The sequence below is a fragment of the Protopterus annectens genome, chromosome 13.part0 (genome assembly GCF_019279795.1).
Source record: "Protopterus annectens isolate FY-2018-M chromosome 13.part0, PAN1.0, whole genome shotgun sequence".
NCBI classification, from domain to species: Eukaryota; Metazoa; Chordata; order Ceratodontiformes; family Protopteridae; genus Protopterus; species Protopterus annectens.
In genome coordinates, this window is record NC_056747.1 from 75,846,826 (window position 1) to 75,918,914 (window position 72,089).

A 72,089-nucleotide genomic window follows, 5' to 3' on the forward strand; every position below is an offset into this window, starting at 1 on the left:
TTGATGTACCAGACCACGGACATGTTGTCCGTCTGTACTGCAATAGTCCCCGTGGGAAGAAAGTCGTTGAGGGCTTGCAACGTTAAAAGCACTGCTCTCATCTCCAGGACATTTATGTGCAGATGGTATTCTATGGGTTGCCACGTCCCGTGGACCATCCTGCCCTGATAATGCCCCCCCCACCCGATCAGAGAGGCATCCGTAGTGACTGTGGCAACTGGAGGAGGGGGGGGAATAAAAGGTCGGCCCTGATGAAGAAGAGGGGAAGATATCCACCAGTTCAGATGAGCTCGGCACGACTGTGTTACCAAGATTTCGTGCCTCATCGGGAGACTGTGGTACGACCACTGCGTGAATAGCATCCACTGCAGAAGACGCATGTGGAAGCGAGCCAGTGGTAGAAGAACAATGGCTGCAGCCATAAGACCTAGAACCTTCAGTATAAATCTGGCTTTGATCTTGTTGCTTTGCAAAAGAAGCCGAACGAATTTTTGGATGTCCAGAATTCTTTGATCTGTTAGTCTGGCTGACATTTTGACGGTGTTTAATTCTGCGCCTATAAAGGTGATAGATTGGCAAGGCAGCAGAGAAGATTTTTCGAAGTTTACTGAAATTCCCAAACTCCTGCAAAGCTGTAGAGTGTAGTCTCTGGACTGAAGAAGCTGACACTTGGTGGTGGCGGAGAGGAGCCAGTCGTCCAAATAGGGAAACACCTGGAATCCTCGACGTCTCAGATGAGCTGTGACCACTGCCATGCATTTGGTAAACACTCTGGGGGCTGAAGTGAGGCCAAAGGGCAGGGCTCTGAATTGGTAATGACTGGTCCCTAGCCGAAAGCGGAGAAACCTTCTGGAGCGTCTGTGAATCTTTATGTGATAGTACGCATCCTGAAGGTCTGTAGAGCACATCCAGTTGTCCTTGCCCAGAAAGGGCAGAATGGACTGGAGCGTGACCATCCGGAATCTTGCCTTCTTGACAAATCTGTTCAGATTGCTTAGGTCTAATATTGGTCTCCAATCTCCCGTCCTTTTGGGGACCAAAAAGAATCTGGAGTAGACGCTGGATCCTACCTGGTCTGCTGGCACAGTCTGGACGGCTCTTTTTTGTAGGAGCTTTGAAACCTCCTGTTCTGCCAAATCCCTTTGACAGGGTGAGATGTCTGGAAGGGATTGAAGAGGTACGGGAAACCTTTCGAATGGGACTTTGTAACCCTCGGATATAATCGACTGTACCCACATCTCTTGAGATAGGGATTGCCAGGCTACTGGGTACAGCGAAATCCTTCCCCCGACTGCCTCCAAGGGTGGACAGTCGGGCAACACCTCATGGATGCTGAAAAGGCTTCTCAGGAAGAGACTCCCTGTTGCCCTGGTTCTGAGGACCCCCCCTGCCTCTAGGGCGTCTATTATTGTTACCCCCTCTGCCTCTGGGGGTAAACTGACCACGTGTGTCCGGTGTAGCTCCTTGGGCTTTACGGAACTACATCTTCCCCCCCTTCTGACCCTTGGGGTATGGTCTAGAAGGAGTGGAAAACTGGACTCCAATGGCAGAAAGAGTTTTACCGTCCTGCTCACACCTGGTCAAGGTATCCTTCACCTGAGGTCCGAACAAAGCCGAACCATCAAAGGGGGTATTAGTGAAGGACGCCTTAAAGGGGTCCGCAAAATTACAAAGCCGCATCCAGGCTTGGAGTCTAAGAGCAACTCCTGTGTCTGCGGCCCTGCTCGCTCCATCGGCCGCATAGGATATGAGCCGCATGGAGGAGTTAGATATGGAATTCAGGATAGCAAGCTGCGAGGCAATCTTTTCTTGAGCCCCAGCAGCAGAAGGATCCTGGACTACTTCTCCCAGTTCCTTGAGAATATCTCGTTGAAGCCTGGTGAAGTGACAAAGATAATTCAGCGAACGCATAGCAAAGGTCGCTGAAGAAAACATCCGCTTTCCATACCTGTCCATGGTCCTAGAGTCCTTATTAGGAGGATGGACAGGTACTGAAGGATCCGCCAGTTCCTTCTTAGTGGCAGCCGCCAAAACCATAGCATCCACCGAGACACCCTTGGAAAGGAACTGTTTGTCCGAAGGGGCCGTAATGAATTTGGATGGTCTTCTGGGGACAGGTTCCACAGAATCTGGAGCCGCCCATGCCTTCGAGCCACTACCTGCATAAGTGGGTCGAAGGCGGAGACACCCAGGAGGTGGAGGGTCGGGATCCAAAAGCCTCCAGGTATACCGACTCATCCTCGGAGGGGTCAATGGAGGGCCAATTCCCCTCTGTTTGAGGAGCTCAAGGATGTCTGAAAAGGAGACATCCTCAGAGGGGACCGTGGGGAACCCTCCGACTCATCTAAGTCGGTATCAGATGTAGTAGACTCAGGGGAGTCTGTGTGTTTCCTCTTACACGTCCTCTTCCGAGGGGTTCCCCTGCAGGATCAGGAGAAACCTCGGAAGAGGAGGAAATTCCCAGTGGGGAAACCTGGGGCGATGGATCCCTGGGCCTGTGAGCAAGAGGTTGGCAAGAGGCATCTGCAGGCACTGAAGAGGGAGGAGCTAGAGGGATGGACCGTTGACCAGGCTCAGAGGCCAGGACACTCCTCATCACCTCACAGGCTCCCCTCCCGGGAGGCGGAACACACCCGCTCGAAGAAACAGGAATGGCGGCTCCAAAGAGAGAGAAGGCTCGAGGCCGATGTCGGCGCCGAGCTTACCAAAGCCGAAGCCCGAGAGGGAGGCGGGTCGGACAAGGGTCCGATGCCACTAGCCCCCTCGGAGCCGACAGTGGAAACCCGACGACCGGATCCCTCCGAGGAAGGTCTCAAGGAGGAGATCGGAGCCGAGGACGACAGAGCCGAAGGATGTATCGGCTCCGGCATCGAAACAGTCGCTGTCCCGAGAAGCTCCGGCTCCAAACTGCGGTGTGGAGTCGGAGGAGGAAGTTCAAGGGTTGGGGCTATAGCCGAAGTCTGTTGAGACGGGCTATGGAGCATTTGGGCCAGTGCCTGAGACTTCAACAGCCTGCTTACCACCCTCTCTAGATCGTGGTCAGACAGCCTGGAAGATCTCGAAGATCGGCTCCGATGGCTCCGCTCCGACAAAAGGGGAGACCCCGGAGCCGAGTGGATACTAAGTATCGAAGGGGACCGAGATCTCTTACGGGTCGAAGCCATCGGAGCCGAAGTCCATTGAACTCCAGATGGAGCCGAGGAAATCTCGGCTCTGATGCTGGATGAAGTGTCGGCTCCAGCCGGAGCTGACAAGGCCACAGTAGTCAGGGTATCGGAGCCGGTCGGCGCCGAACCCACTACTTGAACAGAAGATGTATCGACTCCAGCCGGAGCCGATATCGGCTCCGACGGAGCCGGAGCCACCGGAGGAGGCTTGGACACTGTAGCCTGAGCCTTCGGTGGTTTAAGAGGTTTTCCTGACCCTAATTTAGGAGGAGAACCTTATGGCTTAAGTAAGCCTCGGAGGATGAGTTTATTCCTCCTTTCCTGCAGGACTCTCTGGCTAAAAGCATGACACAACACACAGGAGTCCTGCAGGTGCAAAGGCCCCAGGCAATAAACACAAGAAGTGTGACCGTCTGTCAGAGACATTTTCTGACAGCACTGGTCACACTTCTTGAAACCTGAGACCTTGCCTTCTTTTGACATCCTAGGAGGATGGAAACACAAACAATCCCAACAAACACACAAATTAATCCCTTACACAAACACACAGAAAGGGAATAACCAATGGGGAATTAGGCCTGACTAAAAAAAACTTTAGAATAAAGATTATAAAAAGTTTGAAAAGAAGGGAATAGGGTGGGCTGTAACTAACTACAGACTAAACTGACACTAAAAAGGGAAAAATAAAACCCCTAACTACACTTTTTCTTATTTCACAAAGAAAAAACTTACCTCAGCTGGCAAAGGAGACCTCTTTCGCTAAGCGGCAAACGAGATCTGAGGTAGTTCCGCCTTGCATCATGGGATATAGGGTTGCCTCGAGCTGGTAAAAGGAGTTCTCGAGCTAAAGCAAGTGCCGAGTCGGAGCCGAGGATCGGCTCCGAACCCATCCAGCAAGAATGAAGGCGAGATTGACAACTTAACATCAGATATTAGGGTTGCCACCTTTTAAGCAGGCCAAAGTGGGACATGGGGGTGTGGCCAATATGACACTGACCACACCCTCTACCGTGATGTCACCACCAGATTGGTGAAGGAGATGCTGTTATGGGTACGATGGATAGCTGCTGGAGTGGCTAGCTGGTTGGTGGGAGTAGCAGCTGGATGGATGGCTTGATGGATGGCTGAATGAATGGATGCATGGCTGGATGGATGGATGGATGGATGGCTGGCTGCATGAATGGTTGGGCACTGGATGGATGGCTGGCTGGACTGGCTAGCTGGTTGGTGGGAGTAGCTGCTGGATGGATGCCTGGCTGGATGGATGACTGGCTGCATGAATGGATGGCTGGCTGGCTGGCTGGCTGGAGGATGGCTGGCTGGAGGAGGAGGATTGCTGGCTGGCTGGATGAAGGAGAAGGATGGCTGGCTGGATGAAGGAGAAGGATGGCTGGCTGGCTGGATGGATGGATGGAGGAGGATGGCTGGCTGGCTGGATGGATGGAGGAGGATGGATGGCTGGCTGGATGGAGGAGGAGAATGGATGGCTGGTGGAGGATGGCTGGCTGGCTGGAGGAGGATGGCTGGCTGGCTGGCTGTATGGAGGAGGATAGCTGGCTGGCTGGATCGCTTGTTATAAAAAAAAAAAAAAAAAAAAATTGTTTTTTTTTTAGCGGCTGAAGAATCACTTAAAACAAAAGCAGAACTGAAAGAGGCAGCCAAAACACGACAATAAGAAGCCGACTATTTATTAGAAATAAAATGAAAAAACAATCCAAACAAGGCCAAAGACTTGAAATTCAGTAAGCGCTTTCACATTCAAAGGGAATGCTTCATCAGACTATTAACTGTTGACTTAATTGGTACCATTTAAAAAGCTTTAACATTTCATTGGCAAGCCAATCACTATTCGGCTCATGAATATTGAATGAAAATAATATAGTTCATCAAAAACCTTGTGGATAATTCATTAAAAACATTTTTAAAACATTTTAAAAAATATAATATAATAATCTCACATTTATAAAAGTGTATAAATAATAATATATATATATATATATATATATATATATATATATATAAAATATATAAATATATATACAAAGAATATATATAAGAATGTGATAATCATGTGTATTGATGAATCCATATGTATTGAGAACTATATATACATATATATAGTGTGTGGCGCAGTGGTGAAGCGGTTAATGCTGTCACCTCACAGCAAGAGGTTCTCCGGTTCGATTCTCGGCTGGGGTACCTTCTGTGTGGAGTTTGCATCTTCTCCCTGCATTTGCGTGGGTTTCCTCCGGGTACTCCAGTTTCCTCCCACATTCTAAAGACATGCTTCTGGAGCATTTCTCCCCGGGCCTGCGCTGAAAACAGGATCTGTGGAACCTAGTCGGACTTTCCCGGTCAACAAATGTTAAATAAATAAATAAGTAAATATACACATAAAAAAACTTTAAAAAACTTTTTAAACTTGCTGGATAACTTTGTCATGAATTATAACATCTTTTTATGGATAGCCTCATAAAAATATGGCATATAACTATTCATTTATCCTTGCATATGAAGTATAAACTGTTGTATATAAACCGTGTATCTATACTTCAACACTACATATTTCATGTATATACAACCATACCTGATGGAAACTGTGTGTATATACATAAACAGACAATACTAATGTATACTTATCATAACTTTTATCAAAAATATGAAAACATTTTTTTAAGAAATAAATACATGAAATAACATATATAGAACACATATATTAATGCCTATATAATGCTTATGTGTTTTCTAATGTTTAAGATCCTTAGCTGCTAGAAAGGGTCTCATGGACACCTTATCATTGAGTCCTAGCCCTCTATCTGCTTGTAATCTTAATATCCATCTCATTTCTCTCTGCTCTGTATAATTCTTATAATTCCCTAGCCTAACATTCATATATATTATTTCTAATACCATGAATTTGAAACTATGTAATGTGCCTTTGTTTATGATATATTTTGCTAACGCATTATTTTCGTCCTCCCTATTTATTGCATAAATATGTTTTTCACTCGTTCCCTTAAGGTTTTATTTGTCATTCCTACATAGAACGAGTTGCATTTACCACAAATAGCAAGGTAAATCAGATCTCGTGTTCTGCAGTCAGCATAACTATTAAACTCATATTCCTTTCCTGTCTCTGGATGTACAAACTTGTGGCCATTTAACATAAAGGGACATTGATTGCAGCTCCTGCAAGCAAAAGTTCCTTTTCTGATAGATCTTGGTGTTTGTTTTTCATTCTTTTCATAACATAACATGCGTTTCAATGATTTTGTATTTTTATACGTAAATCTGAGATGTTCTCCTACCATGGCACCCAATTTTTCATCTACTGTTAATATGTTCCAATTATTAATAAAAATTTCTTTAATCTTCTTGTTATTGTTTGTAAATTAAATTACTGGTTTATTCATATATGTCATGTTCCTGTATTTGTTTGTGTGTTTACTTCTTTATGTTGAGAGTATATATAAGGTTTCCCTTTAGAAACTCTCTTAACAATGTCTTCGTGAAAAAGCAGTTCAGTTTCTTCTTCTCTATATCCCCTTTCTTTTAACTCCCCACGCATCATTTCAACAGTTTCATGGAATATAGATTCCTTACTAGTTAATCTAGATATTCTCAAAACTTGCCCTTTGACTATATTATTATAAATATGTGGAGGGTGCATGCTGGTACGATGTAATATAGAATTTTTTCTACATTTTTTTCTGTACAGCTGTGTCTGTATAGTATTATTTTCATTAATAATGAGAACATCTAAAAACTCTGTGTTTGATGCTGACCGTTTGCCTGTCAAAGACAGAAAATTGGTGGTTCCATTTATATAATCAATGAAATCACAAAGTTTGGTTTCTTCTCCTCTCCATAACAAAAAAATATTGTCTACAAAACGTTTGTATAATAAAATGTTTTCTTCATATTCACTTCTTAATATGTATGTATGTTCCCAATATGCCGTCACAATGTTTGCATAGGAGTTAGCACATGGGGTACCCATGGCTACTCCCCTTTTTTGTAAAACATAGTTTTCCTCATATACAAAAACATTATTATTAAGGACGATGTCCATTAACATAGCACATTTGATTATTAAGTCTCTGGGTATATCATGCTCAATTAAAAACAATCTCATATATTCAATGCCTATGTCATTTGGAATGGATGTGAAAAGAGAATTTACATCCAGGGTTACCATATAACTTATGTCTTTGTTTTTCTCAGGTGCTGTATATTAAAAAAGACTTCTAATAAAGTGTTCAGTATCTTTGACTATTGTTGTTTTTTCCACTACCTTTTTTAATTGATTTTCTAAATATATAGATATGGCTTCAGTAAGCCACCCCTTGCTGGATATTGTGGGTCTAAGTGGTGGATTTGTAAGATTCTTATGGACTTTGGGCAGACCTCTAAAAGTAGGTACTAGTGGTTGTTCTACTAAGAAGTATTTATATAAATCAAAATCAATTACATTACATAGAAACATGTCATATAATTCATCTTGGACATTGTTCACTATTTTTATTTAATTTGATTAAATCTATATCGCAGTATACTTCTTTATCAGCTAATAAATCTAACATCTTCTCCTTATACATAGAAGTATCTAAAATGACTATGGCTCCACCTTTGTCTGCACCCCTTATGACAATATTATGATTTGTCTGTAATTGCTGAAGTGCATTTTCTTCTTCTTTGTCAAGATTATAAAAATCATTTTTTTGTGTGTTTACTATTATATAACTTATTTAGGTCTTTCACCATCGCTTTTTCAAAAGCTTCTACTAAAGGATGTGCTGATGGTATAAATGTTGAGGGTTTTTTAAAAAACTTCATAGTTTCACTATTATCACTGTCAAACATCATTCTCAAATTCAAATTTCTTGTGAACATTTTCAAATCTATAACATGGTCAATGTAATCAACATTTTTAGCTGGTATAAATGTAAGTCCCTTGTTCAAAAGTCTCTTTTCAGCTTCTGTTAATATGTAATGTGAAATATTTATTATTAAGTCTGACTTACAGGTCGTAGAACCTTCCGTTGGAATTCGAAACCTTCCTCTGGTTGTTCCTACAGCCGCGATCTTTGCAGGGCTCTTCCTGCCCCAATCCCCAGGTCCGGGTTGGTGACGTAACTGAATTGCCGTGAAAAAGCCGGAAGCAATTGCGACTTTTCCACGGCAATTCAGTGCAATTGCAAAAGTGGGACTTTTCAGGTCCCACTACTTGATACAGCGGGCAACGGGGTAAGGTGGCTTAACCCGTGAGTATCCCACTGACAACGGGATGGGTGGCAACCTTAACAGATATGTGATAAGCATTTTTTAAAATTCAATGTTATAAAAAAAATTAAACTGAGAAGGGGTTACAAGTTGTGAAGTGACAACATTTTGAACTTGGGCACTATCAGAAATACGTTTTAAAGAATGATCAAGAACCGGTCAACAACCATTTACTTTCTTTGGCACCAGAAATACCTTTGAATAAAAAATATTTCCATAACTGGGAAGAAGGAACTGGCTCTATTACTCCCTGAGACAACATGTGTTGTAAAACAGGGGTCAATAGAGGAGCTTGGTCTGGTGGATGAGGATTATCATCCTGGAAGGGAAGAATTTCCTCCCATTGCCATCTGTAACCTTGCTGAATAATCTTCAGAGACCTTTTGTCTGACACCATCTGTTGCCAAAGACAGAAATAAAGAGTCAGACTTTCTGAAAGGGATAAGGGACTGCCAGGGAGGAAGGGGGAGGGGGTAACAGTTCATTAGATAGTCATTCTGACTTATTTGACTTTTATTTTTAGGGGGTTTCTGCTTTCTTTTTGGGCCCTCCCTTGCTATTGTTTTTTAAATGTCTGCTTGCTTCATTTTGCTAAGATGGTTTATTTTGTCTTTTGCCAAAAGTAGATGGGGGTAGAGAATCCCTTAGAAGATTAGGAAAAAGATGGTAAAAAAAGGTGAGAGATTCCCTGAATCAGTTTACCCCTCTCGTCACATTTTTTATAACCTCTGCAGCAGAGGGTCCAAAAACTAACTCTTAATCAAAAGGAGAATTTAAAATCTCATTTTTTACATCTTCTGGGAGGTTCTGAGAATGTAACCATACAAACTTCCTCAACACAATACCAGTAGGCACAGACCTGGAACAAGTATCTACAGTCATAAACACGCTTTAAACATTAACCTGAAACCTGGAAAATAGAAGAAACAAAAACACTCAAAGCAGATTTCTTTTTACAAGAAGGAATGCAGACAAAATATTCCTCATACTTTCATAATTTGTCAGAATAAACTTTAACTTACAAGGTTGACCATCTAAAATTCTGCAACTCAAAAGTGGAAAAGCATACATTTTTCTCATACTTATGATTTTACCATCCTTATCAGAAAGGTAAGAGCTGGATGAATTAAAGCTATAGCTGCTGTATCAGGTGTGGCATTAGTGTTTAAAAACTTCAAAGACTGAGGAACTTTATAAAATCTGTTTTTAGAGGCAGTAGGCTAACTATTAGTAAAATTGCAGGCATTGACACACACATTCTACAATGATGACAGCACAAAAGGGATGGGAGAAGGTTCTGGAAATTCCATTTGTAACATCTCATAGCATTTTCTCAGGAAATAAGAAACCTCAGTGTTCTGCAACTGAAAATACTGACACATTCTGGAAATAGAAATAAGAAAAAGAGCATTCCTTACAGGGAGCATACCTCTCAACTGTCCAGATTTTCACAGAATGTCCAGATATTTGCTTCATATTTTCGGTCTGTTCCTCATAAAATTTGTGGTTTTCTGGCAAATGATTGCAGAATGAAGTCGTTAAATAATGACAGTCATTTGAGCTTCAGACTTTATATTCTTCAGAAAATGTGTGCTAAAGCACAACCTGCTATTTTAACAAATGTCTAAGTTTATGACTGCAGTGGTGGTGCTGCGGTAGCGTTGTCGCCCCACAGTATGATGTTGTCCTGTTTGATTCTCAGCGACAGCGTCTTCTGTGTGGAAATATGCGTGAATGGATGTACCTTCGTTGAAGGTTGTGCGTCAGAGCTGGCAACTCAGCATGTAAAAATGTACTGCTAATCATTAGCGGACCTGAGTTCCGCTGTGGCGACCCCTAACTGGGAAAAACCGAAAGACACGATATGTAAGCCATATTAAAACATGCCTATTTTTAGGCCTTCTCCCCCATTATATTTGTCTTTGTCCAGATTTTTCAAGCTAAGAAGTTGAGAGATAGGAGGAAGAATCAAATAGAATGTTCTTCTCTGAGTCAAAATCAGAAATGTGAGGAGAAAATCCTGAATCTGTCCCTTCATCTTCCTGGCCAGATTCAAAATCTTGAATCTCTTTAGGAAAAGAGGAATCCCATTTTATTTTTCTTTTGAACAGAAACCACCTCATAAGAAGGATGAACAGCTTGAACTAGACCCAGTAAACTATTCCTGTCCAGAGGATTTGAATAGGACTACATAAATGTTTCATTTTCTGCTTCTTTTTGGTAGGAAAACTAATGCAAATAGGTTTATTTAATGGCAGTAATAGCTTAAACAAGGATAGGCACAACATTCTGGCTCATGAAGGGAGTCTTTCCTCCCCCTTCCCCAAGGACAGACAAGACTGGCTCTCCCTTGCCCACTGAGGGGACCCCAGCAGCTGCAGAGGATGTGGTTAACTTTTGGTCCATAGTGGATGTAGTTGCTGTACCAGAGGGATCTGGAGAAAAAGATGAGTGGTCTGGGGAACCAGCTTTGGCCACAGAGGAGTCACTCACTTGTAACTGAGGAAAATTGCTAGCCTGCTGCGGTGGCAAAATTTTTTTTTCTTTTTCTTTTTGAGCCTGAAAGAACTGACAGTGGGGCCTGTACTTTCTTTATAGACAAGTCGAAAATGGTGTCTTCCCAAGGAAACTAAGTAGCACATGTCGGTAAAACTTCAAAGTCCCAAAAAGCCACTTTTTCTCATAAAAAGCACTTCAATACAGCCCCTAAAAAATAAAACACAATTACCACAGAAAAAGTAGTTTTAGACAGTTTTTAACAAATTTTAAAATGACAGGAAAAAGTGTACTCCTGTTTAAAAGTATAGTTAAGTTTTGTGACACTCCGTTAAAACACAAGCTCCTTGTTCAAAATAACCTTCCTAACCAGGAAAGTAATGATAAATAACATGTAAAAATGGAAGTTTTTTTCCCCAAGGTGAACTTATCTGCTTAACAATGGAACAGCACAAGCTGACTGTTGATCCTCAAAAGCTGGCACTGAAGTGCTGTCTTTGGTGGGAAGAAAGCTCTGGAGGGTTTGATGTCGAAAACAGTCTTTCAGACAGCACAGCACATTGTGTCTAATGGTTTGGACACATGGAAGGAGCCCTGAAGCTTTGGAAGCTGTCTGGGTTTTATATTCCTGGCAGGATATAACCCATATAGCTTAGACCACTGCATCAGTGATCTATATGATGAACATCAGATATTGTGTTGTCATACTTTTCCCTCCCCAGCTGGCTCCACCAGCTCTTGAGAAACTGAATGAAATCAGGTGGACTAGGTTTTAATTAAGGTACCTTCCTTCTATGTCCTAGAACCACCTTCTCCGTTTTTTTTTCTTTTAACTCAAGGGGCACATTTGCAATCTCCCTCCTTATGTTTAAATACGTGTCTCCTATAATATTCATACAACCTATGTTTCTTGCCTAAACAATTCATGTGCTCTTTTTCTTATATTTTCTCCATTCTGGTATTCTACTGTATTGTACAATTCCTTAACACACTCACTTTTATCCATTCTTTTTCCTTACTAATTTAAAATTACATATTAAAAATCATATCTTCTTCTTGAATGTAATCCACAAGCATCACAACATTTCCTCACACTCCAGCCTCAGCCCAAGAAGTAGGGCATGGAAATTTCTCATGTCCTTGTCATACTGTTCCTGATCAGTATGAATGTCACCTTGTGTCAGCCTTTAAAAATACAGCACATCTAGTGGGACAAACCCAGACAACAAAATGAGGTAAGTAAGTAAGTAAATATGAAGATGGTTGGATAGCTATGTTGATATCTACTTATCTCTCTCTATACACACATACACATACACACACACACACACACACACACACACACACACACACATATATATATATATATATATATATATATATATATATGCACACACATGCATAGATACACACACACATAAATGTCAGGCCAGGTTTTGTCAAGTTCCAGATCGGTGAGCTTGATTCAGAGGAACTTAACTTGTGGTCGATGTGATAGATTTCAGTGGATAAAGCTTGACAAGCTAGCATTCAATGGAACCTGGCTCAATGATACCCACTGCTCCCATATATGTATATGTACATATGTGAGTGTGTATTTGTGAACACGCATATCTATTCATAAATGGAAAATGCAACAGTAACTGTATCAGTACTATACAGATGTGTGAATAACACCCCATGAATATGCACTTTGAGCTAGGGTAGCTGTAAAAACCTTTACTGACTTCTTAATGTTTTGTATCTTCTTGTTATTTTCATGTGTGGGGTGTATGTTTAAATAATGAACACAAAGAAAAGAAAACTAACTCAAATTAAAAAAAAAAACTAAAGGCAGGATTCATAAAGGATACTGCACATTTAGTGTAACCTTTCTGAGTGATAGCGCAAGTATTGTATTAGGGCTGTCTTTGAATTCAGAAAGTAAACACAAAGTGTACACATTCTGCCACCTTTGCGGTAACCTTTAAGAATCCAGCCTTAAGTGCTTGTGGCAGAATTCAGGGTTCTAACCTTGCAGGCTTGAGTATCATATTCTGGTACTTTGAGCTGTACTGAACTCTTTAAGAACCAATAACATTTTCTGGAAATGTACAAGGGTATGTCCTACCACTGCATGTTTATTCCATCTACTGTGAAGTTACCAAACATAGGACCCTTCCCACCAATCTAAGTATGTGACTGCCTTTCTTTTCTTCAAAGAAGGAATGTTAAAAATCCTTGCTCCCCTCCTAGTTTCACCTTCAGTCACTTCTGCCATGCTCTGACGCTGTACCCATACTTTGTTCAATGGACAGAACTTGGCCCCCTCCCCCTTACCATCTACCCTCTTCACACTCCTCTTTTATGCATCTTCCATCTGGTCTTCTGGTTTCTGGATGCTGTCTCTTGCTCAACCTACCTCAGTATATGTCTATCTCCTACTACTGTAACTTGTCTAACTGACATATGCTATCTCCTTATCTACTTCTTCATTTGAGTCTTGTATATAATAAAACAGAATAAGCTATGTTGCAATCTTGTTATGTTTGTGTTTGTACAATCTCTATTGCATGGTGAAATAGTGTTTAAACTATGCTGTTACCTATCATGGTAAGCAAGTACAATTTCTTCTTGTTACTTTGTTAACTGTATGGAGCTTTTCTCCCTGAGCTTCCTTTGAAAAGGGGCCTCTGGCCCAGTGGGACTTTTCCAATAAACAAATGTAGAATAAATGAAAAAAAAAAAAAATTAAATTTACAAAGCCCAATTGGACTTGGTAAACAAACGTAAAATAAATAAAAAAAAATTGCCAGTGTGTTGTTATGCCATGTTTGCTATTTTATTTAATGACTTACATTAATGTACTGCCTGTGCTTTATGGACTAGTTCATAAACCATCCAACCCACTAGCTTAAAAAAATAAATAAAACTAAAGGCAAATACTCACATACTCTCCTCTAAGTCCTGGTGCTTCTAAAAGGATTTTCTAATATAGTCATACAGTCATCAATATGTACTGACATCAAGGAAATGTATACATTACTGGTGAAAGAAACACTTCTTCTTTACAGGTAAAAAGCCATGTCTGTCAGATGAACACTTACCACCTATGTTGACTTTCTAGTGTCCCATAGTTGTTCCTGAACCCCAGTCCCAAATGCAGATGAGCATCTTACATCTGTACCACAGTGACCCTCACAAAAGTGTATACAAAAGTAAAAATGGAGAACATCGACATTTGTGCTGTAACAGAGACCTGGTTCAAAGCGGCAGAAAGCACCCTGCACTACCAGGCTATAACTCATTCCACACCTTTTGGCCTCAGAACTTGGACCAAAGCTTCAAAGGTGGTGGTGTTTCCATATTCATAAAGGATGCGCACACCTCCAGACTGGTAGCCCAACATAACGCATCAGAGATACTTCAGGTGCAGCTAGCATTGGGTAAGACAGCAATTCAGGTCGTAGCCTGCTATAGGTCCCCGACCATGTCCCAAGACTCACACTTCACATTCTTAAGCACTGTGGAGAATATCAGCATCCAAACTAACACTCTCATACTGGGCAACTTCAACTGCCCTTCCATTAACTGGGAAAACTGCTCATGTACTAATTCACTTGCCCAATGTTTCCTGGAATTCATTAATTCTAATGCCCTGGACCAGCTCCTTCTTACCCCCACTAGAGGTAGCAACATCCTTGACCTGGTCATTACTAACATGGGCGACCGTTGCTCTATACCAATAGTCAACTCCTCCCTGGTTAGATCTGACCACAAACTAATCACCTTGGAAATCCCCAAAAGGTAACCACCATGAAAAACTTCTCCAAAGCTAACTTTGGGCTCCTAAAAACAGAGGTGGCTAACTTCATGGCACCCATGCAATTAGAGAACTGCTGCATGACACTAATGCCCTGTACGAACATGTACACAAATGCATGGATCTCGCCATATCCAATAGAACCAAGATGCTCTCCTCCAAAAAAAGGAAGCCAATCTGGTGGTCCCCTGCCATAAACAGACTCTACAACAGAAAGAGGAAACTGATGTGGAATAAGGTGAAGTCCCAAGACTGGAAAAACTCCCTTATCAGCCTCATCAAAAAGTTGAGATCCCTCATCAAATCCTCTAAAGCTAGCTATGAAAACAGAATTCCAGCAGATAGTAAAGACAACCACAAGGCCTTGTATAGTTATGTAAAGAATCTCCACAGCAATACCCAGATTTGCTTGGAGCTTTTGCACAATGGCACCTCCTACACCGAGCCAACAGATATTGCCAATATGCTGGCCGACAGATTCAGTGCCAACTTTACCCCACTCTCCCTCACCAAAGGACCAATCAAAATACTAGTAGATTGCCAAGCACCCAGTATTACTGCTGCACAGGTTAAAACAGCACTGTCCAAGGCAAAGAATATAGCTTCAATGGGACCTGACAATATCCTTGGCTGTGTTCTACATGAATTACAGAGTGAACTGGCACCTCACCTATGTGCCCTGTTCAATCACAGCCTTACCTCAGGCTTTGTCCCTACCAAATGGTTTACTGCTACAGTCATCCCTCTTCACAAAGGAGGAGCAATTACAGACCCTGGGAACTATTGCCCCATTAGCCTGATGAGTCTGATATGCAAAGCTATGGAATGCATCATTATGGACCTAATAAACAAGGATATAGGGAATCTCCAAATTCTGGATCCCACACAGTTTGATTTTGTGAAGGGTACATCATGACTGCTCAACCTGGTTGATTTCTTTGAGTCGGTCACCAGAGCTGTGGATGAAGGCAAGGTGGTTCATACAGCCTACCTTGATCTGCCAAGGCCTTTGATACCATTCCCCACTCAGGAATCATAGAAAAACTCACTAAGCTAGGCATCAACCTCTATAGCACTAGATGGGTCGCAAACTGGCTCACAGATAGAACCCACAGTGTGAAAGTAGCTGACTCCAAGTCAGACTGCTGATCAGTCATGAGTGGAGTCCCACAGGGTTCGGTCCTGGGTCCTCTTCTGTTTGGTATCTACTTCTCTGAAGTCTAGGCCAACACAAAGGGACTCTGGCTGACAAAGTTCGCAGATGATTGCAAGTTGGGTGCCATAATTAACATCCTACAAAAAGGCTTCACTGAGACCAATGACTGGTGTCAGAATCATGGTCTTAAGCTCAATGCCAAAAATATGTCATCTTCCCCTTTGGGAAAACCCCAGTTTCCATGAATTACCACAGCGATGGTAGTCCACTGAACACAGAAGGCATTATAAGAGATCTGGGAACACAGGTTGACAGCAACCTCTCTTTTGACCACCACATTGCCACTGTGGTCAGAAAGTCCTTCTATGTGGCATATCTCATTACTAAGGGTTTTGCATCCAGGAAAAAATAAGTCATTGTCTCCCTCTACTCTTCACTCATTAGGCCAGTCATTGAGTACAATGCCCCATTTGGCATGTACCTCACTAGACACCTGCAATAACTGAAGAGGCCACAAAAGTACCTCACAAAGAGGATCCTAGGTCTTAAACACTTGTCCTATATGGACAGACAAAAATCTCCAACTATTCTCTGTCTCATATTGCCTACTTAGAAGCAATCTCTGCTTGACTTACAAAGCCATGTCTAACCCAGCTCTGTTAGAAATGCTACATCTAAAGAAATCCCAATCCCTCCACACTACATGGTCCAGAGACCTCAACCTCATTACCACAATCAACAGAACAAGCTGGATGGATGGTTTATAACCCAGAGGCTGCTCATGCTATGGAATAGACTTCCCATGCATGTCAAGCAGAGGACCTCACCGGCCCACTTCAAGAGAAATCTTAATGAGTGGATAGGAAATAGAAAATTCACCCTGGGGATCACTCCAGTGACACTACTCGACAGAAGCACTGGGAACTAAGGTCAGGTGACACGATGCCAGGGTAATCCTATGGGCTAGGCTTGTAAAGGCTTCAGGGCCATTAGCCTAGTACACATCTTTGAACCTATATATACTCACAAAAACTGCGACATACTTATCACCTGAGTATAATTAATCAAAAGAAAAAGCAACAAATAATTTATAATGGATTTAAACCGTCAGTTTCAGAATATACTTCTGATATGCAAGCACCAAATTCACCAAGGCAGCAGGAAGCCCAAGACATGCAGGAACCCTTTCCCAGTTTTTTTTAAATGCAAATATATCAGATGGTTTGAGAGCAGATGCTGCCGGAGCATTCAATTTCCCAGTTACCTTTGTGGTATGAATGGTTCTGAAAAGAAAGATGTTCATGTAGGAATCATAACCCTGTCAAGTTAATGAGAGTTTTATGCAGAAGAGTGTATTATTTTTCAGTTTATTTTAATTTTGGTACAGTCTGAACACTAGCACTTTAGTTAGAAATGTCTTACAAGGAATTTTCTTTTAGGTGAATTAAAGTGCCATATGAAAATGATGATGTCAATTCAATATGCATCTCCTAAACTGATTGACTGTCTAGTATCTAATTTTCCAAAGTAATGTCTCTCAGCAACTGTCTATAAATAGCATTTCCATCTATTAAACATTCTATTTCTGGCCCTTAGAATGAGGGGCCTTACATTGTGCTTGGCTTGGAGCCCATTAATAGTTTTATTGGCTTGAGATGACTGGGAGTCTTATTTGAGGAATATTCACATTTTGTGAATGGAAGAAAGATTATTGAAATTAGTGTAACTTTTTCATAAGAAAAATACATTGTATAATCCAGCAACTCTGTTTCTTTAATGTAGCAGATGCGTACAAATGCTTCCAAGTATTGCTAAAAGGAAATTACAACGGCTTTAGCAAGTGCTAATTTCCATAATGAATGAACGACTGACGTCAGTAGAAAAACATAAAGCAGAACAGTTCCTCCACCCCCTGCCTACGTGGAAGTCTGTGCTGCTTTTGCTGACCTCTGGACCAGAAAGCTTCTACTCTTTGCTTTTAGAATCTGCAACATGCACTGCAGCTATCCAGGTCTCTGAACATGTATTGTGTACTGCTTAGCCTATGGACTTGAGCTGCGGATTTCCAGATCTCTGCCCTTTCACTGCAGGCTACTGAATCATTGCAACTGCAATATAGATTACTTTCTCTCCCTCCCTCTCGCTCTCTCTCTCCTGATATTTCAGATTGCAGAAAGTGTCATTGTATTTATTTTTATCAGAGGCTATTAAAAATCTATATTGTACAGCAAATTACTGAACTGTGGTATTTGCTGTTTATAGACTCTATGTACTGGTATTTTACTTTACTGAATCCTAGAATTTGTACTGCAGATAAGTGAATCTGTTTACATCTGCACTAAGCTAATAGCTTCTGTACTGTATATAAATAAGTAGCAATGCTTAAGTTATAAACTGCTGAATCACCACAGTTCACCTACAGGTTACTGAATTTCTCTACTTGGTCTCTTGCAGAATACTAAATCAACATATCTATACTATAGGTTAATGTTCTACAGTGTAGAACAAATCACTGAATCATGTAATTTCAGCTATAGCTTATCAAATTTCTGTTTAGATACTGTCACATTTCTATAACTGCACTTCAGGTTACTGAATTTCTTACCACTTGCTGTTTGCTCTGATGCCATATGCAAGGGGACTCTGGTATATAGGCACATAACAGCTAAAACTGCAGGTCAGCAGAATTTCTGTTGCTCTGTATTGCATTGCGTTGAATACAGGAAAAAAATGCAATAATTTTGCACAAAAACTTCAGTTTGTTGTCCAATACCAACTTGAACCTATTCAAAGCTGTTAAGAAGCAAAAGTGTAACTTGGGCACTGGGTGTAAAGCACAGATCCATATCTTACATACACACAAATATTTCAGGCACAGGCAATAATGTCCATTTAGCCTGTCTATACCAAAATGGTTATTCCATAATAAGTGTTCAAATGGATCTTAAAAAATATCAAAGCTAATATTTGCTTTAATTTAATTTGGTAGTCTATTCCATGCATCAGTTAGTTTCATAGTTTACCATTTGGTACATTTCTCATTCCTACAAAACCTTCTACATAGGTTGTCTGACTATTCTCTACTACTTTATATGACTCCAAACATTCCCAGAGGTAAATGCCCTATATACCTGAATAAGGTGTCTTCCTAAATGTCTGTATGAGACATTGTACAAGTTCAGATATTTCTGGTAAATTTAAGTCCCCAGCCACTGTTATTGTTCCCTTCTGTGCTTCATGCAAGAAATGTATGAATTCCTCTAGATCATCAACACTTAAATTTGGTGGTCTATACACTCCAACAATAATTATATGTTCAAGGGTTGTCTTTATTGTCACAATTATGCAATCTGTACTATTGATGTTATAACTGAACATGTAACAATCAAAAGTGTCATAAAAGTCTCTACTCCCTATGATTTTTGTTAAAGTGTCTGTCATACTGAAAACATTTATACCCTGTCAGAACTGGTTTTCAATCATTGTTCTTTTTCCACAAAAAATGAGATCAATCTTGTGAGAACGTACAAATTTTCCAATAAAAAATGACTTTATTACTAATGTTCCTAGGATTGACAATCATCAAAGATTCATCAAATGTTGCTCTCTGTGAACTGTTACATTTTTGACCTGGAAAAATCTTGTCTTCTGTTTGTCAAATGTCACAATATATCTGCTGCAGAAAAGTTTCTTCCCTTGTCTTGACTAGTGCAACTAATGGGTTCAGATCCAAGACTCAGATCTGACTCAACTGCTTCTACCAGATCCTCGATTCCAAAACTCTCGCTCCTCCCTTTACTCATAATGCCCTGCCAACCTAACATACCTCAGATCAAGTTTGCTGCCTCTAGATATAAAGGGACCACATCTTAAAGATATTAATAAAGACAGAAAGAACAAAGAAAAGAAGCTGGAGCTCAAACAAGGAACAGTTTCCTGAGAAATAACCTTAGGTCTTCCCAGAAACAAAAGGATGGGGGCAGGTAGAGCAGGAAGTTGAGGAAGAATGAAAATGGACAACACAGATGGAATGTTATGGTGAGTACATAACTTTTTTATCTGATGTTGTGCTTTTTATTCATTCCTCAACTGATGGGACAGAGTCTCCAGCTACTCAAACCTTGGGTGCCCCTTATAGAAGGATTTTCTGGAGAACTGCGGAGCCAAAGGCAGCTCTGTTCCTGGAAACCAAATCCTATTTGTAATGAGCAATAAAAGTGTGAGCATTAGTCCAAGTTGCAGCTGCATAAATATAATCTATGGAAGCCCTTAACCAAAAAGCTGAAGAAGCTATCATAGACCTCGTGGAATGAGCTCTAGGAGGCTTAGGCAAGGTTACTCCTCTTTCAGTATAGACAAAGGAAATACAATTGGTTAATCATTTGGCTAGTGTAACTTTCGAGCCCGGTGTGTCCAATCTGTTAGGAGAGAAGGCAACAGACAACTGGTCAGTTTTCCTGAAATCCTTGGTTTTATGGAGATAAAAGCAAAGTTGTCTATGCACATCTAAAAGATGGAGTATGTACTCTTCTTTATTTGAAAAGTTTGGAAAGAAAACTGGGAGGTTTATGACCTGATTAATGTTGGACTCAGAATCTACCTTTGGAAAACAAGACTGGTTGGTCTACACGGACACCCTGTCTTTGTGGAAAACCAGGTAAGGAGATTTGGAAGATAGAGCCTGGAGTTCAGATAATCATCTAGATGATGTGATAGCAACCAGAAAAATGGTTTTCCAAGAGAAAAGTGTTAGATCTGCCCTGATTGACAGTTCAAAGGAAGTTAGGGTCAGGACCTGAAGCACTACAATTAAATCCAAAGGAGGAGTAGGATGCTTTAATGAAGGTCTAATTAAAAAGGCCCCTTTGAGAAAGGCTTTACATAATTTAGAAGAAACTAAGAAACTAAGGTAGAGTTATTTTTGCTAGGTGGAAGTCTGAAATGGCAGCCAACGTGTACCTTAATAGTGGAATAGCTAGCCCCTTAATTGAAAATTAAAGCTAAAAATTCAAGTATAGATGGAACAGGGGTAGAAAGGGGGTCCAGATCCCTGCTAAGGGCTCAGAATACAAATCTTTTCCATTTACTTTTGTAAATCCTTCTAGCAGAAGCTTTCTGAGAAGATAAAATATGATAGACATGGATTGTCTAGCAATCAATGGAACTGGAGAAACCATCCCGTCAGTTTGAGGCCTATTATGTCTGGATGAATTATCTCTGTTGGGTGAAACAGGAGGTCTGCAGATGGATCCAATATTCAGGGCAGATGTAGAAGGTGAGGCCAGAGGAAGTGGAACCAAATCTGACGAGGCCATAAGGGGGCAATGAGGATAACTGTGCTCTTCAACCGGAACGCTTTCTGTATAAATTTGGGGATGAGAGGTAATGGTGGGTAAGCATAAAGGAGACTAGAGGGCCAATCATAGACAAAAGCATCTCTTGGTGACTCCCCCATTGGCATGATCAGAGCAAATAACCTGTTGCACTTGTTGAGGGGAGATGCGAATAGGTCACAGCATGGCAGGCCCCAGTGAATGAAAATTCTCTCTGCTACTTTGACATTGAGAGACTACTCATGAGGTATCAAAATGGACCTTCTTAGTTTGTCTGCAATCAAGGAATGTGCATTGCTATTAGAAAGTGATGGGAAGAGATCGCACATTGCCACACTCAATTGTTTTTTGATAAAGCAGATAAGAACTAGTTCCTCCATGCTTGTTGATGTACCCGACCAATGATATATTGTCTGTCTGAATAGCAATTATCTTGGACAGGAGAATGTATTGTAAGGCCAGAAATGTTAGGAGAGCTGCTCTCATTTCCAGAACATTAAGATGCATCTTAGCATCTTCAGAGGACCACATACCTTGGACTGTCCTTCCCAAGAAGTGACACCCCCCTTTGGGAGGCATTTGTGGTCACTGTAGCTGTAGGTAAGGGAAAAACAAATGGGTGGCCATCAGAGGGTTTGTTTGAATTAATCCAGCAAAGAAGATAGTTTTGCATGCCGGTGTGATCTTGACTGGAGTGCTTTATGGATGCTGACTGGAGTGCTTAATGGATGCTGAAGAATGGAACAATGGGTTGAAGTGTTCACTTCTATCATTTGAAGTATTCACATGTGAAATCTGGCCAGAGGAACAAGAGTGATAGCAGCTGCCATGGATCCCAAGGCTTGTAAAAACAGTCATGCTGGAACAGAGAAATTTTGCATTACTTTCCTAACCTGGGATCTCGGTGTCTGAATTTGAGCAGAAGGAAGAGAGGCTATCTGATTTACTGTGTCCAGATGACCACATATGAACTCCAGACTCTGCATATGTGTGAATTGTGATTTGTTGTAACTGACTGTGATGCTTAGATGGATGCACAAGTGAAGCAAGTAGTCCCTAGCATGTAGGATTAGATGCCTGGTTGAGACAGGGAGGAGCCAGTCATCTTAAGTGTGGAAACACTCAGAATCCCAGCAGTCTCAAGTGAGCTGCTACCACTACAATGCATTTGGTGAACACCCTGGGGGCTATGCTGAGACCATAGAGCAGTGCTCTGAACTGGTAATGACCATTTCCCAGCCAGAAGCACGTATATTTTCTGAAGTGCCTGTTCATTTTGATGTGGTAGTATGCATCCTGAATGTCTACTGATCACATCCAATCATCTTTTTGCAGCAGAGGCAAAATGGACTGAACTGTGACCATCCAGAACCATGAATATTGCACAAACTGAGTTAGTTTTCTGTGATCCAGAATTGGTTTCAAGACCTTTGTCTTTTTTGGCACCAAGAAAAATCTTGAATAGGTCGTAGATCCTCTCTGGTCTGGGGGGACCTCCTGGATGACTTTTTATCTAGCAGCTTTTCTATTTCTAATATTGCTGCTTCCCTCTGACTTTGTGGAACACCGGGGATTTTGGGAAAATGGTACGATATAACCTTTGGACATAATTCTCTGTACCCAGGAATCTTTTGTTATAGATAGTCAGTCTCTTTGGTGCAGAGAAAAACATGTCCTAACTGCCTCCAGAGGGTAACAGTTAGGCCTCCCTTCAGGAGCACTGGTAGGGCTTGTCCAAGAAGGAATCCTGGAAGCCCTGATTCTGCATGCCACCTCTGCTTTGGGGTGTGGCATCGTCCATTTGAGTTCCTCCTCTGTCTCTGGGGAACTATCTCCACATGAGTCTTAAAAAGAATCTGGGGATTTGCAAAACCACATTTTTCTAACTTTCCACTGATTCCTTGAGAAAGGTCTTCTTGAAGCTGAAAAATGTATGCCTAAGGCAGGCAGGGACTTTCCCTCTTGCTCACATCAAGAGAGCATGCCCTTTACCTTGGGGCCAAATAAGGAAGATTCATTAAAGGGCTATGCCTGAACCCACCACCCATGAGGTACATTCTGCTGCACTGGAGATCAGCTTCATGGATGCATTAGCAATTGACTGGAGGGAGGCCAGTTGCGATGAGACTCTATTTTGGCACTTGGCAGACATGGACCCAGAGATTTAGAAAGTTATTTGATCATATCTGTTTGTAATCTCATAAAATGTGCCAGGTAATTCAGCAACAGGAGTGCAAAGCTCATTGAAGCATACACATGCTCACCAAATCTGTCCATGGTCCTGGACTCCCTATTAGGGGGATGGACAGAGGTGCAAGCTTTTTTTGGTGGCTGTCATCACAATCATGGCATCAACAAGGATCCCCTTGCTCCAGTGTGCCCCATCTTTAGAAGGAGCTAATCTTTTGTCTGGTCATTTAGGGATTGGCCCTACAGTATCTGGTGCCTTCCATGCCCGGAGAGAAACAAAATCTTTAAGTTCATTAGCTGGTACAGTCACCCAAGTAGTAACCAGGCCAGATCGGAAGGCCTCTAGGAACACCAATACCTCCTGGGAAAGGGTATCAGAGGACCAATCACCCTTTCATTTTAGGATCTCTAGGATGTCTCCAAAGGAATTTTCTTCAGGTGGAGATCTGGGGGACCCCTTCCCCTTCAATGAAATTTGTGTCTGCCATGAGAGATTCCTGAGGGAAATCTAGGTGTCTTCTTTTACATGTTGTTTTTTGAGGGACCTCCTTAGTGGGATGGTCTGGGGAAGAATCAGAAGAGATGAGGGTATCCTGAGGGATTGACTGGAAATTTATTTGGGCTGACTGCCCCAGTGGAATGGATGAACAAGGCATAGAATAGAGAAACAAGGGAGGTAAAGTTGTCTGATCCAAAAAGGGCACTAATGTCCTTTCTTGAGATAAAGAGAAGGCCCTCTCTATAACCTCAAAAGTAGAATACCTAGGGGAAACAGAAGTCAAAGGCAAAGGAGACTATAGTTCCCGAACCATTAGCCCCTCCAACCCCACAAACACTCCACTCATGGAAGGAGTTGGACCCGAGCTGTCCAGTTACATAGCCCTGAGGGGGAGAGATGGCTCCAAAGGCTTCAGAGTCGATCCCAACAACCCCCCTCCCCTGGATCAGGTGCCAGTACTTCACCTCTGAGAGTCCTCCAACTTGAAAGACTCAGGGCTGGGCAAATTGAGGAAGTTATGGAGTCAAAGAATAGATCATCTTCAGATCCTATGAAGACACCCTCAGGGGTCTCAGATCTGAGGGCTCTGAAACAGTCAGTCAGATCAGTGAAGGAGAAACCAAGGGGGAAGTGAACAAAGATCAACTCACAGATCCAGTGGGAGTCTGAGCCAGGAGTACACCCATCTGGATCTGAGCTCTGAGAAATTTTCTCATCATCTTATCTACATCAGCTTCAGATAAGCTTCTGGAAGATGTAAATGAAGATGTAGAGGATGGAGGTCTTGAATGCCTGTGAGGGTGAAGACAGCCAAAAAGTGACTGGATCTGGTAGGAGTGGAGGTGCTCAAATCTGAGTTGATTTAGATTTAGAAACAATCAGACCTGAAGTTGTCAGATCTGACTTTTTCGACATCTTACTTTGAGGCTCCGATGAAGGAAGATGAGGAAGTACAGTCTGGTGACCTCTTGTGAGAATCCTTACCATTGGAAGCTAAGCCTTGGCCTTGGAAGACCCTTCAACACAAACTTGTTTTGTCAATCAGTAAGGGCTCTAGAACTGAACTCCATGCAAATAGTACAATCCATGTCTAAATGAGTGGGTCCAAAGCAATATACACATTACCTGTGGGCATCCGAGTTTTGGATTTTATGCCCATGGGCAATGTACTTTGTAAACCCGGTAGGCTTGTTGGCCAGATTGGAGGAGAAAATTATTAAGCGTATGTAAAAAAAAAAAAAATATATATATATATATATTTTTTGCAATCCTCATTAATAGATCTCAGAGTGTAAAGTCCCCTCTATATGGAAAACTTCCCATTTCATACCACCACACAAAGGAGGCAACTCCTTTGAACTCAATAACTATCGTCCTATTGCAATTTTATCACCCTTATCAAAAATCCTTGAAAGAGTCATACACACTCAACTCATGGACCACCTACAAGAAAACAATCTACTATCTAAAAATTAGCATGGCTTTAGACCCTTCAATAGTGTGCCTAAACCTTGTAAAGTTCCAATGTCTTTGTAAATATCATTGCTTTTGTTTACTTTTTTTTTTTTTGAAACTTGTGGAGCTTTACTCCCCGGGCCTCCACTGAAAATGGACATACATCCAGTTGGACTAGCCCGGACAACAAATTTAAAATAAATAAAATAGTATGACCACTGCTCTTACATCATTCACTAATACTGTTAATCAACATAGAAATAATGGATAACAAGTCTGAGCCATATTTTTAGACTTATCCAAAGCTTTTGATATGGTTAACCACAATAAACTCCTCAATACACTCTCTGCCCTAAACCTCAGTATCTCCTCTATCACATGGTTTAAGAACTACCTGTCAGGTCATCGGTAGGCAGTAAAATGGCATAACCAACTCTCCTCTCTACTACCAGTATCCTTAGGAGTCCCTCAAGGCTCCATCCTAGGCCCATTACTCTCCTCTCTATTCACAAATCAACTCTCATCCTCCAGAACAAAGGCCTCAGTTATTCAATACGCAGACGACACCACTATCATCTGTGTCGCCCCCACATTAGAGGACCTCTATTCCCAAACACAAGAATGCTTCTCACTAGCTGAAACCTGGTTCACTAACCACCAGCTTATTCTTAACCCAACTAAAATAAAATTACTCCTCTTCAGCCCATCAACTCTTAATAACAAAACTGCGATTACCCCAACTACCCACACCAAACTTTTAGGCGTTGAAATAGACAGCCACCTAAGATTCGACTTGCACATTGCCCAAACTATCAAGAAAGTTTACAAAAAACTAGGACTTCTTTATCGCAACAAGCAATTTCTCTCAAAACACATTAAATCCACAATAGCTAGGACACATCTGCTATCTACCCTCCTTTATGCATCCCCAGTTCTAACTAACCTTCATAAAACCAACCTACACAAACTAGAATCCTGTTATAATAAAATAGCTAGATTTGCTACAGAATGTTCATATAGTACACATCACTGTGATTCTCTCAAAAAGCTAAACTGGTTGGAATATCCTATACTACTTCAACTCAATCAATTGCCACTAGCACACAAGTTATACTACTACTCAGATAAAATCCCAGCCCTCCAAAATCTTATACTCCCTCACACCACAACAAAAACCTTGAGATCTGGCACCCTAAACCTCCTAGAAGTCACCAACACAACAATGAGGCAGGAAAATCTCTCTAGTCATTCTGTTTCTAAACTCTGGAATGCCCTACCTGCCCACCTAACATCCAATAATTCCACTACACAATTTAAAAAACTCCTAAAAACTCACCTCATGAACAACTGGCTATGCTCCTATGTCACCCCTGGGTAAAGATGGGCATACAATCTATAATTCTTAACACAGCCATACGTCAAGTCTAGTAGTATCTCACCCTGTTATAATACAGCCCTGGATAACCCACTCTTCAGACTTTGGTTTGTGCTGTCTTTTATATACCGAATGTATATGTCTGCAAATTAATGCATAACCACAACACATTGCATGTATACAGCTGCAAAGTATTGCATGTATTAAGAAGTATGATGTCTCTAAATATTATATCTTATTATGAGCTTGTACTATGAATTGTCTGATATTTTCTAATGTTATTCTGCCTGATGTGTATTTAAATACCATTGTTCTTATCTACTTGGTCATGCATGTATTTAACTGGAGCTTTTCTCCTCGGGCCTCTGCTGAAAATGGACATGTGTCTAGTCGGACATTCCCAGTCAACAAATGTAAAATAAATAAATAATAAAATAAAAAGATAGGAATATAAAAGAACAACTACCCTGATGAGTTCAGAAAAGGATTTATGACAACAAACTACTAGGAGTGGATAACTCAAGGAAGTACTGATAAAATGGTACCAGTAAAAAAAACAGAAATTAGCTAAAGGATTCTAGCAATAAATCAACAGAGGTAGGAGAAAGAAAAATTAGGTATAGAGATAAAGTTTTTCTAAAGTATTTCACAGCTGTTTTGAAAATAACTCCTAAAACGTAAGAGCGACAGGATCCACATTTGAAGCTGAATGGCAACAAACACGATCTGGGGCATGTTAGATTGGTGGGGCATTATGAGTAAAAGAAGGTGTTCAAGAGTTTCGGATCTGAGGATCTGGTAGATGTCAGATCCAAGTCTCAGATCCAAACATATAAGTTGAGGAATGAATTAAAAGGACAACATCAGATCAGATGTAAAAATAAACTATAAATCAAAATAAATCTTCTCTTATCAGGCAATTGCACAGTCAATCACAAAACTGTACAGGATTGTTTCAGATAAAATCTTGGACAATGGTAGTCCATCACAAATAAAGAAAAATGGACTGCAGAGCTATTGTTGTTCTTCAGTGTAAACCTTCTGGGTCTTTTAACATGGTGTAATTGCTTAATCTCTTTTTACACCTTGGATATCCAAGAAGGTTGCACATTGAATAAATACTTAATTCTATCTCTCCCAGTGTGAAAACAAAAAGTCAGCAGAGAAGGCCAGTGGACTTTTGTGTTTCTGGGTAAATTTCCGTAAATGACTAGTTAGTGCACTGCTGGATGCCAGGAAAAAAGAAATTCAGAGGACCCGAAGGAAAATCAGCTACAAATGTTCAGGAAAAATACTGACTGGGAAAAGTATGGCAGCTGTTCAGCAAAAAAAAAAAAAAAAAGTGCAAGCTCCAGACATGACTTCCAGTAGCCTGGAGGAAAGCATAAGACAACTGCACACAGACCTAGTTAAAATAAATGTATATCAAATCAAACAACAAAAGGCTGGAAAAAATGAATGCCACTTTAAACAGATATTCAGATGAGGTAATAAAACTGCAAAAATCAGAGGTCAAAATGAAGAAAAGGCTGGCTGAATATGAGATTGCTCAAGAAGTGATGTTTCAAAAAATAATAGTACCACGTTCAATCATAGACTCACCTCAGGCTTTGTGCCCAGTGAATGGCACACAGCAACGGTTATCCCACTCCACAAAGGGGGAGCCACCACGGACCCCGGGAACTACTGCCCCATTAGTCTGATGAGCCTGGTCTGCAAGGCTATGGAACAAGACATTGGTAATCTCCAAACTCTGGACCCTACCCAGTTCGGGTTTGTAAAAGGCAGATCATGGCTTCTAAACCTGATAGACTTCTTTGAAGTGGTCACCAAAGCCGTAGATGAGGATAAGGTGGTTCACACAGACTATCTAGATCTTGCCAAGGCTTTCAACACCATTCCCACTCTGGAATTATAGATAAACTCACTAAACTAGGTATAAATCCCTATGTCACAAGATGGGTTGCCAACTGGCTCACTGACAGAACCCACACTGTTTAAGTAGCAGACTCCAAATCCAACTTCAGACCAGTGACAAGTGGAGTATCATAGGGTTCAGTCTTGGGGCCTCTCCTGTTTGGTATCTATGTCTTTGAAGTACAGGCTAACACAGAATGTCTTTGGCTAACAAAGTTTGCAGATGACTGCAAACTAGGAGCCATAATCAAAACTCCTAACTATGTAGATATCCTACAAAAGGGCCTCACTGAGACAGATGCATAGGTGGTAGTGTACTTAACACTGAAAGTGTGATAAGAGACCTTGTGACACAGGTGGACAGTAGTCTCTCCTTTGATAATCACATCGTCACATTAGTCAGGAAATCCTTCTAAGTGGCACACCTCATCACAAAAGGTTTCTCATCCAGGAAAAAAGAGGTAATTGTTCCCCTCTACTCATCACTCATTAGACCCATTATACAGTACAACGCCCCTTTTGGTATGTACCTCACAAGACATCTACAACAACTGGAAAGGCCACAGAAATACCTCACAAAGAGCATTACTGGCCTCAAACAGTTGCCCTACGCAGACCGTCTCAAAAAACTCCAGCTTTACTCCATCACATATTGCCTACTCAAAGGCGATCTCTGCCTAACATACAAAGCTATGTCAAACCCAGAGCTGTTGGACATGCTCCACTTAAAGAAATCTCAATCCCTCCGAGCTACATGCTCTAGAGACCTAAACCTTGTCACCACAATAAACAGAACATGCTGGAGGGATAGATTCCTGTCCCAGAGACTTCCCATACTCTGCAACAAACTACCTATCTGTATCAAACAAAGCTCCTCATTAGCACTCTTCAAGAAAAATCTTGATGACTGGATGGGAGATAGGAAATTCACCCTGGGGATCACTTCTGTGGTTCTGCTCGACAGGGGCACTGGAAAATAATTTTCTTGGGTGGCGAGAGTCAGGGTACCATTTGGCTAGGCTTATACAGGCCCTAGGGCCAATAGCCTAGTACCCACCTATTAACCTATGAATAATAGAATTAGAGGACAGATCATATAGGGAAAACCTGAGATTTTCAGCTGAACCAGAGAAGGTTGAAGGAACATACTATTAATTTTATGAAAACACAAATAAACAACTGGTCTGGTATTTCACAGCAGGAGTTGTTAATTGAAAGGGCATATTGTGTGTATGTTCCAAACATGGCTATGAGAAAGCTACCTATCCTTTTAATATTAAAGGTGCAATCCTACCAGCAGAAGGAGTTGATTCTGACAAAACTGTGGCAGAAGGACAAAGTACTAATACTGGGAGACAGCAGATTGTTTGTGGAAAACGATTACTCATTGTACACCAAGTAGAAGAGGAGTAAATTTATCAGGGAATATTGAGAAGCAGGCAAGAGATTCAAACTGCTGTACCCAGTTGTCTTCAAAATAGTCTTCCTTCCAGGAGCAAAATAGTTTTTTGATGAAATACATGCTAAGGAAGAAATAGATGTTTGTCCAACAAAAAAATAAGCTGTAAAACACAGAGAGATTCTGCTTCTTGTTCTTCTGGTAATAAAGATGACAGACAGACTATGGCAGTGAAACTTTTCCCACCATTTCAATGGGAAATCTCTGGAGTGAATAGAAGAATCAACAGTACATTGGAAATGAAGCAGAGAAATATTTTGGGAAATGGAGGTGAACAGGAATAAAACCAGTAACTTGGAAATTGACAAATGTGGGATTACAAAGCAATTGGGTGTAGCAGTGATGCAGAGGTTAGTCTTGTTGCCTCACAGCAAGAGGTTCTCCAGTTTGATTCTCAGCTGGGGGCCTTCTCTGTGGAGTCTGCATGTCCTCTCTATGTTCACGTGGGTTTTTTCTGAGTGATTCGTTTTCCTCCCACATTCCAAAGACATGCGTCTGGAGTGTTTTTTCCCAGGCCTGCACTGAAAATGGGCTCTGTCCCAGTCAAACTATCCAGATAAACAAATGATAGCTAGATAACTAACTAACTATATAAATAAATATATTTGTGAAATATGATAGAACAAGAAAATTTGGAATATTGGACTTTTGTGGATTTTGTTGGACTTGTGGTGCTCTAAAGTATATGCCCTACTTCATGTCATTAATGTTTGAAAAAATACTTAGGGAAGAGGAGGGAGAAAGTTAACTGTAAGTCAAACATCATTTTTTCTTAATAGTACTATTTTTTATAGTTTATGATTTTTCTTTGCATGCTATAAAGTAAATGTTCTCAGATGTTTTAAGTGTAGTAAGGATACTATTGTAAACAGATGCTTCTATTTCTTTTCTTTTTTCTTGTAAAGTTTTAAGAATTGTAGGTACTGCAATCAGGGGCGGCTCGTGGCATAGGGCTGCCGGACTGCAGCCCCCTCAAAAAGAAAAAAAGAAAGAAAAAGAAATGAAAAATAAAAAAAAATATTTTTTTAAAATTCGCGGACTTCGCGCATGCGCATAGACCAAGTCCCGGCTTATCGGTCTATGCGCATGCTCAAGGCAGCCCGGCCGTCCCCATAGGGGGACACAAGGAGCGTCTGTGCACTTTTACAGTGCACAGACCCGCCAGGATTATGGGACGCGTCCGGACTGCAAGAGGAGCAGCAGGGACTCGGGACAGTGCCTTAGGGATCTCGTCGGCGTCGGGAAGGAGCATGTGGATCTCGCGGGTCTTCAGTATTGCGCGGGAAGGAAGTATGTACGGACGTTAACTCTGGATGTATTCAGGTAAGGTGCCTTTCAATTTACAATGTTTATTTTTGCTTTACTGGAGTTTGTGTATGGTGCTTGTGCTTTACTGGAGTTTGTGTGTGTGTGTGTGTGTGTGTGTGTGAAAATGCCCCAGGTGCTTATGGTGGTGTGGTAGGGAATGCCTCAGGCTTGAACCCTGTACCCTGTATGCAGGTGTTAAAGACTTGAGTTCCCTACCCACCACCATTTGTAAAAAAATTTCAGATTTTTACCTCATATTTGATCTGATCTGTTCCTCATAATATCTGTGGTTTGTAAATGTTGCAATGCTTGATATTTGATGGTGTAGTAGTAGCATTGTTGCCTCACAGCTGCAGGTTCTTGGGTTTGATTCTTGGCTGGGGTTCCTTCTTTGTGGGGTCTGTATCTTCTCCCTGTGTTTGTGTGGGTTTGCTTTTGTGCCCTCCCATGTTACAAAGACATGTCTGCATTATTTCTTCCTGGGCCTCCGCTGAAAATTTGTTTATTTGTTCCAAGTCAGACTGTCCTGATTAAAAAATGTTAAATAAAATTGATAGGCATTTGAATTTCAGACTTAAGGGTTTCTGAATGTTTAATTCCCTGCGTATTTGATGGTGCAGTGGTAGTATTGTTGCCTCACAGCTATAGGTTTTCTGGTTTGATTCTTGGTTGGGGTGGCTTCTGTGTGGAGTCTGCATCTCCTGCCTGTGTTTGTGTGGATTTGCTCTGGTGCCCTGCCATTTTACAAAGATGTGTCTGCAGTTTTAATCCCTGCGTCTCTGCTGAAAATTGGTTTTGTTCTGTCCGCAGTAAATTTGACAGGCATTTGAATTTCAGACTTCAGGTTTCTGAATGTTTAATTCCTTGCAGATTTGATGGTGCAGTGGTAGTACTGTTGCCTCACAGCTATAGGTTTTCTGGTTTGATTCTTGGTTGGGGTGGCTTCTGTGTGGAGTCTGCATCTCCTGCCTGTGTTTGTGTGGATTTGCTCTGGTGCCCTGCCATTTTACAAAGATGTGTCTGCAGTTTTAATCCCTGCGTCTCTGCTGAAAATTGTTTTTGTTCTGTCCGCAGTAAATTTGACAGGCATTTGAATTTCAGACTTCAGGTTTCTGAATGCTTAATTCCTTGCAGATTTGATGGTGCAGTGGTAGTATTGTTGCCTCACAGCTATAGGTTTTCTGGTTTGATTCTTGGTTGGGGTGGCTTCTGTGTGGAGTCTGCATCTCCTGCCTGTGTTTGTGTGGATTTGCTCTGGTGCCCTGCCATTTTACAAAGATGTGTCTGCAGTTTTAATCCCTGCGTCTCTGCTGAAAATTGTTTTTGTTCTGTCCGCAGTAAATTTGACAGGCATTTGAATTTCAGACTTCAGGTTTCTGAATGTTTAATTCCTTGCAGATTTGATGGTGCGGTGGTAGTATTGTTGCCTCACAGCTATAGGTTTTCTGGTTTGATTCTTGGTTGGGGTGGCTTCTGTTTGGAGTCTACATCTCCTGCCTGTGTTTGTGTGGATTTGCTCTGGTGCCCTGCCATTTTACAAAGATGTGTCTGCAGTTTTAATCCCTCGTCTCTGCTGAAAATTGTTTTGTTCTGTCCGCAGTAAAATTGACAGGCATTTGAATTTCAGACTTCAGGTTTCTGAATGTTTAATTCCTTGTATAATTGATGGTGCAGTGATAGTATTGTTACCTCACAACTATAGGTTTTCTGGTTTGATTCTTGGTTGGGGTGGCTTCTGTCTGCATCTCCTCCCTGTATTTGTGTGGATTTGCTCTGGTGCCCTGCCATTTTGCAAAGACGTGTCTGCAGTATTAATCCCTGCATCTCTGCTGAAAATTGTTTTGTTCTGTCCGCAGTAAAATTGACAGGCATTTGAATTTCAGACTTCAGGTTTCTGAATGTTTGATTCCTTGCAGATTTGATGGTGCAGTGGTAGTATTGTTGCCTCACAGCTATAGGTTTTCTGGTTTGATTCTTGGTTGGGGTGGCTTCTGTGTGGAGTCTGCATCTCCTCCATGTGTTTGTGTGGATTTGCTCTGGTGCCCTGCCATTTTACAAAGACGTGTCTGCAGTTTTAATCCCTGCTGAAAATTGGTTTTGTTCTGTCCGCAGTAAAATTGACAGGCATTTGAATTTCAGACTTCAGGTTTCTGAATGTTTAATTCCTTGCATAATTGATGGTGCGGTGGTAGTATTGTTGCCTCACAGCTATAGGTTTTCTGGTTTGATTCTTGGTTGGGGTGGCTTCTGTTTGGAGTCTGCATCTCCTGCCTGTGTTTGTGTGGATTTGCTCTGATGCCCTGCCATTTTACAAAGACGTGTCTGCAGTATTAATCCCTCGTCTCTGCTGAAAATTGTTTTGTTCTGTCCGCAGTAGAATTGACCGGCATTTGAATTTCAAACTTCATGTTCTTCAGAATACATAGTAGCACAACCTTTTTTCTAGCAATTTTCTAAGTTTATAAGATGAATATTTTAAATTTGTCCCTATTTTTGGGACTGTATTCCCCATTATTGGCTTCGTCCAGGTTTTTGTGCTAAGGTTGACAGCTATGGCAAGAACTGAATTCACTGAATATGGACTGTAGAATTGTGCATATTTACTGATAAAGGTGCACTGTAGAATTGTGCATATTTACTGATAATGGTGGACTGTAGAATTGTGCATATTTACTAATAATGGTGGACTGTGGAATTGTGCATATTTACTAATAATGGTGGACTGTAGAATTGTGTATATTTACTAATAATGGTGGACTGTGGAAGTCTGAGTAGACTTTTTATGATAAATGTTCTCAACTGGGCAGTTTTGCCATTATGGGTGCATATGTTTTGTTTCATTGCTTACTGGAAAAATGTTCAAAACAAATTTAAAACACCCTCTAACAAGTGTACTGTATTGTACAAGGAATATAATTTTAGTACAATGAGGAAGGTGTATCAAAGAGCACATGTATGTTTCATATGCAAGGGGCCTATGATTCGAAAACAGCCCAAAATTAATCTTTATCTGCCACTGGCAAAATGTATTTTCTTTGAATGTGGGTTTCAATGCTGTTTCAATGAATGTGAGTTTCAAGGGCAGAGAAGTTTTAATGCTAAGTTTTCATTGTGAGACTGCATTGCTTTGTTTAACAGATTACTTAATGTTTGTGCTGTAAAATACAAAATAAAACTTTCAAATGAAGTCCAATCATTGAAGTAAAGCAGTATGCACATTAGTGTTTATGGTAAATGGAGTGAAATAGCCAAGTAATGGTTAATTGGAATGGCTGCAGAGGCTCCAGTTCAACCATTATTTTGTCAGGGGAAGGGCAGCAAACTCAGACAGGCCCAGCTGAACTATACCTCCCAACTGTCCAGATTTTCAAAGAATGAATAGATTTTTGCTTCTTATTTTTGGTTTGTTGTTCATAAAATTTGTAGTTTTAATTCCTAAATGATTTGCCAGAAGTCACTAAATAATAAGTTTCAGACTTCATAACCTTCATAAAAATGCATGTTAAAGTAAGAGCCGTTCTATCAACTGTCTCAATTTATACAAGAGCAATTTTAGTACTGTTTATATGTGCCCCAATATATTTGGCCTTGTTCAGATTTACTGCATTAACAGGTTGAGAGGTACATGCAAATAAATTGCTTTATAGAATTAGGCATAGCCAACCTCTCAACTGTCCCCAATTTTGGCTCAAAATGTTGCTCTTCCCCTAATAATCCCTCCAAAAATAGCAATTTTGGAAGAAAACATGGAGGGTTTACAATTAAGAAATAACTGTAATAATCAAAGTTATAGATTACTTGAAATGCATGTAGATTCTTTTATTTTGTCAGCTGCTCAAGGTAGCAGTACTAATATTAAAGTGTCCCTTCTTTGACAGGTAGAAGCTGTATTGTGTGTCTATTTTATATTTTTGCATCACATTTTGGTCCATTTTTCATAAAATTGTGTTTTTGGCAAGTTAGTGACAAATCACTAAAGACTGAAGTTAGAAAATGACAGACATTTGAGTTTCAGATTTTATACCCTTCAGAAAATTCATACTAATGCAAGACCTATTCTATTATCTTTCTAAGTTTATTAGAGCAATATTTAAAAATTGTCCTTCTTGTTGTGCCTTTGTCCCACTTCTGTGTATGGCTTTGTCCAGATTTCTTGCTCTTGAAGTTGAGAGGTATGACAAATGTGTCAGGGCCATCACAGTCAGCCAGAGAGATTTCAAATTGTGACATGCTTGTTGCACCCCACTCCCCATGTAGTGACTCTGGATGTGTCCAAGCAAGGCAAGGAGTAGTTGTATCTACCTTGGATGGGGAGGACACACTGCATAAGTACTACAGTGGCTTTTCATCTGTCCTTGATTTTGCAGAATGGTCTGGTTTCTGTCATATTTTTGTACTGTTGATTTATGCTTATTACTCAAAGTGCCTGTTGCTCTGTGTTTAAGTAGCAATGCTTTAATGACCATAAGGTAAGCTTGTCTGACATCGTAAGATGCAAGTAAGCTTTAATAAGCATACTGTTAAAGAATTGCCAACATTGAAAGCCTTTCTGTTGTTGCCATGCAGAGAATACTTGACTAGATAATGTATAAGCCTTGGGTATTAAAGGACAGGATTCCATTATTTTAAAAGCTCATTACACTTGTTGGAGACTTCCAGTCATCTCTACAGGCTTTACCCGTAAACTAAACAGAATGCCAATCATGTGTGGTCCATAACCTGTACAGTAATCCTTTAAGCAATGTATCTTGAGCTTGTTTCTTGTTTGCTTTTCATTTTTACTTTTATCATGTTTTCCCCATGAAACGTTGTCAGGCAGCAGGTCTTTTTGGATAAGAAACATTTTTACAAGTGGGGGCATCACATAGATTTCTACTTTCAGCATGTTGCTTGGTACTTTAATAAAGCTGAATATATTATAATTAGAACTGCAGTGCAAGGAGAAGTAGTTTGAGTTGAGTGCTTCTGGTTTTTCTTATACTTGATTTTGACTGGCATTCCAGTAATGTATTTAAAAAGTAATTTATTTTTCATGCCTCACAACCTTTTGTTTCCATCTAGATATTAAGTAAGCTGTCATGCAGCCAATGCATTGAAATATTTTTATTCTTCTACACTTATTTTTGTCTTGATTGGACTTTCATAATGATGGTTTGCCACCCAGGGCAGCGTATTTAATTAAAGTTAGTTTTTTTGTGGTTTTGTGCATAGCTCCTCCCCTTTATGGTTGACCACACCCCTTCCCTTTGACCCCGCCCATTCAGCGTCTCCTGCAGCCCCCCTGTGATTTGAAGTCACCAGCCGCCACTGACTGCAATGTAAAAATAGTATGGTTAAAAGAGCTTGACAAAGGAAAAAATAATGTGCTTTTTCTCATTTTTGCATGTATTAATGACTGGATTAAGGCCCTTAGCTTCATCTAGTCACAAGTTTTAACAGAAAACAAGTAAATAAAAAAGAATATTGAATATTCTAGGGCTCTTTTCTAGCAAATGAATTTATGCTTAGTAGCAACTCTGTATCTGGTCCTCATGTCTCCATAGAGGCAATCTAATAAAGATAAATTGGCTACAATCTGATAAAGAGAAACTGGCTGGAAATAAAGACAGAAACTGGCTAGAAGTTATGTTCTCTGAAAGCATTTAGGTGTTTTTCCCAGCTGGGAGAGCTATAAAAATAAGAAAACCAGACAACACTTAGTAGAAGCACAAGCTGTACCATGCATCTTAGCATGGATAACCTTTCTTTTAGGTTAACTCAAGTCTATGAGTGTGGCTGTCAGTCTGGGACATTTGTTCCTATTAGAAAGGTAAAACTTCAGTATCTGAAGATACACACAGTTTATGTTAGTATTAAGTTAATAGGATTTAGAGAGGTATTGGGGGTGTGTTTGTTTTTTGTTTTTTTGAGGGCTTTCAATATAACAAAAAGTTTTATAGGATGTGACACAGGCTCAAATGAATATGACAAGAAACAACTGTATAAAAGTTCAATGTGGCAAACAATGTATGCACGGAACACAAAAGCTGGAAGTTGACTTTTAACAAAAAATCTGTTATACATAAAGGGTGGGAATAATAACTTTTTAATACAATGATGCTTTCTGGAATGTCTTTAAATGCCAGTGGTCTCACAGACAAATACAAAAAGAAAGAGTAGCAAATTATATTAAAAAATGTAGAGTGCAAATAGGTATGCTACAAGAGACACACTTGGAAAGTACTGAACATGTGAATTTGATAAAGAAAGGTTTTCAGGATAGTTATTCAGTGGAATACCTGGGACAAAGGAAAACGAGTACTTGTATTAATTGCAAGAGGAGCTCCAATAGTTATAGAAGAGGATACAACCGATAAAGGCAGATTTGTGTTACTAAGGGGCTACTGGGCAAGGCAGGAGGATAACATTGGCATGTATTTATATTCCACCTAAAACTGTTATAATGAAGCTTAAGAAAATTCTGGGAAAAATAATCAGCTTTCAGCAAGGAATATTACTTATAGGCAGGGACTGGACTTTGATTTTCAGCAGTGAAGATGTGTCTGGGGGGCCAGAAGGGAAAGTATAACAAAGGAGGGTAGATTTCAGAAGAAATTTATGAAAATATTTGGAATAGAAATGTGAATTCAGCATTGAGTTCGGAGTGAATTTCCATATTATTCCCAAAGACACAAAAACTGGGCTAGGCTAGACAGAATTTACATTTCCCAGGAACATGTGCATTTAATTGTAGGTCTTGATATGCATATAATGTATCCAATGACTATTTCAAATTATGCACCAATAATAACTAAAATGAAAACACAGGGTAATGAAATAAAAATAAGACGCTAGCGCTTTCGTACCTATCTGTTGAAACAAGAGGAATTTAAGGAATGGGTAGTGGGAATTACTCTAGAGCTATTAGTTAAGACAGAAATTTCTTCTGAATATATAGTGGAGATTAAAAATAGAGTAGAAATAAAAGAAAGGGAGATAAAGTATTGCAGAATAGGAGGACTCTCACAGAACAATTAGACTGGTCCTGCTGACTTAGCCAACCTGCTAGCAGATATGTCCAATGCAAACTTCACCTCCTGTCCCCCCAAAGGCCCTTTTGACATCCCGATACTTGTCCTGCACCTCACATCTCCATAAATTAAGTGTCAAAGGCCCTATCCAAGGCAAAGAAATTAGCTTCCATGAGACCTGATAGTATCCCAGGCTGTATTCTGTACCATCTCCAGCAAGAATTGACTTCGCCAATAAGTACCCTACTCAACCACAGCCTAAGTACAGGCTTCATTCCAGCAGAGTGGGGAACTGCCATTGTCATCCCCTTGCACAAAGGTGGTGCCACTACTGACCCTGGAAACTATCACCCCATTAGCTTGACAAGTCTGATCTGTAAAGCCATGGAGCATATTATTATGGATCTCATAAACAATGACAAGTCTGATCTGTAAAGCCATGGAGCATATTATTATGGATCTCATAAACAATGACATAGCCAATCTCCAAGCCCTTGACCCCACCCAGTTCAGATTTGTCAAGGGCAGATCTTGCCTGCTGAACCTGGTTGACTTCTTTGAGACTGTCACCAAGGCCCTGGATGAGGGAAAGTCAGTACATACAGCTTACCTTGACTTGGCCAAGGCCTTTGACACAATCCTCCACTCCAGCATCATCGAAAAGCTAACACAACTTGGCATAAATCCCTATCTCATCAGGTGGGTGGCCAAATGGCTCATTCACAGAATCCTCAAGGTCATAACAGGCACCTCCACCTCTGATAGCAGACCTATCACTAGAGGAGTTCCCCAGGGATCTGTCCTGGGACCCCTACTGTTTGGCATCTACTTCTCAGAGGTCCAGGCAAAGACAAAAGGCCTGTGGCTGACCAAGTTTGTGGATGACTGTAAGTTGGGTGCTGTCACTGACTCACCAAATGATGTTAACATACTGCAAGAGGGTTTCACAGCAACTGATGAATGGTGCCAAAGTCATGGTCTTAAGCTAAACACAAAAAATGTACCATCATACCATTCAGCAGAAACATGGCCCCTTCTGATTACCACATCAACGGCAACCCCCTAAACACACAACCTGTGCTGAGAGACCTGGGTACTCAGGTTGATAATCTCACAATTGACCATTATGTTGCAGCAGTGGTCAGAAAAGCCTTTTTCTTGGTTCATCTCATAAGTAAAGGGATTGCATTCAGAAAAAAGGAGGTTATTACCTCTCTATACTCCTCCCTTATTAGACCAATAATTGAGTTTAACACCCTGTTTGGTATGTGCCTCATCTGCACCAAATGGAAAGGCCACAGAAATACCTCACAAAGAGAATCCATGGCCTCCAACACTTGTCCTATGCGGACTGGCTCAAATCACTATCACTGTACTTGGTATTATACAGATTGCTCAGAGGTGATTTGTGTCTCGCCTACAAGGCAATCTACCTACTAGAGATGCACAATATCCATAAGTCTAACTCCTCACGCATTACCCGCTTAAAAGGCCTGAATCTAATATGCGACATCAACAAAACCTACTGGACAGACAGGTTTGCCTCCCAGAGGCTACCCCGCCTCTGGACTAGACTTCCCATACACATGAAACAGAGTACCTCGTTGACCCTCTTCAACCACAACCTTGATGAGTGGATGGGAAATCACAAATTTGTGTCAGGGGTTCCACCTGTGTCCCTCATTGATAGGAGTGACAGGTGCTGACTGAGGTTTCCTTTGGGGATAAACTCTTGGCTAGGCTTGTAACGGCCTCGGGGCCATTAGCCTAGTAACCTCCTATGATCCCATGAATAAGAAGAGAAGCAACTGCTGAATGTTAAACAGAAAATAAGGGACTACCTGAATAATATGCATGAGTTTAGAAAGACTGGTGTTAAGCAACTGTTTTTTGATAATAACTCAAGAGCATAAAAACTTCTAGCATAACAACTAAGGCAAAAGAAAGTAGAATGGGCAGTTGCCAAGTTTAGGGAGCCTACAACAAGGAGGGTAACAAGCGATCCTGTAGAGTTATTAGAAATATTTTGGAAATTCTATGAAAATCTGTATAAAGCAAAGAAATATGTAAATCAAGAAAAGATACAAATGGAAATGTTTATGGAAGAATTAAATATGCTAAGGTTAAAGGTAAATGAGACTAACAGTTAGGACAGGAGGAGCTGAAATAAAATGGTGATGTATAACTAATCTAAAGGAAAGTCCCGAGGAATAGATGGTATTCCTGTGGAAGTGTGGAAGCCAGGAGGGAAAAAAAAAAACTGATAAAGATCTGGAAAGTTTTGTTTAACAGTATTTTAAGAGGAGCAGAAGTACCAACATCCTAGGCGGTGCTGTGGTGCAATGATTAGCGTTGTCGCCACTTAGCATGGGGTTCTCGGTTCGATTCTCAGCTGGGATACCTTCTGTGTGGAGTCTGCATGTTCTCCGGTTTCCTCCCACATTTCAAAAATGTATCTAGAGTGTTTCTCCCCGGGCTTCTGCTGAAAATGGACTCAGTCCCAGTTGGACTTTCCCAGTAAACAAATGTTAAATAAAAATAAAAATCCTGGAAGAAAGTGGTGGTAGCTCTGATACCTAAAGATGGTAAAGATCTATCAGATCCAGCTTCATACAGGCCCATTTCAATACTTAACCATGATTATAAAGTGTTTATGTCTATAATCGCTAAACAAATGGCAAAAGTGATGCCAAAATTGATAGATATGGATAAATGTGGTTTTGCGGAGGGGAGACAAACATTTGACAACATTAACAGAACACTGATGATTGAGAGGGAGGCAGAATGCAAGAAAATACTACTGTTGTTGGTGGGTCTTGATGCAAAGAAAGCACATGACAGAGTAAGCTGGGATTTTATGAGTAAGGCAATGGATGCATTTGCATTCCCTGATAAAATTATAAGATTGATTAGGAGTATATATGACGGATCAGAGGCAAAATTTAAAGTGGGTGTGATCCTCTCTGATAATTTCTGCTTGAACAGAGGAACCAGGCAAGGGTGTCCTCTTTCCTCTTTGTTACTTGCATTATATTTAGTACCACTGGCAAAAAAAAAGGACTCAGAAATTCAAGGATATAATTGGTATGGTAGTCAAGAAAAGCTGGCTCTATTTGCAGATTATATTATTTTATACTTGACAAAACCAGAAAAGGACATTACAGTGTTGTGGAATATTTTGAGACAGTTTCCAGTCTTTTCAGGATACAAAATTAATGAAGCTAAAATAAAGGCAATAATGGTAAATTATGTTCCTACACATGAATTGGTTCAGCAATACCCATATTTATGGGGACATGATAAAATGAAGTATTTAGGAATATGGATTAAAAATGATTCAGGTATGGCAGCTAAGGATATGTGGGAAGAGACTAAGCAAAAGATAAAAACTAAGGAACTGGATAGTAAGATACACACAGTTAAAATGTTTTTAGTCCCTTTAGTCTTATACACAGGTCAGGAATATTTTTATCAACCAGAGAAGAAGTTGTGGATAACAATTAATAAAGAGCTGAATGATTTAATCAAGGAGAGGAATGACAGCAAAAGTCAAGTGAGATAAGCTGATTCTTCCAATAGAACAAGGCAGATTTGGATTACCCTATTTGAAGGAGTATGTCAGAGCTACACAGTTAAGGCTCCTGTACATAGCACAAGCAGAAAACTATAATTCAAAGTGGAAAGCGATGATGATGAAACAGGGGGGAACTCAAGAAACAAGGAGGGACTGGGATTTTGGATGCAGATCTTTATGGAGAATAACCATCTTACAGAATATTATATTCATAAAGTAGCACTGAGTATTCTAAGAACTAAAACAGCAAGGGAATGCAGAAAGAAGATTTTGCTGCTAGGGATTACTGCAATTAGGGATACAGACAATAGGCAAGAAGGGACTGGAATTTATTGGAGAAAACTGGCAAAGGAACCAAGGTATTCGGAGCAAATAGCTAGACAGGGAAAGGTAATAGAATGGGAAGATGCCAATAATTTATTTGTACTGCAGGTTAGAGATCACCTTCCCTATCAAGGACTGATTTCAGCATAGAGGCAAATAGAAATATGCGGGTCCCAAATGAATGCCCAGCAGTGGTAGAGTTTTTAGTACAATCTAGAATAGAAGCTGCTGTTAAAAAAGGAATAATTTATACAGTATATACAATATTGCATGAAAACTATAATAATCAATTAGAGGAGGTTAGAGAGGATTGGGAATAGATACTGGATAAGCAATTCACAAAGAAAAAGTGGGGGGATATATGTATGTCTCCCAAATATACAACAAATCCAGAAGATTTAGGATTTTTGCTTGGCAATGTTTACATAGATAGTTTTACACCCAAATAGACTCCAGAGAATTTTTCCTTAGATAGTAAGCAAATGTTGGAGGTGTGATGGGGAAGAAAGAGGTAATTGGGAACATATGTTCTGGGAGTGCAGTGAATTGGCAAACTTTAAAGATTCACTGCAGATTGCTCTTGTCAGAGATGCTGGGTGAGCAAATTGGTGTAACTAGGGAAATTATTTTTCTGAGCTATGATACAGAATCAGAATTCCCAAAACAAGTAAGGCCTTGCTGAGTCTAATTATGGTGGCATCCACAATAAGCAATTACCAGAAAATGGAAATGAAAGTCTAAACCAGCTGTACTAGAAATAGTGAATATAGTAACAGAAATAAAACAACTGGAATTGGAATCTTTAAAAAAGTGCAGGAGCAAATCACATAGGAAAAACTATTAATTGTGGGAACAATATATATGGGGGAGGAATGAGGTTTAAAAGAAGGCAGGACTTGAATGAGCTGTGTAATGTCTGACTGACAATGATTGGGTATATTATAAGTGATGTATAATGTTTGCAACTAGGATTATGTCAATATGCTTTGTGATATAAAATACTTGCAGCTGGGATTATGTCAACATGGTTTGTTTTCATTTATATAACGGTATGATTGGCTATGTCATAAGTGATAATTTAATAAAGATATTTCTTGTTTAAAAAAAAAATCTCTTTTTACCCCTTCACATAGTATGTCTCCAGCCTATAACTTTGTAATTTTTTACTTTATCTCCATCAGCTCTGTTGTGAATTATATCTATTTCATCTTCTCATTTCCTCCCCTTCTCTCTTCACCTAATGATGGTTATGTACATGACTTATCATTCACAATCTACTATATACCTAAGCTCTTTGTATGCTGCTGATGACAATGTTATTTTCAGCAATGCACTTTTTTAGTTCTGTACATTCTGTATCCTCTAGGCTGAACCTAAAATAGTCCATGAAGATCTGGCCAATAAAGTGATCGGTGTTCTATCCTGGTACAGAAATTGCTAAATAAATATCAACATCAGAAATTAAAGGATTATATACTCCATGGCTTGAACGGAACTTTCAAAAGTTCAAGCACCTACGCATGGTTAGAAAAAGATCAAGAAAGCATTTTTTTTTAGCAGTGTTTGCATTTTATTTTTATTTTATTTTATTTATTATTTTATTTTACATTTGTTAACCGGGCTAGTCTGGCTGGATACATGTCCATTTTCAGCAGAAGCCCGAGGAGAAAAGCTCCACTATCAGAATAAGACAATACAGTTTACAAAGTCATTACTAAACTAACACTAACATAATGTAATGAGGCAAAATACAAATGAATATACAGTTTTCCTGGACTAGTCTGAGTAGAAGACAAACAAAGTTCAGTTAAGGGGCTAAGGAGATAAGCTCCAGTATCTAAAATACAAAGTAAAGTTAAAAAATGCTGTGTGTTTGTCTTATCTAGAGTTAAAAAGCTGATAGATTTTATTTTGGCAATTTACAGATGCTGTTTACATATTTTTGGACTGAATATCATAAGTACTAAAATACTTATCTTACAAACACCATTTTATCATAAGCAGCACCAAAAATGTTTCCTTTAGCATCAGTATTTGTCACATATTTAGTCTTATTTCAAACCTAAAACAATGTTTTACACTGCACTGTTGTTTCACAGCACAGAAAGCCTAGTGAAAACATGGCATGATATTATTATTTAAAAAGCAAAGGTTACACAGTTTTTCTCAGTGGAAAAAAAAAGATAAACATGGAACCATACGAAATTCACTGAAATGATACTCCTAAGTTTATCTTGTAAATAAAGTGATTGGTATCTGGAGCTTCATTTCAGTGGATTTCTTATGAGCCCATGCTATTATTAGTTGCCATGGTAAGGATGTGTCACTGAACCACACTGCACAAGAGAAGCGTTATGCTACACACAGCCAATGTATTGTTTGCATGTAAATTTGTATCTTCTGATTATGCTGTGTTTGGTATGCTGCCTTTATACTGGTTTGTAGCCGTTAGGGAAACATTACTAAGAGGCAGATTTATACTGAAGCATGCACAAATTTTCTGCATAACTCACTTTGCGTAATGTAGCCAGGAATATCTTATTTTTATACAAAGAAGAAATCAGGCCATGTCTGAGCACCCCTGAGCAACAGATTAACATTTTAGTTTGATGTTACATGCAAGCATGCCTCAGTGAGGAAGACTTGTTAATAAATGCCAGCACCATTTGCTCTTGTAAGAGGATTAAGCATCCCCTTACTGATCTTGCATAGCTATGCTGTGTATGTATGTGTGCATGTCTATCTAAGATTGTCAGCAAAGGTTATGCTACTAGATGGAAAGAAATTACAAAAACAATTGTAGAAAACCACATGTGCATCTATAAGATAGAGTGGACTCTGGCCTTCTCCAGAATTAATGGGGAGCATGTGATTTTGATGAACTCTTTATGCTTGACTACAGTTTAATTAGATCTGAAACATTCAGAGAGAATATTAATGTTTTAAGTGCGTCTCATTTTAATGTTGCCTGAGTATTTTAGGTCTGTTTGCTGAGGCACTGAAATGCAGGATCTGGAGGTAAGGCACTGGGGTAATTGTAGCGTTTCTATGTTTTTTATTTTGAAGTGTGTGTACCATTTTGAGTTTTTTTTTTTTTTTTTTTAACAACAATGGACTGCTACAAACAGGTATGGGAACAATTTTTTCATCCCTTTAATGTTCACCCTTTCTCCATGGTTGTATAATAACTGAGTTGGTAAAGAGCAAATGGGGTTTAGTCAGGCTTGCATTCCACTGCAAAATATTTTCTTTTTATTAGTTTTCATGTTAGCATATTTTAGCATTTATTTGTGTGTGATATTTTGTACTTGTAGCATCATTATAATCCAAATTAATGCTATGTTGTTTCAAGAGAAGACAACACTCTTTCCAAGAGGTCTACTGACTAACATGGCTAAGAAGACAAAAAACACAAACTACTTTTTCTAGAAAGGAAGACAAGTAATTCTGAAGAAAATATGTCTGCAAAAGCAGCATGAGTTAGCAAATTCTAGTCTAGACAAAGGTCTATAATAGCACTGTGGGAATGTAAAGCAAACTAGACTGTATTTGCTGTTTATTTAATTGGCCTTGTCTAGCTGGTAAGGTATAACTAGATATTTCTGATGTTCAGAGTTTTAATGTGGTAAAGTTTCTTGCCTAGAGTTGTACTGTATTTAAATTGCTCTTATGAGAATCAAATCATCCACCCGTTTTCTCTACTTTCCTAGTAAGTAGTTGATGTAAGGCATAAACAGTCTCAGACATGAGCACAATAGGTCTAATTCTTTGCAGACCCTGGAAAAAATCCACACAAACACAAAGAAATTATATAAACTCCCCAAAATGTTACAAGTACAATACGTACCTTTTTGTTGACTGCATAGAGGTGATTAATGCAGGTAAAGTGGGAAATGGTGACATTATATAAACGTATGGGTGATCGATACATGGTGAGTTGAATGCCCAGTGTTCAGTTTCGGTCAGCTGAGGCGTGGCATTCCAGTGACAGGTCTAGGTCCATTCTCACCTCCATATTTTATTTCACTTGTTCATTATACTTTCCTGACTATCTTCAGATAGGCTAGGCCTGTTTACCAAGGAGACCTGAGGGGAAAGATGCAAAAAAGGAAAAGTGTAATGATAATAAATGGACATGACTCAATGTATAAAGCATAAAAGCATAACGCATTTAGAGTAGTGTAGTCACTTTTGGATAAACAAAATATTATTATGATTAGGGAATGATATCACAAACTTCAGAAGAATATTTATTATGATACTAAAAGAAATCTGAAGTGAATAATGTGAAATTATAATATTTTCATTAAACATGAGCCTGGAAAATACATTTAGCACCATCTTGATATTATGGTAAAGCACAAGATGATCACTTTATCATGAGGAACAATTAGGTGCCCTGTAGCACAGCAATAAGCAATTACATACATATATACCAGCAATACCCATAGAAAGATGTTAACTTTAATGAATACATTTCTAAGGGAGAAGGGCGAGAAGGAAAAGCTCTCACTGCAAGAATGTTTTGATGATCATTTTAATAGACAGAGATGTTAATGTGACTTTACATTAGTCATAGAACTCCCAATATTGGTCAGTCTTTGCATAAGGATCTGGTAAATCTCAATGCATGACCCGAGCAAACCAAAGAAGTACAGAATAGTCCATATGATATGCCACTTATTACAGCATTACATGGAAATATCTGGCCAAGTGGCAGGCAGTTAGTACTACATTTAGTTTCAGGTTCAAGATAAGGAAAGTTCATACACTGGGCTGTTAGCTGGATGCAATGTCTGGGTAAAGAACAAGAAGCTGTTGTTACAAACAAGCTAAGGCAGTGCTTTTCAAGCTAGGATATGATTTATTAACTGCATTTTCAGTGAGCATTGATCCTATGAACCTATTCCATTGAATGGAACTTGATTTGAAACTATATTTTATATAGAAGGTAACTCTCTAGCCACATGCAAGGGGTTTTGCTTACTGCACACCTAAACTAATGCAGTTCTGATGTTGTAAAATATTGGAATAAGTAACAACATTTGTCCATTCAAGTTCATTATATTAAATGGATTCACTGGATCATGGCTTACTTAAAATGACCCTTTCTACACAAATACTGCATGCTTGCAGCTAGTATCATTTTTATCCACTCATCATAGTTTTACTAAAGGAAAATTGTATTAAAATACTCTGCTTGTTTACTTAAAGCTGGGCAGTAGCCATGACTCCTGGACTACAGTTTAAATCCTATGTACCACCATTCATTCATTCTTGTGCTTTAAAACCAGCTATTGACCCCTGGTTTTCTACTGTTTATCATCACTGGATACCAAGAAAAATTCTGGAAGCTGTCTTATAACCACATTGGATCATTTTCACTATTAATGTAATGTACATAATCCTGACGACTTCAAAACAGTGTCTTAGCCAGATTACTACTAATCTTTCAACACTGGCACATTCACTTTGGCACCTTAAAGAATGTCGATTTTGAGTTTATTATTAGTGTGATAATTACAGTAAAAAAAGTTTTATCTATACTGCACATAAATCCATACTTTCTGCCACTTTAATTGTGTTTATATTAACATAGTTTCTGCCACTTTAACTGTGTTTATATTAACATAGTTTTTATATACTTATATAAGTATATATATATGCGAACATGACTTTGTAAATATCAAAAAATAAAAATGAGAAACGACACTGAGGCGAAACTGTTAAGCACTTTCATTCTGTAACGTTGTCAGACCTTCATCAGAACTAATACTGTAAAGTAAAACTGTGTAATAAGTAATATAACAAGTGCACACTGTTTAAAAATGGTTGACAACATCAGTACCCAATAGCAATATATCAAAACAGAAATTAGCCCATCAGCAATCTAAAAACAACCAGCTATAAATACAGTAGCTAATCAAAAAGAGTGGGGCGTGTCCAAATACGCTCATACAAACCAACGTAATGCACATCTGAGATTCAAATTCTCATTCAGCCCCGGAACCATCTCAGCATTTAAAAGTAACTGCCAATGGAGTTCTTTTAGCTGCAGAAAAGTGTCAAAGTCACCAAAATACTGATCAATCTGTTCTAAAACTAGAAATTTGAAACCAGTAAAGTCATGACATCTGGCACAATGCCGTCCTAACGCGTTGTTTTCATCTTTTTTCCTAATAGCAGCCAAATTTTCCTTAACTCGATCAGAAAGCCTTCTGATCATTTTCCCAATGTAAATTGTGGGACAGGTGTTACAGGCCGCTGTGTAAACTACCATGGAGGAATGGCAATGAAAATGTCTTTTAAAAGATACAAGGAAATGACAGTGTACAAATTTATATACATTTCCTATGTACATTACAGAGCACACTATACATTTGCACCAATTAAACATGCCACAATCACTTCCTTTAATGGGTTGGCATAATAAATAGTGCAGATCATTATTTTCAAAGGAAGCTTTCAAAGTGGTGTTTTTTTATATGTAAACACAGGTTTTGTCCCTAAACGGTTGCTGAAAGAATCGTGGGCTTTAATAATATTCCAGTTGTTGCAGATAACTGTTCTCATGGCTGCCATGCACCTGCAGATAGGTAAAGGGAAGTTGCAGTTTCTATGAGTATTTTGCCCACTATGGTCTATTTTATGCTTGTTTTCAAACCCATATAATAGGATGGGTTTGTGTTTATTGTGTCTTTCTAAGGCCACTTCACTGTAAATGTCTTGTACAAGCTGTTGTGGGTAATGTCTAATGAAGAACATTTGAGACAGAAACTCACATTCTGTACGAAAGATCTCTTCATTACTGATAATTCTGGAAAGTCTGATAAACTGTTCTTTGACAACATTTTTCTTAACAAAAAAAAGATGTTGACTATTAAAGTCTAAGAAGTTGTTTCTGTAGGTGTTTTATTATAAACACATTGGAACTGAGTGTGCCAGAATTTTCATTCACTGATAAAGTGGTGTCTAAGAAGGAGACTTCTGATCTGCAGCCAGAAACTACTAAGTCCAAATAGGAAATGCGGTTGGAAAGAACATCCATAAAAATGTCCACATCAGTATTAAACCCTTCCCATACAAAAAAAAATGTCATCAATAAAATGCCTATAGAGGAGAATACTACTGAAGCCAGGAAGAAAAATGAGAGTCTCAGTGTCGCATCTCTTTTTCATTTTTTTTATATTTATGAAGTAATTTTCACATATAAGGAATTTTTTTCATATTTAATAGTCTGGCTGTTTATATATATATATATATATATATATATATATATATATATATATATATATATATATATATATATATATATATATGTTTTATATATATATATATATATATATATATATATATGGGTCCATGTCATATGGTCGACTGTTCATTTGACTGAAAGTTCATTTGGTCGACAGTTCATTTGATCGACAAGAATTTGCCCCCTTCCCCAATGTTGTGCGACCCTGGAGTTGATATATATAGTTAGGGGGGGTGTGGGGGATTGGGGGGCGAAGCCCCCCACCTATAATTCTTGTCGATCAAATGAACTGTCGACCAAATGAACTTTCAGTCAAATGAACAGTCAACCATATGACATGGACCCATATATATATATATATATATATATATATATATATATATATATATATATATATATATATATATATATATATTAATCTAAAATTCTACCATCTTTCTCTGGCTGCATAACTAATCTGTCTGCAGTGCTTCTTCATTTGCTGATGTTTAAAATGGTAATAATTAAATCAGTGGTAGAAAGACTGAGAGAGTAGAAAATAGAAAATGCTTATGGTGTCATTTAAAAGCACTAACAAATACAGCTGAGGATGTAACAAAAGGCTTACTAAGTATCCATAAGCTATGATCACTTCAAAGAGGGACAGATAATGTTAATATGTGTACTTTAAAAGATAACTTAGCTATGTTTTATTGTTTTGATTTTATTTGTTAAACAGGTAAGCCCACTATACATAAGAGTTCTGTTTTCAGGGCTGACCAGGAAGCAATGTCTACCTAAATCACTTGCTAAGAGTCACACAGTAGGCAAATGAAGGCTGAGGGAATCAATGACTATGTTATGGAAAAGATTCTGTTAGTTAGACAAGTAGAGTTTCCAAGTGTCAAATTCTCTTGACCATACCATACAGCATATCTTTAAACAGCAGAAGTATGGCTGTGGCATCAGTGAGGTGGACAAGAGGTGCCTTGCGGAGGCATTGAAACTAGAATGCATCACTGCTTTTGGCACTATACTCTCAGATGACAGCAAGGGAATTAAAACACATGGAGTACAAGATAAAATAATGAAGCTAATAGAAAGATGTGTGCACAAATGGAATCAAGGGGTGGCAGTTAAAGGGAAATTGTCAGGAGAGAAGTCAGTCTGCAGTGGAGTGCCCCAGGAATTGGTGCATTGCCTGCTTCATTTTGCCATATTTATGTCAGGTACTGGAATGAGGTTAGACAGAAGACTGCTGCAGAAGACATAGATATGGGGTTGAAGAACAGAGATCTAAGGTGAAAATTGTGCCACACAGAAGGGGAAAGAGCAATTTAAGATAGACTTGAGATGATACTCCACAGGGAAGGCAGTGACAGCATGGGATATGTTGACTGAGAAATTGGTATGATGTATTTCATTAGGGAGGTTTAAACATATCTCTGACAGAGGAAGGTGAGACTCGAGCATTCAATAATGGGGCAAAGATAGGTGAAGAACAAATGGGACAAGGAAAGGACAGGTAAGAAATAACTGCAACATTCAGGCAGACAGGAGACCTTCTTCCAATATCATCTTAATATCTTTGCATGGTATGTATTGACACTGGTAAGACTAGCAACAATGAGACATAAAACTGTGAGACTGATAACTTTCCAAATCCATGTCATATGAACCATTTTTCTGAGGTACAGATGTCAGTGGGGCCAATGCTAAGTAAAGACATCAAGGAATCCTGAATTTTGATGCTGACAGAGTTTGGAACTTTATTTTTCTAATGACAGCAGCCAGTCTGTAATAGTGAATTTTTAATTGGATTGCAGTTCATCAGGTTGTCAGAGGAGAGGCCAGTAATGACACTGGGGAGGAGGTGTAGTGTTGGGTTAGAAATGGAACCCAGGGTAAAAACTGGCTCAGTTACTTCTTGTTTGAAAATATAAGATAAGTAGTTTGCTGGCTTCTGATAATTTCTTGTGAGCCTTCTTTGTGTCCCTCTAAGCACATTACACATATCAGCCCCAGTACAATTTTCAGCCATCGCCTATTGTAAGCATTTGCACATCATCTATACCTTAAATAGAACCACCAAATTACCGATTTATGTAAGCAAGAGATTTTCCTTTTAAACCTACTGTACAATTTACTTTTATTTTTACTTTCTGACTGTCCAGTCTGATAATCCGAATTTTCCTACATACCTGGTTCATAGATATTACTGTCATGATGCATCTGATTTACAGTAGGCATACGCAGCATGTGGCCAGATGGGAGAAAAGATATGTATAGTAGTGCTAGCATATGCTACAGTCTCCATTTATTTTTTACTGGGTGTCCAAGTGGCTAAAAGATTTCATTATCTAATCAGTGATCTGTGCCCATGGATGCAGTACAATAGGTTTGATATATATATATATTTTTCCAATATACTTTTTTCATCTCAAGAGTATAAAATTATGAAATATGAGGTTTATGTGATCTTTTCTGTTCATTTTGACCCATTTGCAACTTACGTGAACAGATCTTTTTTTTTTTTTTTTTTTTTTTTAATTTTATGTTTTTGGTCCTCTGTAGTATTCTGTGCCCTATGATTCAACTTCGTTTCCTCGGCCAGAGTGATCCATCTTACCCCATGGATTAGAGTTGCCTGGTAGGATAAAGATGCCACTTGCTAAAGCAGTACATGCAGGGAAGCTGCCATTTTCCACAGTATGATATTCTTTTTTCCCAACTGGGAAGTTTTTCTTGTAAGCACCTAACCCTTCCCACCTTTGGCTGGAAACTATGATGAATGCCTGCAATGCTGGGCCCACCTTGAGAGCATGTATTTATACAGCCATGAAGCCAGGCTAGAGTGCTGAGAACTCTTCGAACCCGAGGGTTTCTGCATTTTCCAAGTCTCTAGTCTAAGGGTTGCACTACCAGAACTTCTGCCAAGTGCATCTTCTATAGCGATACCCTACAAACTCTCTCCCACAAGGATGGCTAAACGTGGCACTGGTCATTCACTCCCACCCTTCCCCAGCCAGCTCCTTTCATACCCAGGGCTGCTGACTGAATCCAAGTAACCTGGAGGAGCAGTCATGTGGCAGCCTTAGTGTTAAAAGCAGTGCTTTGCGGTTTGCTAAAAGAAAAAAAAAAAATTAAATGGGTCACTGCAGAAAGAAAAAGCTATGAACAGGACCTTGAACTACAACAATTTTTGTCTCATATATTGTATAAATAATAAAGGTCTTGCATATAATTATAATGAATTTCTTACTTCTACACAGGAAGTTTTCCTTGTAATATTGTTGCAACCTTCTACTAGGAAGGTGCATGCAATTTAACAAAAAAGAGTACAAGAAGGCATGCTTGTGTAGATTTTCATTCACGTTTTCATGATAGCATTCCAACAAGTGATGACTGCATTGATTTGGTTTGGTTTAACTAAGTCAAGTATATGTAGTGCTCTATTATTTAAGCTCCCTTTCCCATTATGTTGCAAAGTTTGTTGCTACTGTGTTTTGTTGTGTTACGAGTCCTAAAGGATCACATATGTCTGTAAATGTACTTTCCTTACAGAGCTGGTAACAAAATGGGCTGAGATGCCTGCCTCTGCTTTATACCTTTACTAAGCGAGATTCAAGTATTTTTCTGTCAGCAGATGACGTGGTACTAGATAATAGATTAATAATGCTGCTGCTAAATGCGCTGTGGCGGTTAGGGCAGTTCATAAGCCTAAGTCTAGTAATCCCATGTCACAAACTGAGCAGAACAAGGGGCTCATACTAAATCTTTTTTTCTGTCTACAAATGCACCCCCCCAAAACAAACAAACAAACAAACAAACAAAAAACAAAACAGAGAGAAATGCTTAGAGATGAACCATAAAAATGAAAAAGAGTTAAATTTGTATGTTCTAAGGCTCCATTAAATGGCTTAAAAGCCTTATTTGATTTCTTGTCTCTAGTTCTCTTTCTTCCATTTTAGCAAAGAGGGGAGGGGGAAGGGTTCCATCATGCTTTGAAAATATTAATAGTCTATCTTGGACTTCATAAAATTTCACTCCCACACATTGGCTCATTGACTGAGCCCAAGTCACTTTGAATCAGTGAAATAGAGCTGACATCCATCTGCAGTGAAGGAGCTTCTGAAAGCATGTGTGCATGCACTGTGCTAAGGGGGAGGGGGGCATCCCCCGCTTATAAAAGTCAATCAGTTTCTGCTCTATTATTTGAATGAACATCTTGCTCCTAAGTTCCTGGCAAGACCAAGACATCCATTATCACAAAACGCATTTAGAGGCATGCCATTTTGTGTCAAGATGGTTAAATGTTACTGCAGGAAATAATGAAAAGAAAGGTTCCTACACTGACAATTTAAATAGACTGGGAAAACACTGTTTACATGACTTTTAATGCTTAGAATAAAAATAAATGGAATGGTATTCTCTCCAGGTGACTAAAAGTACCTTATTACACTAATATGCATTTAACATGCTAAGAGAGGCATCATTATAAAATTTAAACTTACACCTTGCAAAACTCATTAAAATTCATCTTTTATGTTCCTTTCAGTTGCACAAACTGATGAACAAACAAGCAAAAAAAATGTATATGTATGTATACATATATATTTTCTTACACCTTTAAATTGTCCTAAATTCTCTTTACCTTCTGAAATGGAACCCTTATCACAGCACACACACTCTGCACTGTTAAGGCGAGTCACTGACTTGCCAAAGAGGTGTCAGAGTTCTATTTACAAATCGTGATTCCCTTACTGCCCTTTCTTAAAATGTCAGCTCAGCTTTCAAGCTGAAGTCATCCTACCCATTGCCAAAGAAGCCGCATTGCTTTTCTGCTCCAGCCTTAGCCTTTATACACCATTGCTTTATTCTCAGTAAAACTGCAGTCATTTGTACAGCACATAATTTCTTAGTTGTATTTATGCATTTTTTTCCTCGACATACATTGTACACTTTGAATCAGCTTGATATGTTATCTTTTTTCTTTTGCCCAACACACTTGGGAACTCCTTACGTAGTTTGCAAAACAAACTGATTCAGAACTCCCTCCACACATCCTTATTACTGCTCTTTGAATATATCTTTGCAGACTGAAGGTTGATCATGAAAACAAAATAAAAACTGAAATACAGTTGCAGCGTATGAATTTTCGCTAATATTCACAATAACATTAGCAAACAACAAACCATTTTTTCTGAAGTAAGGAACACTCCAAACAACTGGAAATGAAGAATGACATGCCCTTCTTATGATACCAAAGGTACAAAAATAGAATTCATTTAATTGCATTATAATGGAATACTGACCACATTTAGATATAACACTGAGCTAATCCTGACCATACTAGGTGCAAGAAGAAATCTTCTCCAACAGTTATGTGCAAACCCTTCACATTTCATGGGTCAAATGATTTGCCTCCAACTTGTCTTCCTTTTTTTCCCTAGTCTACTGCATGGCTGGTTTGCACTACAAATGGGGGATGGGTGTTGTAATAACCAGTTAGTATCTTATTCTCATGGAACTAAAGCTGAAAGAAGCTGTCATAGTTTGCAATTAATAAAAACAAAACAACAGACAATGCTGTAATGTGTACAATATAATAAAGACTCATGTTATGTTGTAAATATTTTTGCATTTTTTTTCACAGTTTTAAGGAAACTAGATTATTCACTTTATTCCTTTAAAAGTGACTTTCATTTCTTTATTAAAAAAAATTTGCAAAGTGGGATTTCTGCTGTTTTTTCTTCTTCTATATATTTGCATCATTTTGCATTAAGAATTAATTTAAACTATCCAAATCTTGTTAATAGGACAGCACAGCAGTGATAAGCATAGGATACATCAACTGAACATTAAAAATTCGGTTTGCTATCATATGTCCCAAACTGCATCGGTCGAATGATCAAAATGTTGACCTGAAATGCTAAATATGGAGCATTGATAGAGCAGCCAAATTGAAACTGAATACATCGACACCTGTAGTTCGATGTATTCGGCATAGCAGAAGGTGACATCAGTCACCCATGCTATGCACCCTAACATACCGTTACACTCTATGGTGAATGGCACATTTACTTCACTATTTTACAAGGGGACAAGCCCCCTGCACCCCCCATGTTAGGGGCTGCCACCCCCCACTCCCTGCAAATTATATATACCAACTCCGATTGCACTACAGTGAAGAAATGGGTTAATTCCATGTTCCTCACTGTAACGCGATCTCCGCTCAGAATGCCAAAGACAGATAATTGAAGTATATCCATTCGCTGTAGCATAGTTGATGCTACCTCGTTCAGCATTCTGCCTCCTGAAAAACTGTCTTTCGACTAACCCATGCTAGATCGCCTGCCGTTCGGACATCCAATAGAAAACCACAAATTCATACAGGCTGTTACAACAGAAGACCTCATAAATCTGGGTTTTCCATAATACTGCGGTTCCTGGTCAGCACTAACCAACCCCATCTACCTTCACAGGTGGTTTCTCAAATGCCCTTTCCTTATTTACCTCTACTCTTCTGATTCTTAAATGCCCCTCTTTCCCTCTAGTGCTTATCTCCCCTTCCTATTTCCTTCTACTGCTTCTTCTTCTCTTTGACAGAGAATCCCCTCTTTCTACAAAGTACAGTTGTGCAAGGAAACTTACCATAACAGTAGAATTTATAACAGATCACTGTAGCAGTAGCATAAGCTATACGAGTTATATCTTGGCCTGGAATAATACACAGACAGCCTTCAAAGCTTTAGGGCACATTCCATGCAGAGCCATAGAAAGAGGCAGTTTGGGTACCAAAAATTTCAGAGCCTTCTTGCCTAAGAAAGTAACCAAAAAAAAAAAAAAATATATATATATATATATATATATATATATATATATATATATATATATATATATATATATATATATATATATATATATATATATATATATATATATATGGTTTACTACTGAAATTCTGAATCTGCTTTGGTCGACCATTCAGAATGTCGACCCAAAATGCTGAATTCGGAATTTCAAAGGAGCAACCAAGGTGAAAATAAATACATAGACATCCGTAGTTCGATGTATTCAACATATGTCACCTCCTGCTATGCACATTAACATACCATTATACTCTACAGTCAATGGTACATTAATTCTACAATTTTGCACCCCCCCCCCTGCACATTAGGTATACCAACTCCAAGATCACACTACAGTGAGGAAATGGGCTAATTCCCTGTTCCTCACTTAATCTCAGTCTCCCTGCACAATGTCGAACACAAATACTTGAACTACACTACCCATTTGCTCTAGTGTAGTTGATACATTTTGGTTTGACATCTGCTGACTTGAAAACTGCCATTTGACCACATGCCGCTTGCAGGGGATACCACTGCAGTCAAACACACTTCCCATCTACATAAAACAGAGTTCATCCCTGTCCATTTTCAAGTGCAACTTAGATATGTGGATGTGAAACAGAAAATTTACCCTAGGAATGCCCCCTGTTTTAATAATGGACACAGACAGCTCCTAAATGCTTTATCCCATGCATGGGTCCCCTCAAATTATCTATAGTATGATACTGTTATTCTCATTTTGAGTGATATATATTTATTTACCTTGGAATGGGTGAAGCTAGTATATAACCAAATGGAACAGGTTATCTTCAGCCAGGGTTGCCAGATTTCCGACTGGCCAGGTAGGGACTAAAAAAAAAAAATAAGATCTTTCACTGTAAGTGAAGATTAAAAAATAAAAAAGGTCTTCCACATCTAACAGAAGTAGCTCTGTGTTTATTTTTTTATTTGATTGGCCCGGGCCAATCAAAAATAAATAAACACAGAGCTACTTCTGTTTAATGCGAAACATCGTACTGCCGCATTACACAGAAGTAGCTCTGTTTTGCAATGTTTTGATTGGCCCATATGCCGGTATACGGGCCAATCAAAACATCGCAAAACAGATCTACTTCTGTTTAATGCGGAACTGCGATGTTCCACATTAAACAGAAGTAGCTCTGTTTTGCGATGTTTTGATTGGCCCGTATGCCGGTATATGGGCCAATCAAAACATCGCAAAACAGAGCTACTTCTGTTTAATGCAGAACTGCGATGTTCCGCATTAAACAGAAGTAGCTCTGTTTTGCAATGTTTTGATTGGCCCGTATACCGGTATACGGGCCAATCAAAAATTGCTAAACACGGAGCTACTTCTGTTTAATGAGGAACATCGCAGTTCCGCATTAAACAGAAGTAGCTCTGTTTTGCAATGTTTTGATTGGCCCATATACCAGCATACGGGCCAATCAAAAATCGCTAAACACGGAGCTTTGTTTAATGCGGAACTTCTGCATTAAACACAAGAAGCTCCGTGTTTAGCAATTTTTGATTGGCCCGTATGCTGGTATATGGGCCAATCAAAAAAAAAAAAAAAAGCAAAGCGGAGGCTCGGGATCAGGCTGCTGATCTCGGCACAGTCCCGCCCAAATAGGGATGTCTGGCAACCCTGTCTTCAGCGCAAAAAGGGAAATTGGCTAGGCTTAAAATGGCACATTCCCGAATCATCAAATGTTAAACCAGTGAGATTGGAATGCCGATCATTCAGAATAACAAAACCTCTAAACACCTAATGTCAGAACATTAGAAAGGGTGGGTTTCCGAAAACTCAAAATTAAAACAAAAGAACAAATCCATGGTTTTGCAGGGGAACAAGTACCCCTGTATCTCCTGTGTGAGGAGCTGTCGCTCGTCTAGTCAGTATGTAGTAGACAAACATTGTGGGTTCTGTTCAAGCAGCTTTATTATGTACAAACACATTAGAAATGAAGCTAAATAACTTTAACTTATATACAAACTAGCTGTCTCATACATAGATGTTCACACCCTGGCTGTACTCACAAAATGGCACTGAAGCTAGCACGTGCTTGCTATTTATATGCACGTTCAGGACTTAGAAATGCTCCTTAAAGGTACAACACATGTTATTCTACAGCTTCCCTCTTTGAGAAATGAGTCATGCAATACTGACAACATTGACTGACAAGCAATTGATACAAAATAATTTTCATCATGCAATTATACAGAACTAGATACATATACACAACTATGCCCAGGTTGCTGTGTATTTCACACTGGGTCTGGAAATATGATCAAATCTTGTGACAGAAATTGGAATTCGGTTTAGCAGCTGGGATTGTCTCTGCTGAATGAATGTTCAACCTTAGGGACATCAGGAACACTATCAAAAATGGTAGTGGAGGTCAAGAGTCAAGACACATTCTGGAACAGGAACATTGTCTGAATTGCTCTGAAATTTAGAGTCTGTATCACAGGAACAATGCTGTGATATCGGTTCTGATACAGGAAGAAGATGCGTACAATTTCTCCTGTACTCCACACCCTCAGATTTCACAAAATAGGATTTCAGATCTGCACATATACTTGTTACTTGGCCAATTTTATCAATCCTTTTGCCGTTTGTATCCTCACTGTCTCTCCTTCTTTCAATGGATGAAGAAATCTGCTCGATTTGTTATAGCTGGACTTCTGGAAAGAATGCTTTCTAAATAATTGGGCTTTGATTGCTTTGTTGTTTTTAGCTTTAGGCCTTAACAAACTGGAACTAATAGGCAATGTTGTTCTGGTTTGCCTGGATAGGAGTCTCTGAGCAGGTAAGCCAAGTATATTGCCATGGGGTATGTTTCTGAGATTGAGTAAATTCAAAAAGACATTGGTGTTATCATACTTTGACTTCTCAAGTAATTGCTTTGCACTCTGTACTGGACGTTCAGCTAGTCCATTTGACTGGATATTCTGGACTACTAGTAACATGTACAAAGTCCCATTCTATTGCAAATTTCTGAAAGAACTGACAGGTAAATTGGGTACCATTGTCAGAGATAAGCTTTTGTGGACTTCCATGGACTGAGAAATGACGTTTCAACTTAGTAATAACAGTCATGGAAGTTAGGTTAGGAAGTAGATTGATCTCAAACCAATTCAAATAAGAGTCTACCCAGTTCTAAGTAATGCTGATTGTTCCACTCGAATATGTCAGTGGCTACTGTTGACCAAGGTAGTTCAGGAACTTGATTTAGCTGGAGTGGTTCTTCCGGCAAATACGGTTTAGTACTATTGCATACTGAACAAGAAGAAAGTACTTTATCTATGTCTTTTGCTAGAGATGTCCAAAATACTAGTCCTGTCACCCTTCTTTTGGTAGCTTTGGAACCTGGGTGACCACAATGCAAAATATGAATGTATTTGTGTTGTAAGGAAGCAGGAGCAACAATTTTAGGACATTTGAAAATAATGCCATCTTCCATCAACATCTCATCTCTGTAAGGAAAATAAGGTTGCACTTCTGGTGGTATACTAGATTGCTTTGACAGCCATCCATCATTGATGTATTGATTGAGATTTTGCAAAACTGGATCAGTCTTTGTGTGATCTCTTAGCTCATCAAGTCTTGTAGTAGAAAAATTATGCACTTCCATGACATTGAAGTCAAACTTCTCTGCGGCAAGTTGTTTCATTGTATTTCTGGGCGATCTGGATAACGTATCAGCCAGATAAAGTTTCCCTTTTGTATAGACCATTTTGAAGATGTACTTTTGGAATGTAAGCATCATTCTTTGTAATCTTGCTGGAACTGAATGCATAGGCTTCTTTAAAATAGTAACCAGAGGGTGATGATCAGTTTCAATCTGAATATCTTGACCATATATATAATCATGAAACTTGGAACATGCAAACACTATAGCCAAAAGTTCTTTCTCAATCTAAGCATATTGCATTTCAGTTTGGGTAAGTGTTCTAGATGCATAGGCTAATGGTCTACCCTCCTGAAGAATGACTGCACCTAGACCAAATCTTGAAGCATCGCAGGAAAGAGTTACTGGTTTGTTGATATCATAGTATCTTAATGTAGGTGGAGTAGCAATTTTCTGCTTAAGGTCTTCAAAATGCTTTCCGGTAATGTTTTAACCATGACCGTGTAACATTCTTACATGTTAACTCTCTCAAAGGAGCTGTCAACTCAGTAAAGTCTGGCATACATTTGCCTAAATAGTTGACCAGAGCAAGAAAACGTTGCAGAGCTTGTACATTATCTGGCGCTGACATCTCAAGAATGTCTGCTTGCTTGGATGGATCCAGTCTCAAGTCAATGCTAGTAAATAAATGGCCTACATATGTAACTTCTGATAGTCTGAATTTGCATTTTAGAGGGTTGAGCTTCAAGTTCACTTCACGTGCTCTGTTAAGTCATGCTCTGCTTCACCATTGCCTCCGACTAACAAATAATCTAGTAATATGGCACAAAGATAACCTTAATAAATTTGCTCCATTGCACACTGAAAGACTTCACTTGCAGAATTTATTCTAAATGGCATCTTGAGAAATCTGTATCGTCCAAATGGGGTACTGAATGTAGTCAGTAATGAAGATTTGCAATCAAGCATCACTTGTCAAAATGAACTTTTTGCATCTAAGACAGAAAAAACAGTGGCATTCAGTATTAGAGCTGCGACTTCCTCAACTGCACACATAGGATGATGAGGTCTTTTTAATGTTTTGTTCATATCTCTTGGGTCAATGCATATTCTGATTTCATCTTAGCCTTTTTTGTGAGCTGCTACCATGGACGACACCCATTCGGTAGGTTCTGTAACTGGACAAATTACACCTTGCTGCACCATTTTGTCCAACTACGCTTTGACTTTATGCTGCATAGCTACTGGAACTTTATTTGCTGGCCTGACCACTGGACTGATCTCTGGGTCTAACTTCATAAAATACATAACTGGAAGTATGCCCAACTTGTCATCAAAAACATCAGCATACTCCGGAAAAATAGTGTTAGTGAAGCTGGAACTGGGACAAGTACTTATTTAATGAACTTCTTTGGTAAAAGAAAGCAGATTCATTCTCAAACTGTCTCTGAGACCCAATAATGACTGCACAGGTGTTTGGACTACATAAAATAATAAGCTATAACAGTTCTTGGCCACATAACATGAAAGCACTACTGAGCCTTCGGTTTGAATTTCTTCACCTTCTTAAGCAACAAGTTTCACACAACTGCTCACATATAGTTGTTCACCAGTTCTCCCTTTAGAAAAAGTATCTTCAGACATAACATTACACTTTGAACCAGTGTCTGCTTTCAGCTCAGTGGGTTTACCATTGATCTGGGCAGTAAAAAATACTTCATTCTTTGCCAATAAATCTACTGCATCAATGTTTTCACCAACTACTGACACACCATCTACATAGAAAGCAGATTTTTGCAGTTCTACTCGATCAATTTGTTTTTTTGAATGGCCCTTCTTTATAACAGTATGACGCTTACTTGATTTACAAAATTTTTGAAAATGGTTCCATTTCTTACATTTATGGCATTGCTAAGCACTTTTCTTTTTTAGACTCATGGTTGGCACCACAATTGCGACAGTTAACAATAAAGCTTGACTTGGGTTTTGCTGATTCACCCTTGTACTGCACTGAGCATGCTCCTTGAACTGAACTAGTCTTAGAACTTGCTAGAAAATTGCGAGTTTTCCTCGCCACACCGACAAGGGCTACAGCTGCCATGTGCCTAGGCCTGTCTCTGCCAGCCACATGTTGCGTGCTGTCTACATTTGCACTGGAGCCTGCTGAAACCATACTCTTATCATTTGCAAGTATATTCGTGTGTCTTTCTGTAACTTCATGGATTTGACAGATCTCATTAGCTTTGCTCATCGTTAAATCACTGTCATGAAACAAAATCTTTCTCACAGCAGCCTATCAATACAACACACAAGCCTGTCCTTTATTAACTCTTCTTTTAAATCACCAAACATAAACATTTTAGCTTTGTTCCTCAGGTCAGTAATATAAGCTGCAAAAGTTTCCCTTGATTTTGATCTCTTGTGTAAAACAAATGCCTCTCTAATTTAACATTGGTCTGTGGGTTCCACATCTCTCTGAATTTGTGCTTCAAACACTCTGGGTCTTCCCTTGATTCAGCCTGTACAATAATAAAATGATTTTCCCCTTCACTATCATACACTGCTGGTACAGATACCTTTGAATGGCCTCAGACTCTGCTAGGTTTAGTAAAATGAATGCCCTGGTATGTGTATCTTTATCAGAATAAGCTGCTTATATGAATATATCATACTCTTGCTCAAATATTCTCCAGTTCTCTGCAATATTTTGATCAAATACAAATGGTACTGGTTTTCGAAAGCCATCTGCCATATTAATACATCTCAGTGAAGACTTTTGCCAGAGTTCATGAACACACACACATATACATATGCCAGAAATTTATGCCAGTACTTGTAACTATGCACAGTAGCACAACAAGCCACTGTATAACTGAACTTTGCGAAATAAGTTTCTGAAGCACTGTAATACTCTTGAAATCACCTCTTCTCAGTGTAAGAAACAACTATAACTGCACTTTGTGAATAAATTGGGTGGAAGAAGCTGAGAGCAAGAAACATTTCGAAGTAACTGCATTTTGCAAATAAACAGTACACAGCACACTGAAATTTACCCAAAATGACTGTACCTTGCTACACAACTCTGTATAGTGCAAGAAACTCTCTGTAATGGCATCACTCTGCAAATATACACTCTTAGCACAAGAAACTTTTCAAAATGGCTGTATTTGACTGCACTTTACGAAATAAAATTGCACCCAATAGTGACCTCAGAAGTACACAACAAAACCTTCCGCAGGTGATCAAGCCAAACAAAAATATTGGAAAAATACTTTACAGTCATTAAATTGCATACTCATGGAACAAACATCCATTGTCCCTTTGCTCCACTACAAAAGTGGCAAATTCAAAACGCAACTAAAAATTCATTTCCAACATATATGGATATGTACTTGTTAGGAAATTACCGAATGAATTTTTCTTCTTCTCTCAATTAACATATCTGCCTGGTATCTACCTAAACTCTCTACCTATATTACTCTCTCTGCAGTTAGTACCTATGCCGTTAAATGCATCTTTGTTGTACTATGCCATGATGTTACTATGAATTTGTTTTTTTTATTTTACGTATTGCTATATTCCTTGTAAATAACTTAATGCTAACCAAATTACATATTTTTACTGCATTCTCAAAATACTGTACTTTTGCCTTGTATAAATTCACATTGTATATTTCTCTCTGTTTTTGTACTGTTAAGTGTCTTACAACTTGAACTGTTCATTTTTTTCTTATTTTTTTAATTACTTTCCTGGAGCTTTTCTCTTTGGGTCTCCACTGAAAAAGGGCTCTCTGGGCCCAGTCGGACTAACTGGTTAACAAATGCAAAAACAAAATAAAATAAAATAAATAAGTAGTGGCACTTTGCACACAGCAAACTCTTCAGAATAAATGCACAGTAATAAACACACACTGTAAGCACTTTTACACACTTTGAGATACTTTGAATAACTCTAGTCATACCATTCAGAGCTCCAATCAATGTGAAGTAGTAGTTTACGCCAAAACACAGTTGTTGTTTGTCTTTCGGCTTTTTCCCGATAGGGGTCGCCACAGCGGAACTTTGGTCCGCTAATGATTGGCAGTAGATTTTTACGAATGCCGAGGTGCCAGCTCGATGTTCAACCTTCAACGAAGGCACACCCATTTAAGCATGTCTTTTGAATGCCCACCCAACCGTGGGGAGGGCATGCAGACTCCACACAGATGGCACTCCCCGCACTCCAGCCGGGATGCCAAAAAACATGCAGTCGCCTTGCTTTATTTATACTTAATCTGCCCTTTTTGCCCTTTGTTATATTCATTTTGCTCATTTAATCTCTTTTCATGCCCATTATATTTCCTTGTGCTCGTTTTAACTCTAAACATATTTGTTTTGCAATTCTGAGGTAATTCTAAACCCCTTATATGCTTTTCTGATGCTCGTTTTATCAAATATCTTAATTTCAAACATTTTGTCTGATTAATAAGCTTTTTATGCTTCTTGTTTGCTTAGTAAATGTTTTTGTGCTATTAGTTTGCTTAGTAGTGCATTTTGTGCCCTTGTAATCCACTGTTTTTATCATTTTTAATACATAAATCGTTTGTGCATTATCTTTAGTTTGTTTCTGGCCCTTTTTTGCTCTCGGTCCACTTAGTTTGCCTTCATCGTTAACTCTGCACCTTGTGGCTCTGAAAATCAGTCTCTAGAATCCCGGTTCTGACACCATGTTGCTCGTCTGGTCAGGATGAAGTAGACTAACATTGTGTGTTCTATTCAAGCAGCTTTATTATGTACAAACACAATGGAAATGAAGCTAAATAACTATAACTTATATACAAACTAGCTGTCTCATGCAAAGATGTTCACATGATGGCTGTACTCACAAAATGGCACTGAAGCTAGCACGTGCTTGCTATTTACATGCACATTCAGGTCTTAGAAATGCTTCTTAAAGGTACAACCCACATGTTATTCTACAGGCTGTGTCCACCAAGCCCATTACAAATTATATATACTAACTCGAAGATTATACTACAATGGGGAAAAGGGTAAATTCCCCAATTTTAGTACTTCTGTGTGGTTCATGGTACAATGGGGATCAGGGAATTTAACATTTCCCCACTGTAATGTGATCTCAGAGTTGATATATATGTATATAAATTATATATGTATATAATTTGGCTCCCCCCTGCAAAAATGTAGATTTTTATTTTTTTTTTTACTTTCAAGTTTTCAGAAACTCAATTGTTTGTCTCAACCATATGAATTTCAAGTTTTCAAAAACTCGATGTAAATATAGTGGCATTATCACCTCACAGTAAGACGCTGTCCGGTTCAATTCTCAGCTAGAGCATATTCTGTGTGGTGACATGCGTGAATGGGCGTACCTTCGTTGAAGGTTGTGCGTCAGGGCTGGTAACTTGGCATGTAAAAATCAACCACCAATCATTAGCGGACCGGAGTTCCGCTGTGGCGACCCCTAATCGGGAAAAGCCGAAAGACACAACATATATATATATATATATATATATATATATATATATATATATATATATATATATATACACATGTATATATTTATATGGATAAGTGTCATTTTGCCGAAAATCCATTTCACCAAAAATAGTATTGACAGTGTATCTGCCCTTTTTCCCACTGTAGTGCAATCTTGGAGTGAAAATATTAAAGTGGGGGTGTGTGGGGGGCACAGTAGAGTTTAATATTGTCTAATATTGTTTTATATTGAGCAGTCCCTATTAAAAGGGTGTGTAAGTAGTTTATAACCTGAGTAGGTGGGGGGGGCTACGCCACCCACCCACCCACCCCCCTACTTTAATATTCTCACTCCGAGATCACACTACAGTGGGGGAAAAGGGCAGATACACTGTCAGTACTATTTTCGGTGAAATAGATTTTCGGCGATTTGGACCCTATGGCGAAATGTCATAGACCCATTTATTTTATATATATATATATATATATATATATATATATATATATATATATATATATATATATATATATACACATATAGTCAATCCATGCCATACTTAGATTCTTCCTCTTTTTACAGTTGTCCACTATGACTTTATTTGAAAATAAATGATCTTTTGTTCCATATGACTTTCTTTTATTGCCCTTTTGTTCTATTGCCATAATTGAGTTTTCTTTTAAATGACTATAAACTCTGTTAGCATCAATTCCAGTGTATAGTTTATACGTCATCAGACGCAAGTTATTGGTCTATAGTTTTTAGGGTAGCTTGCAGGTTCCCTCTTAAGTAGTTGCATTGTTTTTCCTGTTGTTAGCTAGGCTGATGCCTGTTCAGGATGCACATATATATAGTTCTTACTCATAGCTAAATCTTCATGCAAAGATGTTAATACTTTTAACCAGAATTTAGATACTGCATCTGGGCCTGGGGTTTTCCAGTTGGAGGATTTTCTTAACTTTATTTCAATTTCTCGGAGTGTTACTTTATCCCATGTTATATCCTGTACCTTGAAACTTCTTATTCTTTCCTTTACTTCTTCTATCCATTTAGCATCTTTGTTATGTTCCACAGGATCTTCATAAATACTTCTCCAAAATGTATTTATTTCTTCTTTTTTTGTGGTCTTTCAATTCCTTTTACCTTGTTTCCCGACTCTCTATACAACTTTTTTGGGTCATCAATAAATTGCTTACTTTTGTACTTTTCCTCTATATTTATCTGTGCATCTTTTAATTTTTTCCACATGTGCTGAGATTTTTAGTTTGTTATTTGGAATAGTGCATGAAAGATCCTGGTCTGTTCTAATACTGTCCATTGCTTTTATTACATCTATCTTTCTTAGTATTTTTTGTTGATCTGTTCCCTCTTCTATATACTTCTAACAGTGACACTTCTTGTCTTTGTTGCTTTATAGTTATCTCTATTCGATATTTCCATGATGGTATTCAATTTTTCCCCTTCCTTTCCCTCACTATCCTGTGTTCTTGCAGTAGAACTTTATCAGTTATTAATTTAGCTGCACAGTAATATATCCTGTTTACTTCTGTTTTATTGCATGGATCTCTATGAAGAGTCCTAATTACTGTGTTCATTTGTTTTATCAAACTTCTGACTTTCTGGGTTTTATTGACCTTCTGCAGTCTATTTCTTTCATTGATCTTAGTATGCCTATCTATCTCCATAAAATCAAGCATCTCTTCTCTTAGCTCGTTTTCTTCTAAACTGAGGGCACATTTTTTTATTTTCCATTTCCTGCAGGCATTCTATAGAAAGTTCTGTAGCTTCTTCCTGTGACACATTCTCTTCAATTTCATCCTGTGCCATCTGTTGCTCTTTCATATGGGAACTTACTGACCTATCACTCCTCAACATTGACTGCGTCAAGAGTTTCTACAGTTTCCTGTTCCTTCCCTTGCTGTCCAGCTTCAAGTGAATGCTTATACTGGCTTCCTGTGGAAGGCTCCAAAATATCTTCATATGGCACCTGACCAGTTTATGGCACCTGACCAATGTGCCCAGTGTGGGGGTTCAAATGGGCTTTCAGAAATCATATCTCATCCCTCCACTGTCACTAGTTTTTCTGAGATGTCTTCTAGATTTGCCATTAGGAATAGACTTTGTTCCACTGACCAATCAGAATAGTACAAGGAAATCTTCTGGCACTACTCCAGCCAATTTCAGGCATCTGCCAGGGAGTTTCTTAGCATTCTGTGTTTCGAAGTTTCTTGGATTCACTTGATTTCCTAGGTTCCATAGATCAGTCTGCACTCAGCATCACCACCACCCCTTATCTTTTCAGATTTCATTTCTGGGATTTGTCATAAGGGAATGGGCGAAGCAGTTATCTCTCAGTCCAGGTCTCCTCTTCTTGCTTCAGTTTCCCTTTCATTCTGTTACAATAGATGTTTCAGACTCTGCTCGGAGAGTACTCCCAAAAGGGGTAAAAATGCAAGGTATGGAAACTCAGAGGGCAGACAAAAGCACATAAATGTCAAGGAGATGTTGGCAATTATAAATGCTTTGCAAAGTCTTAAAACATCTCTTGTCTCTTGTACCTCTGCAATTTATCTCAGAACACCACTGTGATGCGGTACATAAACAAACAAGGAAGTACCAGATCTTATCCATTTGCAGACATGTTGTGATTGCCTGAGAAGCAGCAACTCAGCTCAGTCTGACTCTTCAGGTTTCATACATTTCATCCGGTCAAAATCTTGTAGCATACAAGCTAAGCAGAACAAGGACAGCCCCTCATAAAACTGGAAATTACACCCAAGGGTATTCCCGGAATTGATCACCTTTATGTAGTACCTCAAAAAGATCTGTTTAACTGTCTGTTTTGAAAAAAGAAAAGAAAGTATTTTCCATGATTCCTAGTGTTTGGAAGACAGATGGCTTTTCATTGGATGGGAAAGTTCATGAATACCTTTCCACTGATACCCAGAAGATATAGAAGGATTCTCGAGCTGTTGTGGTGGTAACTCCTTTTCAGCCCATACAATGGTGGTTTTACCTTCTTCTGAAATTGGCCAAGGACAGTTACTACAAGCTTTCAACACAGATTGGATTAACTCACACAAGCCAGGGGTTGTTTGATACACAGCAGCCTGAAAATACTTCAATTGACTGCCTTAATGATATAGTTTAATACTTTTTAACCACTTTTACCTGAGGATGTGCAGCAGGTATTAAAGGAGGTGAAAAAAATTGCTACTAGAAAATCATATATGTGTAAATGGAAAATATTTTTTGATTGGTGCCACTCTAAGACCAAGGACCCTTTCAAAGCCAAGTTGCCTCTGGTTCTTGATTATTTGTGTGAATTATTTTTCTCTGTCTTCTCTTATTCCTATTTCAAGAGTCGTCTTTCAGCCATTTCTGCTTGTCTGCCCCTAGATCCCCCTTTCTATCTGTCCTCAAGTCAAGCAGTTTTTGAAAAGGCTTTAGTTTTCTACCCACCTAGAAAACGTGGCTTCTCATTGCACTCTTAATTGTGTGCTTGAAAAGTTGAAACTACTTCTATTTGAATAAGCTCACCAGGCTGATTTCAGGTTCTTACAATGGAAACGGTATACTCATTGCTCTGACATCTGCAAGAAGAGTGTCTGAGTTGCAAGCTCCTATGGTGAGGCAATGTTTCCTTGTTTTCCATAAGAATAGGTTTTGTTTATGAATTAATCCTTCTTTTATGACTAAAGTAATTTCATGGTTTACCTCCAGAAATCACACAAATACTGAAACTAAGAAAACCACAAAAGATCCAATGCTGCAGGTGAAATACGCCAAACCAAAAAATAGACCACAGGACAACACTTTAATGAACAAAGTGTTGCCCTGTGGTCTATTTTTTGGTTTGGCGTATTTCACCTGCAGCGTTGGATCTTTTGTGGTTTTCATGGTTTACCTCCAGCCAGATTGTTAATTCCCCTGCATTCTTTTCAGAACCTATAAACAAAGGAGAAAAAAAAATCTTACTTTCATACTTTGGATGTCCACAGGCAGCTCACATACTACTTGGACAGAACTAAAACCTTCAGGAAAGTTGATTAGCTGTTTGTCTCCTATGAAGGTTAAAAAAAAGGTAAACAAGTGTCAAAGCAGACAATTTCCGATGGTTAACTCATGCTATTTCTTTCAGCTATATTCATCATTAAAAGCCAGTTCCAGGCAGAGTTGGGGCGCATTCTACCAGGGCTTTACCTTCATCTGTGGCTTTTTGGAAAGGGGTGGTCTCCAGATGTATTCTGGTAGCAGAAACTTGGTACCCTCTATGTACTTTCACAAAGCATTACAAACTGAATTCCTTTACCAGCTTCAGAACAGGCTTTGCAATGACCATTTTTAGGGGCTCCCGGATGCTAGAATTCCTTCCTCTTCCCTATATGTATTTAAGCTATAGTAACCTATCTGTATAGCCCAGGCTTACTGCATCAAGGATTTAAGTGCTGAAGATAGTACACTTGTGTAAAATCATTACTGTAGATATTCTAATAGATCACTTTTACAGTATCTGACCTCTTCCTCCCATCCCCTAATTTTTTTTGTACTTATATTGTGTGTGTGTGTGTGTGTGTGTGTGTGCGCGCGCGTGTGTGTGTGTGTGTGTGTGTGTATGTGTATTTGATAGTATCCCATATTCATGGATAAAAGAGTGCTTAAAATGTATAAGATGCACCCTACACTGATCAACTACATTACAGTGACCATGAAACAGTGGCAGATCACTTTGCAATTAAGCCATGATAAATGACAAATTATTATTCCACGGATAAAAATTCAAAGGGGGATATTCCAGGGTGACTCTCTGTCACTGCTGTTATTCTGTCTTGCCCTTAACTCATTAAGCTGTCTACTTAATAGCTTAGGCCATGGGTATAATTTGGCTCCTAGAAAACAACAAAGTGTAAAGACTTCTCATCTTCTCTTTTTCGATGATTTAAAACTGTATAGCTCATCAGATGAGGAACTGAAAGCACAACTGCAAGTTGTCAAAACTATTTCAAATGATATAAGAATGTCATTTGGTCTTGATAAGTATGCAAAAGCAGCCTTTAAAGCAGGAAAACTGTAGCACCAAGAAAAAAAGAAGTTCTGTCTTACCATAAAGTTCCATCTGTGTTTTTGATCTTCATCCATTCATCACTGCTGGGAAATCGGTTCCGTCCTCGGAAACGAGCCGGCCTTATATCAAGTTCATGCCAGCCAAAAACTCTCACGCTAAGCTTTTACCCATAGTACACTTCTCCCTGTTATCTCAGATCGAGTTTGCCCTTTATCAGTAAAGCAGAGGCAGTTTCTGCACAAGTGCCCTAACTCAGCACTCAGACCCAAGGTATCCCCCAGGAGCCTTTGGAGGGGGATGGAGGGTGGGATGTGATGAATGGATGAAGATCAACAACACAGATGAAACATTATGGTAAGACATAACTTCTTTATCTGATGTTGTTAATCTTCATCCCATTCATCACTGATGGGACAGAATCCCCAGCTACCTTTTGTTCCTTGGGTGGCCATCATGGAAGAATATTCCTGAGCACCATAGAGTCAAAGGATGCTCTTCACCTTGAGACCAGATCCAGTTTGTAATGAGTAATAAATGTATGAGGAGAAGCCCATGTTGCTGCTGCACAGATGTTGTCCATGGGGGCTCTAGAATGGAAGGCTACAGAAGTTGCCATTGACCTGGTAGAGTGAGCTTTGATTTTCTGTGGTATAGGGTTTTTCTCATGATGGTAAATGTAAAGTATGCAATCTGTAAGCCATTTAGATAAGGTCACTTTAGAAAGAGAATTTCCCATTTTAGGGCCAGAAAAGGAAATGAATAGTTGGTCTGATTTATGCATCGTCTTTGTCCAGTCCAGATAAAATCTCAATTGTCTGTGTACATCCAATGAATGCAGACAGTATTCCCCTTTGTTAGTAAAATTTGGGAAAAATACTGGAAGGTCAATAGTTTGATTAATGGAGAAATCCAAAATGACTTTGGGAAGAAAGGTAGGATTCATCCGGAGTGATACTCTGTCCTTGTGAAAAATAAGATAGGGCCGATTAATGCACAGAGCGTGGATCTCTGAAATACTCTAGCTGACGTGATGATGACCAGAAAAAGAGACTTCCATGATGAGAATATGATGTCATATTTTGTTGCAGGCTCAAAGGGGGTTGAGTCAATGACTGAAGGACTAAAGTGAGGTTCCATGGTTCAATAGGCTGTTTGATTGGAGGTCTGATGTGAGACACTCCTTTTAGAAAGGTTTTGCATAACTGGTGAGTAATTGGGGGAGAGTTTCCAAAACCATTATGAAAGTTTGAAATAGCAGCTAGATGAACTCGTATGGTAGAGGCTGCACCTCCATTTTTGAACAATTTTCATAAATAGTGAAGGACTGCAATAACTGAAACTGAATATGGATCTAGATTTCTCTTCTTAGACCAAATAGAGAATCTCTTTCATTTGTCTAGATAGAGCTTTCTGGTGGATGGTTTGTGTGAGGCCAAAACAATATCACATACTGCAGAGGAAAAGTTATCCTGCCTGGTGATTAG